This window comes from Lathyrus oleraceus, chromosome 1, assembly GCF_024323335.1.
Source record: "Lathyrus oleraceus cultivar Zhongwan6 chromosome 1, CAAS_Psat_ZW6_1.0, whole genome shotgun sequence".
NCBI classification, from domain to species: Eukaryota; Viridiplantae; Streptophyta; class Magnoliopsida; order Fabales; family Fabaceae; genus Lathyrus; species Lathyrus oleraceus.
In genome coordinates, this window is record NC_066579.1 from 342,121,765 (window position 1) to 342,193,853 (window position 72,089).

General features: G+C 33.5%; 1 protein-coding gene and 1 long non-coding RNA gene across 4 annotated transcripts; one reads left to right on the top strand and one right to left on the bottom strand.

The window, feature by feature from the left end:
* Window positions 1-39,664: 39,664 nt before the first annotated feature.
* On the top strand, window positions 39,665-41,463 carry LOC127115731 (uncharacterized). Its single transcript, XR_007800851.1, has 2 exons — window positions 39,665-40,035; window positions 41,152-41,463. It is a non-coding gene; the product is annotated as an uncharacterized LOC127115731 (long non-coding RNA).
* A 10,420-nt stretch (window positions 41,464-51,883) lies between these two features.
* On the bottom strand, window positions 51,884-54,552 carry LOC127135542 (nuclear transcription factor Y subunit A-3). 3 transcript variants are annotated; one of them, XM_051062210.1, is made up of 5 exons: window positions 54,389-54,552; window positions 53,179-53,298; window positions 53,030-53,101; window positions 52,640-52,828; window positions 51,884-52,518 (listed from the first exon to the last, which is right to left on the bottom strand). In XM_051062210.1, exons 2-5 carry the CDS (start codon window positions 53,251-53,253, stop codon window positions 52,141-52,143), a joined length of 714 nt encoding a protein of 237 aa, XP_050918167.1. In that variant the 5' UTR covers window positions 53,254-53,298; window positions 54,389-54,552; the 3' UTR covers window positions 51,884-52,140. The 3 variants fall into 3 exon arrangements, with proteins under 3 accessions (XP_050918167.1, XP_050918181.1, XP_050918173.1); XM_051062224.1 differs by having other exon boundaries at window positions 52,649-52,828; window positions 54,389-54,551; XM_051062216.1 differs by having other exon boundaries at window positions 53,179-53,269; window positions 54,389-54,542.
* Between the last annotated feature and the right edge of the window lie 17,537 nt (window positions 54,553-72,089).

The following is a 72,089-nucleotide window of genomic DNA, read 5'->3' on the forward strand; positions in this document are numbered from 1 at the left end:
GTGAAAGAAGCCCTGACTGACGAATACTGGATCATTGCCATGCAAGAGGAACTTGAGCAGTTCAAAAGAAATGAAGTATGGGAGCTAGTTCCAAGGCCTGAAGGGACCAACATCATTGGTACCAAGTGGATCTACAAAAAAAAATCTGATGAGAAAGGAGTAATTACTAGGAATAAAGCTAGACTAGTAGCTCAAGGATACACTCAAGTTGAAGGGGTAGATTTTGATGAGACATTTGCTCCTGTGGCTAGGCTTGAGTCCATCAGATTGCTGTTAGGGGTAGCATGCATCCTGAAATTTAAACTATTCCAAATGGATGTGAAGAGTGCATTCTTGAATGGCTACTTGAATGAAGAAGTCTTTGTGGAACAACCTAAAGGGTTCTGTGATCCTAACCAACCTAAGCATGTATACAAGTTGAGGAAAGCCTTGTATGGGTTGAAACAAGCACCTAGAGCATGGTATGAAAGGTTGACCGAATTTCTGACCTCAAATGGATACAGAAAAGGTGGAATAGACAAAACCTTATTTGTGAGGGATGAAGACGGCAAAATCATGATTGCTCAAATCTATGTGGATGATATAGTCTTTGGTGGAATGTCAGAACAAATGGTTCAACAATTTGTTCACCAGATGCAATCCGAGTTTGAAATGAGTCTAGTTGGAGAACTGACCTATTTCCTTGGAATGCAAGTAAACCAAATGGAGGACTCTATGTTTCTCTCCCAAAGCAAGTATGCCAAGAACATAGTTAAGAAGTTTGGTATGGATAATGCTAGGCACAAGAGGACTCCTGCGCCTACTCATCTGAAGTTAACCAAAGATGAAGGAGGACCTGGTGTTGATCAATGCTTGTATAGAAGCATGATAGGAAGCCTACTTTACCTAACTGCAAGTAGACCTGACATTTCTTATGCAGTTGGAGTTTGTGCTAGATGCCAAGCAGAGCCTAAGGTGAGCCACTTGAATCAAGTCAAAAGGATTCTCAAGTACATTAATGGGACTTGTGACTATGGGATGCTGTATTCACATGGGTCTGAGCCTGCCCTATCTAGGTACTGTGATGCTGACTGGGCTGGGAGTGCTGATGACAGAAAAAGCACATCAGGTGGATGTTTCTTCTTAGGAGACAATCTCATATCTTGGTTCAGCAAGAAGCAGAATTGTGTTTCTCTGTCCACTGCAGAGGTTGAATACATAGCTGCTGGAAGCAGTTGTTCCCAACTGGTTTGGATGAAACAGATGCTCACTGAGTACAATGTCACTCAAAATGTCATGACATTGTTCTGTGATAATCTCAGTGCCATCAATATCTCCAAGAATCCCATCCAACACAGCAGGACCAAACATATTGACATTAGGCACCACTTCATCAGAGATCTGGTGGAAGACAAGGTGATCACTTTGGAACATGTAGCCACGGACCTTCAACTGGCTGACATATTTACAAAGGCTCTGGATGCTACTCAGTTTGAAAACATAAGGAGCAAACTGGGGATATGTCTCTCTGAGACCTTATAGCAACCACTGATGTTTGGGATGTATTGTTTAATATCTCTGCCTATTAAACAATTGGTACTATGCTCTGATTGGTCAACAGATCACAGCTATGCTACCTGCAACAAGTGTGGCTCCAAGAGGGTAAGGAGACACCCTACCGTGAGAAGGCCAATGTACCTGCAGGAGTTCAAGGATGCTGTTCATGCAGGAGTGGTTCTGGATGTCAGAAACAAAATCATGGCATCTGATATGGTGGTACCTACTGTAAAGTAAAAGTGGGTGATCACTTGATCAAAGTTGTGAAGCAAGATCAAGTGGATGCTAACTTGGTTGAAACTGTGGCGTAAAACCAAGTCTGTAACTCTGTCATTGTTCTCTGGTTTTGTTGTTGGCTTTGGCAACATTTTTGACAAAAAGGGGGAGTAATAACCACCATCCCTGACAAACAGAGTGGGTCTCTACAACAGACTCTCGTGACAGATTCCCTCCCCTGCAGCTGTTGCGTGTTGAAGTTTAGATTTTAACTTCTGTATGTGTGCTGCTTTGTGAAGTTTTTTATTTAACTTCCATGTGTGTGAGTGTGCTGCCACTCTGAGTGTATTAGCTAGGCTTAATTCCTGCTAGGTGTGTGATTCCGCTGCTATGAACTCTGTTATGGGGATCAAAGTGTTTTAGCCAAAAATTTGCCAAAGGGGGAGTTTGTAGGTGCTTAATTGGCTGCATTATATGGTAAAACACTAGCTGGTTACTAATGTCTTGACTGATGTCATGACATGGTATGTATGTGTGACTACATTGTAGGTTAGAATATCTAACTGTACTCTGATGTCTTGACTGAAGTCATGACACACTTAAGTAGTTACTGCAGGATTAGCTAACACAGGATTTATTGAATGTCAAACTGGATGCTGTGACATTCATACCTGTCAGCAGATACTAAGGAATAGAACAGCTGGTGTTCTGTTAGAACTTAGTATTTATTTCCAGTCTGGTTATCAAGGAAAGACCAGTCCTGGCATAAGGCCTACTGACTGAATGTCAAACTGGATGTTATGACATTCATCATTGACAGCAGCTACTGAACATTAGACAGAGTGGTGTTCTGCTATACTTCAGCATGTTACTTAGTCTGTTCTTCAAGAGAATAACAGAACTAACTTAAGGCCAAATGTGTAAATGTTAAATTGGACACTTTAACATTTATTAATGTAAGCTGTTACTGTAGTATGGTCATTTTGATCATGTACAGGTCAACAAAATTGTACAGTCTGTTTTCTGGAAAAACAGACTCAGCATATGGACCTTGATGTCAAGCTGAATGTCGTGACATTCATTCCTGACAGCATATGCTAAATTGTAGGTTGTTCAGTTTTCTGTTTCAGCTTTTTCTCAGGCTATTCTTCAGGGATTCAACAGCTGAGAGAAAATCCAGGAAATCAACAACCAAGCTACATTTAATGAACCTAACAAATAGCCTATTTGTTAGTAACCTAAATGTTGAATTTATGGGAACTCGCGTGACCTTAAATTCAGGAGAATACAGGTGCAAAAGCCCAGGTACTGTAATATAAAAGGAAGGCGTTCCTTCATTCAGTTTCAGGGATTTTGAGGCGTGAAGATTTTGTGTGTCCATCATACTTCACTGCTGTATTTTTGTGAGTCTTGTATTAGACGTATCTTGTAAGCCAAGCCATTATCAAGTAGATGATTGTTGTGGCATAGGGTGTTCATTGAGTTGTAAGTGTTGTGTCGCTCAAAGCTTTTAAGCGTGAGTGCTGTGTATCTTGATTAAAGCTGTGAAGCACAATCAAGAGTTGTTTGAAGTGTGACTTCAAATTGTCTTTAATATTGATTAAAGGTAGTAATCACTGAGGTGATTGAGGGGGAGTGAGTAGGAACTCTGATCTTAGTGTAAGATTGAAATTGCATTGGGTAGGGATTAAGTGATAAGTTGTAAACGGGTGAGTTTAGCTTTGAATTGATACTACTAATAGTGGATTTCCTCCCTGGCTTGGTAGCCCCCAGATGTAGGTCATGTTGGACTGAACTGGGTAAACAATTACTTGTGTTATTTACTGCACTTACGTTCTGCATAATTCCTGTCTGTGCAGAATTGGATGTCATAACAACCCGTGTGACATCTAAAGTTTGATAACTAGAATTTCACTGGTTGCCATTGATTACTTTACCAAATGGGTAGAAGTCTCCTCTTATGCTAATGTGACAAAACAAGTCGTTGCATGGTTCCTCAAGAAAGAGATTATTTGCCGTTATGGAGTTCCAAGCCTGATCATTACAGATAATGGGACGAATCTGAATAATAAGACCATGAAAGAATTATGTGAAAGCTTCAAGATTGAGCACCATAACTCTTCACCATATCGTCCAAAGATGAATGGCGCTGTTGAAGCCGCTAATAAAAACATAAATAAGATCCTGTAGAAAATGGTGAAAACCTATAAGGATTGGCACGAAATGCTAACCTTTGCACTGCATGGATACCGGACTTCCATTCACACTTCAACAGGGGCAACCCCATTCTCTTTGGTATATGGGATGGAAGCGGTTCTCCCAATTGAAGTGGAGATACCTTCAATGAGAATCTTGATGGAGACCAAGCTAGAAGAGGTTGAATGGATCCAAAATAGATTTGATCAGTTAAACCTCATAGATGAGAAGCGAATGACTTCTTTGTGTCATGGACAATTATACCAGAAATGGCTCAAAAGGGCTTTGGACAAGAAAGTACGTGTTCGGGAATTCAAAGAAGGAAACCTCATGCTCAAGAAGATCTTGCCAATACACAAGGACTCACGTGGGAAGTGGACTCCCAATTATGAAGGTCCATATGTTGTGAAGAAAGCCTTCTCCTAAGGTGCCTTGTTTCTCATAACTATGGATGATGAAGAGCTCTCAGACCCCGTGAACTCTGATGCAATTAAAAAATACTATGCCTAATAAAAACCCGCTAAGTCGAAAACCTAAAAGAGCAATTTAGGCAAAAAAAGGGGTATCCCGGTGGATCGAAAACCCGAAGGGGCGATCCAGGCAGAAGTTAGGGATGAACAAAAAATGATAGCTCGCTAAGTTGAAAACCCGAAAGGGCAACTTAGGCAAAAAAGAGCGTCCTGGTGGATTGAAAACCCGAAAGGGAGATCCAGGCAAAAGTTAGGGGCAAAAGGCATAAACTGCATCAGATGTTAATGATTGATACAGAAAAACCAGAGATGGAAGATCGCTCCAGTTACTCCCTTTAGAAGCAAGGTTTTGGGGAATCAGGTTTATTAATGGTAGTAGTCATTGGATTCAATGTAAACCTTTCCTTATTTCCATTTTCAAAATTGTAACATTCCATGGAGCTATGCCATTTGCATGCTATCATTCCAAATAAAATATTTTGCCTATCAATCATTGTTAAGTGTAATCTTTTATGTTTTTCTTTATTATGCTAAGTGCCATTTATTTGTTAATAATGAAATTTTGAAACTTGAAAGTAATTTAAAATGTATTGGAAAAAAAACAAAATTGCTTTGACATGTGAAAACCAAGAGAATATCATTTATGTTCCCGAAAGTCTCAAGGTTGCAGAAGCACTCCTAAATCACCAACAAGAATCTTCGTGGAGCACAACTTATTAATCCTCTGGAAGGATGGCCCTTTGGTTATTTATAACTGTCAATATTGATAAATTCTTCTCTGGATACGCCTATTACTTGTACGGGTTTGAGTTATTGGTGTTGAGGAATCAATATCTCTATAAACAGTCCCTACAAACTCCCAGTCTGCCTATTGTCAGCATTGCATATCAAGATCATTCATATATCATGCATAAAACAAAACAAAAATCATGCATGGTTCAAAATGTACTTTGTACTCATTTGTGTTACCCCTTCGGTCTCATCGTTGATTGTTATCCCATGACTCAAAGACCATTTGTCGCTAGCACTCCATCCAAAGTCCAATCATCATTGGCATCCCGTAAGGTCCAGTTGTCACTGGTGTTATATCCAATTCGATTGTCATTGGTATGTCAAGTTCAGTTGTCACGGATACCTTATCAAAAATCCAATTGTTATTTGGTACCCTTAAAATATAGTTGTCACTAGTATCATTTCAAGAGTTCAATTGTCATTGGCATCTCAAAAATTTAGTTGTTACTGGCATTATCATCAAAAATCTAGTGGTTACTAGTATCTTTTCAAAATCCCATGGTCATTGGAGTTTATCTAGAGTCCAGTAGTAACTGGCACTTTGGTCTTAAAAAACTAATTGTTGTTGGCTTTCTCTAAAAGTCTAGTCATAACTGGCACTCCGTTTGAAAATCCAATCGTAATTGGTACCTGAAGTTTGGTTATTGCCAACATCATTCAAAGTTCAGTTGAAGTTATCACCAATCCGTTAGAACCTGGTTGTAATCCATTGCTTACGGTCTAAGTCCAATTGTTGGCATATACAGAGAGTTTGATTACCCTGTTTTTCCTGATGGCTCCTGAAATTCTGGTGTAGTCAGAATTCAGATGTTCTACTCCAAGTCATGACATCTGATCTAACCTTGTAATTAATACAGCAAGACAGTTATTAATCCCTGTACTAATATGCACACGTTCACAGATGTCACGACATCTCATTCTATGTCACCCTAGAATGGATGAACACCTGGTTCTGTGCATCAGGAAGAAAGACTCAACAGAGATCTATCCTAGCACTCACTTCTGTTGTTTTCTTCCTCAGTTATCAGCATGATGTCTTACTGTTGATGTTGGACATCATCTATTACATTGTTCCAGTGTGTTTGTCTTTTACATGTATTTCCTGAATGAACACGTTAATCTAATTACCACTTATTAGATTGCTAACAACTCAGTTATTTGTTAGATTCATTAATTGTAGGTTAGTGGTTGGTTTCCTGGATTTTAGCTCAGCTGTTGTATCCCTGAAGAATAGCCTGAGAAAAATACCGAAACAGAAAAACCAATCATCCTACACTTTAGCACATGCTGTTGAGAATGAATGTCACAACATTCAGTTCGACGGTCAGAACATATGTTGATTCTGTTATGTTCCTGGAACCATGCTGTGCTAAGTTTGCAGTACTGTAAAAGACCAACTAGTCTCTACTTCAGTATCAGCCTTCAGTATCAACTGTCAAAACATCCAGTTTAACAGTTTCACAATGATCCTTCGGTCAGGTCTGTTATCCTGGAAGAGAGCAGACTTAAATAAATACTAAACTGAACCTAACCTGCTTATTATTCAGTATACACTGTCACTGATGAATGTTACAACATTCTGATTGACATTCCAACAGAAGGCTATATACCAGGTCTGTTATCATCTTGATAAGCTGACTGGAATACCAGCTTAGTTATGACAGTAACAAAAACACATACAGAAGGAAAACAAACACAGGAAATTGTTAACCCAGTTCAGTCCAACATGACCTACATCTGGGGGCTACCAAGCCAGGAAGAAGATCCACTATTAGCAGTATTAATTCAGAGTTAAACTCCCCCGTTTACAACTCTTCACTTAATCCCTACCCAATGCAATCTATACCTAGGAACTCCTAGATAGAAACCTCCAGTTTCCATTCCTATCACTACAAATACAATGTAATGTTACCACACCTTGAACTTGCTTCACAGCTTCATTCAAGAACAAAATCACTCTTGCCTACAGGCTTTGAGTTACAAATACTCTCAGCTTTTACCACTGAGAAACACATGGTAACCTTCCCACAGACTGGGAGGTTTACCTCACACACACCCCTAAATTTTCATTCTAAGAGGCTTACAAAAACTAGGTTACAATGTGCTATTTATAACCTAATCACCCAACTGGATTTGGGCCTTCAGAAATCGCAGCAGACTTGTTCTTTGCTGTTACAACTTCAGCAGAAAAATTCTGCTACAAACAAGGTCTTCAATCCTAGAATCTCTCCATATATATCTCCATATTTTGAGCCTATATATCTTCTGATTGAGTCTTCAAGACCTCCACATGGGAGTTAGGATATTCACCAAATATCCTTACTAATCCCAGAATAAATACTGAATTAATCAATTCAGTTTTCTACACATGTATGATGTCACAGGCATGATGTCGTGACATCGTACATGACATGTTGGTCTAGATGTTGAACTTCTTCAACCCAACATATTAAAACAACATAGATGATTACATTATTTGTTTTACAAAATTAATGCCAATCCTAAGGAATTAACAATCTCCCCCTTTGGCAAATTTTAGCTAAAACAAATAAACAATACACAGGACAAAACATCCCAATTTGGAAATGCTCTTCATCTCTGTCATTGGCTCCACCACCACAAACACCAAAGTTGGTGTACATGGGGAAGAAGAGGTACACATATCAGTTGTACCAGAGCCTTTTCCCTCAACCGGAGAGCTTCCGGAAGAATATGTAATACTGAGTACATAGATAATGTAACTCAGATCACAAGGCACAACTGTCCTCTTAACTCAGATCACAAGACACAAGTGATATACCCAGTTGGTGGATTTTCTGCTTGACACCAACTTCTGTTTGCTACCACAGTTAGCTTGCTTCTGGTACATTCTCAACCCCAGGACTGTATTTCTCTCCTCCTTTTTAGCTAAACATTTGTAAAGGCACCCCTCACAAAACCAGATCCAGGCGCAGCTTGCCCAAACCTTAACATACCCCATGAGTCTGAGAGAATGGAGTGTTTCACTTGTGAGAAGAAGAGGGCTATTACATCCTTTAAATAGTCCAGCCCGTGCTTAGGAATTTACGGTAGGAATTAATGCTTGGTCAAGATTCATTAATTTTTGCTGAGAAACAGTCAGAGAATCACCAACAAAATCTCAGACTATCTTTGAATACCTTTTATAGCTCTTGACTGTTTCTTTTCCAAAACAGCAGTTCCAGTGCATGGAGACTATTCCATATATGCAGTCAGACACGTTGCACGCGATGTCTTAACATTCCACGCGGCTTTTTCCTGCATTCTGCCAGTATTCAACATTTCCCAAGGTTCCTGTCATACCTCCAGTAGAGACTTGACATCTGGCACTGCTACAGTCAAATTCCCACACTTCAGCAGATGGTTACTCCCCCTGTACCACACAGCTGTAGCCATCAGGCTTATTCTGATTTATCAGAATTTGACACAACATCCTTATAATTCCTAATGACTTTAAGACTCAGAAGGAATTTATAGCATTGTCCAGGGCAATGTCATGACATCCGGTCAGACATTCTTCTGCTCACTCAACCTTGACATACATCACAGCATCCTGATAACTTGACAAGGTGCCATATCTAGTTATTTGAGAATACGTAGACCACAAGCTTGATGATTTCTTGCAGCACACAGTCAGAACTCCCCCTGTCATGAACAACCCACTCTCCTCTTGAAACTTGGAGATCACACATGGGCATATCCAATATCCCAAGGTTGGACCTTCACATACTTCCTGATTCAAAGAGAATCCAGACCACTTGATGAATGGAAAACATAAGACGCATCTTCATGTCTTCAAGAGCACACCCTCTGTTCAACCCTCTTAGCTGAACACATTCACACTCTGTGTCAATCTCTCTTCTAACCAGAACAGAAGACCACTTCACAAGATGTTCTAACATTAGCTGGGACATCCTTCATAACAAGACAAGGCACACCATCTGATAGTCTTCAGATATCCCCGAGCCACCGGCTTGATCAAGAAGAACCCAGACATACCTTGGGACATATACATTTTCATCCCATTACAAGAGATAATCTTCCATAGATGGCTTAGAACTTCTACCACAAGCTCCAAGAGATGAATAGAAAACACCTCCTTTTGTCTTCAACTTACTACTTTTCTGCCCAAAAGTAATTTGTCTCAGACTTTCCTCAAGAATAATCAGCTGCCATATGTGGATTATCTTGATTCTTCGAACTCACTACTGAGATAGACCAAATGCCACTGGTTGATTACCTCCTTCATGAATCCTCATATGAAAAAGTCAAATGCCATTCTTTGACCTCTCCACGTCTATCAGACCTCTCCCAAAGATATTCTGACCTTCCAAGTGAGACTTGAACTTCAAGCTTTTTGAAGTATCTAATTTATAACCCTGTAGACCTTTCTATCTCCAATTGATGTGCCACTTCACCAACTAAGAATATGATGTTGAACCAAATGTCACAACATTGTGTTTGACATCTAGCTGTTGAATTCAGCTCCTTCTTCTGCCACTTGAAAGAACTTCCTCCCTTCACAGAACAAGAGTTCAATGTTCTCATAGACTTGATTATGGAACCAAGTTTGAGTAAACAACCTCCATCCTGCAGGTTTGCAGTTAAGTCATCCAAGTTCATATCTTGATGAATCCCTGCTTCTTCTCCAAAGACATCAGCCATTTTGATGTATGAGTCTTCAGAAGGATCAGTTAGAAACTATCCCTTCAGCTATGCCAAGGATTCCTCTTCCTAAAGCAAGGCTGTTTCCATGATGTTAAGAAAGCTGCCACTTGTTCTTAACTTCATAGTGTGCATTAGCCAATGCACTTCCTAGATCAGGAATAAGCTGATCCAAGTAACCACCATCAAGACTATGATGTCTTCTTCTTCTTGTACATACCAAGGCTGAACATGTTTCTTGCCAGGAAACCTTTTCAGAGATCATATGCTTTTGCTGCCACCAAAGAGATAGATCATGAGCCAATGTACTATCCTTCCTGTGATTCTGCACAGGGTCTTGAAGAAGAGATGTTCCAACATCTTTAAGAACATCAAATATCTTGAGCTCCAAGGATAATCAATTAAATACTTGTACTTGGTACAAGCTGACATTGATCTTAAATCCTTTCCCAATATTCCTTTCAGATACTTCCACCATAAGAATACTTTGAAAGTACTCTTCTTGTGTCAACATCTTCTGCTTGCAAGCACCTCGACAATTTTGAAAGTCTTCCCAGATTAAATTCACCCTTAGGAATGAGAGAGATGAATTCTTCCTTGCAAATGTGTCACACAACCACCAGAACCCATGTGACACAGGTCAACAGCCAACCAGACCCTAGGCTAACCAAAAGTGAGGAGGTTAACCAAAACTCCCCCTCAAATTAACAATCATGGAAACTTCACACCAATATCCATGCATTGTACAGACATGTCTCAACATGACATACTCCATCCCTACCAGTGGTAACTAACTCTATGAGTTATACCTACGCATACTCCTATCACACCAATCAGACTTTAGCTGACCATGAGTACTAGAGGAACACCAGTCAATAGCAGATATGCATTGCCAGAGCATACTACATCAACCAACCTATGAATCTTCATATTCTCACTCCTTGAAAGAACTGCCACTTCTGATCGTGGTGCTTGAGTAGCAAGATTCATGGTCCCAATCCTCTTAAATGAAGTAGCAGTCAAGTTACCCCATTGTTGACTTCTAACATCCAGAGGACTTGTCTTCCAACACTCCATAGTACTCCAGAGAACAGTTATCCAGCCTTGATCAATCTACAGGAGTAGGACAAGCAGCAGGAAATTGCGCAATGTCACATCTCACCCAGCTCCACTTCTAGAGACCAGACCTCTACATGTGACCTTCTTGAGCATACACACAGTTGACCCTACCCTTGTCAACTTAGCCCACACAGATGTCTCCTCTTCCAGGTCAGGAGTAGGTTCCAAACAAGAGTATCCCTTTGTTTGACACCTAAAAACATCTGTTCTTCAACCAGCAGCTGCATACTTGTTGAACAACATGTTCTAACATCACATAGAACATTGGTTCCACCTCCTTGGAACAAACCCTCCTTGAAAGACTTCAAGGTCTTCATATACACTACCCAAGAGTGTAAAAGAATCAGTGATCAGGTGATTCTTACCATCCTGACGTGAGAACATCATGATGAGTGGACTTGAGGGGACTCAAGTAGCTTTGACATCTTCAGAGGTTATGATGAAATCTTGAATACAGCAGCCTTTCATCCACATGAGGGGAAACTACATCAGAGTTTGAGTTTTGCCAGGTATTATGCAGCGGAAATCATAATACAACTCAACCTAAGAACACACTTTTCACCAGATCAGCCTCCAAGTCCATACCAAGTTTGAATGTGATTCAATACTGGCACAGATGTCCCATCCAAAGGCCAATTGCCAACCTCCAGATACAGGTACACATTATTCCTGTCATGAACAGTCCATCCACCTACTTCAAGGGACCATTCAAGGAAATTACAGAACCTTCCACTGGTTCCAACATAACTTCTTGCAAGATACCAGAAAGTATCACCCATGGATCTCATCCAGAAGCAGAACAGGATGCCTGCTCTGATACCAATTGAAATTCTGGTGTAGTCAGAATTCAGATGTTCTACTCCAAGTCATGACATCTAATCTAACCTTGTAATTAATACAGCAAGACAGTTATTAATCCCTGTACTAATATGCACACGTTCACAGATGTCACGACATCTCATTCTATGTCACCCTAGAATGGATGAACACCTGGTTCTGTGCATCAGGAAGAAAGACTCAACAGAGATCTATCCTAGCACTCACTTCTGTTGTTTTCTTCCTCAGTTATCAGCATGATGTCTTACTGTTGATGTTGGACATCATCTATTACATTGTTCCAGTGTGTTTGTCTTTTACATGTATTTCCTGAATGAACACGTTAATCTAATTACCACTTATTAGATTGCTAACAACTCGGTTATTTGTTAGATTCATTAATTGTAGGTTAGTGGTTGGTTTCCTGGATTTTAGCTCAGCTGTTGTATCCCTGAAGAATAGCCTGAGAAAAATACCGAAACAGAAAAACCAATCATCCTACACTTTAGCACATGCTGTTGAGAATGAATGTCACAACATTCAGTTCGACGGTCAGAACATATGTTGATTCTGTTATGTTCCTGGAACCATGCTGTGCTAAGTTTGCAGTACTGTAAAAGACCAACTAGTCTCTACTTCAGTATCAGCCTTCAGTATCAACTGTCAAAACATCCAGTTTAACAGTTTCACAATGATCCTTCGGTCAGGTCTGTTATCCTGGAAGAGAGCAGACTTAAATAAATACTGAACTGAACCTAACCTGCTTATTGTTCAGTATACACTGTCACTGATGAATGTTACAACATTCTGATTGACATTCCAACAGAAGGCTATATACCAGGTCTGTTATCATCTTGATAAGCTGACTGGAATACCAGCTGAGTTATGACAGTAACAAAAACACATACAGAAGGAAAACAAACACAGGAAATTGTTAACCCAGTTCAGTCTAACATGACCTACATCTGGGGGCTACCAAGCCAGGAAGAAGATCCACTATTAGCAGTATTAATTCAGAGTTAAACTCCCCCGTTTACAACTCTTCACTTAATCCCTACCCAATGCAATCTATACCTAGGAACTCCTAGATAGAAACCTCCAGTTTCCATTCCTATCACTACAAATACAATGTAATGTTACCACGCCTTGAACTTGCTTCACAGCTTCATTCAAGAACAAAATCACTCTTGCCTACAGGCTTTGAGTTACAAATACTCTCAGCTTTTACCACTGAGAAACACATGGTAACCTTCCCACAGACTGGGAGGTTTACCTCACACACACCCCTAAATTTTCATTCTAAGAGGCTTACAAAAACTAGGTTACAATGTGCTATTTATAACCTAATCACCCAACTGGATTTGGGCCTTCAGAAATCGCAGCAGACTTGTTCTTTGCTGTTACAACTTCAGCAGAAAAATTCTGCTACAAACAAGGTCTTCAATCCTAGAATCTCTCCATATATATCTCCATATTTTGAGCCTATATATCTTCTGATTGAGTCTTCAAGACCTCCACATGGGAGTTAGGATATTCACCAAATATCCTTACTAATCCCAGAATAAATACTGAATTAATCAATTGAATTGACTACACATGTATGATGTCACAGGCATGATGTCGTGACATCGTACATGACATGTTGGTCCAGATGTTGAACTTCTTCAACCCAACATATTAAAACAACAGAGATGATTACATTATTTGTTTTACAAAATTAATGCCAATCCTAAGGAATTAACAGTTCCTAGAAAGTCATAAGTGACTTTTCATTTTTAGGAATTCCCAGAAGCTTGGATGTTATTCTTGTTGAAAACTCCAATGATGTTTGGTTTTGATTGATTTCTTTGTAAAGAATCATTGTACCTTTTTTGCATGGATGATCTTCTTGCAAGAAGACTCCTAATCTAGTTTGTGTGGATGATTTTCTAGTAAGAAAACTCCAATGTGTTATATGGATAATCTTCTCGTAAGAAGACTCCCGTCTAATTTTTGTTTTGGGTAAATTTTATGTTAGAAATCTCCAAAGTCTTTGATTGGATACATTTCTTATAAGAGATCCCCAGAATTGTCAAAAGTATTCTAAAGAGTTAGGTCATGTTTGAACCTGTTTGATAAAACATACATTGAATATTTCTTATGAGAAATCTTAAGAACTGTTCAATACATTCTAAAGTGTCAGGTCATGTTTGGACCTATTGATAGATTGTACTTTGGATGTTCCACAGTGTCTTTTCCCCCAATAAATTGTCATCCCCAGTGAGTCTCCACCCTTTGTCTTTGACATTTCCTATGAAATACCGCTACCGTGTTCCCATCATTCCCCACAGGTTTGTCCATCATCCATCATAAAAAACACGCTAGGGTCTATCATATCCCCAGTAAACCAAAAAAAGTCGTTCAAATCATAACATGACATGTCATCACATCTAAGGGCAAAATTCGGGTCTTTTGTATTTAAATGCCTTTCACTTTGGATACCATGAGGATTATCATCACTCATGCCATCTAGAAAAAGTATTTAAATATGGGCAACTGTCATACCCTAAATTTTACTCCGCCGTGTTTCAACTGCAATATGTCCCATGATCATTTCATCTGGTTAAGATCCAATTTCCATGCATAAGTCAGAATTCATTAATCAAGGAGAAATTAGCTTTGGTTGTGTCGCTTTGTTAAAACCAGTGCATACATTCTTATCATACATACATATTTCATTCATACACCATTTCATTCAATTTAGAATAGTTGTAAGTCTCATGCCATTTTAATTTACCATCCATGATCATTTATTATCACAATTCCTTTTAACAAGTAAAGTCTTAATGTTTGACTTTTGTTTGGAATGTGGATTTTAAATAAATAAATGTAGTTTTTCCAGCTTGAGTCATGTTTTTATTCTATTTTTGAGAAAGATCATAAAAAGGTTCGGTTTCCTTTAGAACTTAGTTTTAATTCATGATTGATCTAAGTTTTGTTGGAAAAAAGGTTGATAAAAGTTTTTTAAAAAAGGGATCTACATTTATATTCATTCATGCATTCATTCACATTCCACCACCAAATCATGAACCATAAGTTTTCTTTTGTTTTTCAAATAAATCAATTAAAAATTATACAAAAAAATCTTACAAGTTACATAATGGAACAAGTTATACCACGTTCTATTGAGTTTTGTTACTTTTGAACTTAGGCCTAAGTGATATGTATCTAAGACCTAACCATTTAAATCTTCAAAATTCCAAGCACATCATAGTTTCATCTTCAAGTCCTTCACTAGTCCTCTTTGTATCAAGAAATCTCCATTTGTGTTTATCAACCTAGCACCAAGAAAATGAGTATGTCATGTAGCAAGTCAAAAATGTCACAAAGGTTAAACTTCAAGTAAGAGACATGATTTTTATGTCATAATCAGCAAATTTAAATTTCAAAAAAAAGGAGAGGGAAGTAAGTAAAAGGACAGTAATCTTCATTGTCACAAAGAGACAAACTCAGCGAGACAAAAAGTACAGCAACCCCAATTTCACCAAAATAGCAAAAACATACACCTAACACATTTGATTCTTCTGCACTATTCCACATTTATAGTCATGCATCAGATTAAACCCTAATTTCCTCCCATATAAATTTAACAAAACAATGAGAGACAAAGGGGCCCAAAAAAATTTAGAATCAAAGCAAGCTCAGCCACCAAACCCTAAACAATATTCAAACATACCATATACAGAGGGAAAAAAAAGAAACCATCAATACTAACATGCATCTCAATAGAAGTCAAAGATACTTGGAATAATGCACTGAAGTTCATTCTTGCCGAACATTCCTCAACACCACACGACTGTTTTCATTCTGAATCAAGGAGAAGAAGTTGTGGAATTGAAAGAAGAGACATTACCCGGAATTTGTGTTGGAGCGATTCTTCAAATAGGTAACTCGTTTGTGTCTTCTTTTCCATTTTCATAAAATGTAGAAATAGTTACCTTTTTCTAATTCTCGGTCCACCTTTGTGCTTTATGGTCTATGATTACAATGAGGTGTCTGCTCGCAGTTTAATGTTGTTTTCGTTTCCTTCCATAGTCGTCGTTAAAAAAAAGAGATAGAAAGAGTTAGTGACAGCAGGAAGAGATTGAAACATGGGATTTGATTTACGTAGTGAGAATTTCAATCCCATATTATTTGTTTACTTTCTTTGAGAACATGATTTGACAGAGAAGGAAAGGAATGTCGTGTTTTGGAAGAATAAAAAGGAAAAGGCTGCATATTTTTTCCTTAGGGTTTTTTCTGTTTATTTGTTTAGTTGTGTGCCAAACCAAACCGGATCAGAACCGACCCATTTCCCTCTGGCCCATCAGTTGATTTCTTTTTGAGTTAGAAAATATAATAGTTTTTTTTAATTAATTTTTTTAATTTTTATATTAAATCTGCTTTATTATTTCTTCACGAATCTATCTTATTTGTATGTTAATAACTTAATATTTATTTCCATAAAAAATAGATTTCATTCCAAATTTGAAAATGATAAAAATATATTTATTTTAGTGTTTAGATGTCTAGTTTTTTTTAACAAATATAAAAATATAGAGAATACAATTTTCTTGATATCAAAATAAAATAAAAAATAACAAGAAAAGAGAACTTTCACATTCTATTAGATTTTCAATGTGTGATTTTTTTTAGTTTGGATAACTTCTTATCATTTAAGGTTTTAATTAGACTTTAATAGATTTTATTTTATTAATAACCATATTAATGAACATTTATTTTATTTTATTAATAAAGAGTAATAAAGTGGATAGATACAACAACCATTGGTTTTTCTTTTTTCCATTAAGCCTTTTTGTTTTTTTTTAAGTTTTATTTTGTTTTATAATTAGATAAAATATAATTAAGTTGATAGCTATTATTATAAAGTAAAAAATTGATTTTTTTTATATATTTAGATATTAGTTTGAATAAATGCTTAGAGATTTTCTCTCTTGTATCAAAAAATTAAAAGTTAATTAATTAAATATATAAAAAAAAATCTTTTACTTTGATTTAACTTTCTTCGTATTTTCTAGTTTGTGATTAATGTTTATTTCCCATTTATTTCTCATTTATTTTCTATTTATTTTATTCAATGTCTTGTCATCTGTCGTCGAATATTTTGTAACTTTTGAATTTCGAAAATTTTGACGTTTCAATCCCCAAAAGAGGTGTTGACTACTTTTTGTTAGTAGTGTTTTTTTTTATTATTATCATTATTTTTTTCTCTTTCTTTTAATTTCTATTTTATTATTATTCTACGAATCATGTTTTATTTTAAAAATATTAAAAAAAAATAATAAAAAACTTATAACAATAATATGAGAATATCATTTTTATAGGTGATTAGGTTTTTTTTATTCTTGTTTTATCTTTTATCAAAATAAAGTTTTTTTTTATAAAACATGTATATATAAAAAAAATGACAAAGAAAATTCAAAAAAAAATAAGTTTTTTTAATACTTGTGTTTGTAGTATATTTTCTCGCACCTTGTCATTATTCTTTTATTTTGTGTGTTTATCTTTATTTTTATTATTTATTTTCTTTATTGTATTTTCTTACATCCTTGAATTGACAAATGTACCCCCTACCCCTTTTTCTTATTCGCATTTTTTTTCTTTTTCGTACCCTTTTTTTTATTTCTTTTCTTAGATAGTGCGTTAATCAATTAATTAAGATAATAGACAAAAAAAACAAAATGCAAAAACAATCTTTCAAAACAATAAAGATATTTGGTCAACACCAAGCTCCATTTTTAAAATTAAAAAACACTTGGTCAACATCAAGTCTCAATCCACTCCCACTCTCCCAACTTCTCAATTTCCCTTCCACATTCAATCATTAATCAATTTCAATTTCTTCAAACCATTCTCAATTCAAATCAATTCAAATAATTTTTTTAAACTAAATATGAAGAAAAAGATTACCCTGGATGGAATATCCAGTCGTAATCCCAAATATTAGGCCCAAGCTGTAAGAGCTTGCAAGCCATAAATATTCGTCTTCTCTTCAAAACACTCCAATATTCAAATCATTTTCATAAGTAAAATATGAAGAAAAAGATTACCCTGGATGGAATATCCAGTCGTAATCCCGAATATTAGGCCCAAGTTGTAAGAGCTTGTAAGCCTTAAGTATTCGTCTCCCCTTTAAAACACTTGTAAATATTCAAACTTTTGTTCTCAATAAAATTGAAAGAAAAAGATTACTTGGGTGAAAAGTCCAGACGTAGTCCCGAGTATTAAGTTGTAAGAGCTTGCAAGTCATAAATACTCGTCTTTCAAGCCCAAAAATACATCCAACCAATCAAACTCTTTTTCTTCGCCGTCATGCGATTGATCCTTAAAACCTTTTCATAAATGAAAGACATCTTGTCTTAAGATGATGCAAAGCAATGCTTCATCCACAATTGTTGTGCTGAGATAAGTGACGTTTTTCCGAATGTTGATTTGTAAATCCATTCGATGTGTGGTATACGTCCGCTCCTCATCTGTTTTGGGTAAAACAATGTTCTTCGTCGATTAATACAATATAGCTTTCGCTAAAATCGACCAACAAACAAACATTTTCTACCCAGAACTACGTAAGTCTTGAGTTCTCTATTGCACCCGGAGATACATAAGAGCAGGATTTATAAATCTTGTCAGGCCCATTAATAAAAAAACTTAGGTTTAGTCCCCTTCGTTGAAAAATCCGAAAACATTCTTCTCTCTTCTATTCTTTCTTTCCCACCTAATAACTCGAGAAGCCTAACATTTCTAAGCTAACACTAACGCGCATAATTAACCTAATGGTTCCCGTTGAGTACAACGGACGCCGGGGGTGTTAATACCTTCCCCTTGCGTAATCGACTCCCGAACCCTGATTTGGTTGCGACGACCATAATCATTGTCGTTATTTCTTGGGTTTTATCGATATTTCGCTTTTCCTTTTTAGGAATAAATAAAGTTCGGTGGCGACTCTGTTAAGTCCATCCCGCGAGCGTCATGTTCTCCATTTTTCGAGGTGCGACAAGACCCAAGATGAATGGGGTTGTTGAAGCTACGAATAAGAACATTAAGAAGATGGTTATGACATATAAAGATTGGATGAGATGCTCCCATTTTCTTTGCATCGGTACTTTACATCCATCTGCACTTCAACAGGGGAAACCCGTTTCTCTCTTGTTTATGGTATGGAAGTTGTGCTCCCTGTGAAGGTTGGGATCCCATTATTACGTGTCTTAATGGAAGCCAAGTTGACAGAAGCTGAATGGTGCTAGACCAGATATGATCACTTAAATTTAATTGAAGAGAAGAGATTGATTGCCATGTGTCATGTTCAGTTATATCAACAGAGAATGAAGAAAGCTTTTGATAAGAAGGTTAGGCCTCGTGTGTTTCGATAAGGTGACCTTGTGCTCAAGAAGATTTTATCTTTCAAACCTGATGTCATGGGCAAATGGACTCCTAATTATGAAGGCCCATATGTTTTTAAAAGAGCCTTTTCAGGCGGTTCTTTGATTCTTACAACTATGGATGGGGAAGAGTTCACTCGTCCTATGAATGTCGATGCATTCAAGAAATACTTTGCCTAAAAAGAAAAGAACGACTCGCTAAGTTGAAAACCCGAAAGGAAGGCTTAGGCAAAAATGAGTGTCTCGGTGGCTTGAAAACCCGAAAGGGCAATCCAGGCAAAAATTAGAGACATAAAACATAAAATTTATCCCGGTAGATTGAGTGCCCAACCTTGGGGCAATCTAGACAAAAATTAGGGATTATGGCAAGTAATTGCATATGTTTGGTCCTGGAAGCAGTTTTGAGCAAGATATTTGGGTCTGATTCATCATTCTCAACCAAAGATAAGCACAATGGATTTTGAAGTCGGTAGGGAGAGTAATGATCATTGTATTCAATGTGGCCCTTTTCCATGTAAATTACCATTTTTCAAACTTTGTAAAAATCTATGGAGTCTCGTCATTTATAGACTACCATTCTACTAAATAAAGTTGAACTTTTATCCAATTGTTTCTATTCTTATTTACTTCTGCTAAATAAAATTGAATTTTTATGATGATAATTTTGAAATAAATTAATGAATAATTTTTTTTCTCGAAATAATAAAAACAATCACTTTAAGAGTAATCGATTTCAGCAAGGAATGTTAACAAAAATCTGAGAACATGTAAGTCTTGAAGTGTGAGGCCTTGTTGGTCTTCCCCAAGCCGTTGGTTTGGTAACTATTTCCCTCCTCAATAGTTCATCATTTATCCCCGGATTGGTTGATGAGTTTCCCCCCGAATATTTCATCATCCCCGGTATAGCCAGTAGGTCTCATCTCCAGTTGAGCTGATGATTGATCCCTATTAAAAATACATATTCCCCAGCTGTGGTGCTCCTATTTGATATCCCTCATTCTTGTGATTAGACCTTGGAGATCCAAAACCTTTATTTGGTTTCCATTTGCATAATTGTGTTGCATAACTTCGGCGGTTTCTCCTTTGTGTGAATCAGATCCGGTTATCTTTTCCTTGGAATTGGTTTATTTCGTAATTTCCAAGAAGAATTTGATGATTATTGAGGAATATGATGATCTTGGTCATAGCATACTCAACAATTTTCTTAGATCCCCATGCAGAGTTTTATCTCTTGTGTCCTCCGACGGAGTTCATCTTCTGACATGAAGATCCCTTGATCCCGGCAGTATTGGATTCTGAGCAGCATTTGTTTTTGTCCCCTACAAGGTTGTCTCCCATTTGATATGGTGTTGACCTAAAATTCCCCACAATGTTGACAATTTTGATCCTCAGCATATCTTTTCTCTATCCTCGACATGATTGGTTGAACAAGTGCTCTCTCTCCCCGTAGAGTTTGTTGTGATCGATTGGAAGCATGTTCTCCATGACTTTCTCAGCCAGAGTTTGATTTGTTCAGAGATGGATGATTTATTTTCATCTCTAGCATTTTCTCCAGTTGGTGTTTCCACTTGTTGAGATTAGTTGAGTGTTGCAACAGTGATTCAAACCTTTGTTATTTGTATCCTTTGTGTTGTGTTGTCAGCATAATCATGATCATACTCATGCATTATACATGCATAAACACACATCATCAGATATTTCATTATGCATTTTATCTCATTTGATTTCTTTATTCTGATCCCCTGCTTTAGTGATATCATTTACCTATGCAGATTTGGTGCGTCTATCCTCCTTCAACTGTAGAGTGTCAGCCCCTTAAGTAGAAAGAGTTTAACCTTTCTCATTCCCCACTGAGTTATTTTCTTGTGGATAATTATTTCAGCTTTATCCCCATTTAATCATCTGGATAGAACCACTCCCCTTGAGTTATATCCTCATTGGGTTGAGTCTTTGTTTAACCGTTTCTTTATAGCTATTACCTAGATAGATATTTTGGTCCCCTGAGAGTCTATTACTCAGTAACTAGTAATATTCTTCTCGATTCTTGAGTACTTTACTTTTTCCCAATACCCGGTAAAATATAATCTACTTTCTTTGCTTTCCCCAACGGATTCATTTTCACGTTTCCCCAAGTAGTATATCCTTGATATGTTCACTTTAACCGGTGACGAATATTCTTCCTTTTATGGTTTTCTATCCAGTAAAAAGGTAATTGATAGATATAATTCCTATTTATCCCCGACAGTTTATCCTTGATATGTTTACCCTAACCGGTAACATATATTCTTCCCCATTCCTAAGCGGTTTGTCCTTGATATGATCATCCTAACTGATGACGGATATTCTTCCTTTGAGTTTATCCTTGATATGTTCACTCTAACCAGTGACAGATACTCTCTCTTTGATCTTCTGCCCAGTAACCGGTAGTTGTAAATCCTATTTGATTTCTCTCCCCAATAGGTTATTCTCACCCAGTATCAGGTAACGAATACATCTCTTTCTCCTCAGTGAGTCATCCTTGATATGTTTACCCTTACCGGAAACAGATGTCCCTCAGTCAGAGTATATTATCTTTCTATCCAGTAACCGGTAATAGATAATATATCTCTAGTACTCCTGTGTTAAAGTTCGTTCTTCCCCAGTTGAGTTTGGGTGCGTATTTCCCCAGTGGAATCGCCTTTTCCTATTTGATTCGAGTATTCCAGCTTTGTTCTGATCTGCATGTTTCCCCTGCAGATTTTCCTGGTTCCCTAGGTCAAGTCCTTCCATTGATTTATTTTCATGGAAAACCCCCCGTGTCTCCACCAATTTTCAAGTCGAAGCCTGGCATACGCATAACTTGTTATACCCCCAGAGTCTCTATCTCCTCAATGAGTTTTCCTTATGGAATGCATTATGCTCCTGTGTACCTTCAGTATCTTCCAGATTCTTTTCCTTTGTGACAATATATTCCCCACAAATATTATTTTAACATTCATATCATATGCATAATGAGGTATCTTAGGGACCAAAATTTGTTTCTATGTGTTATTATTTAAGTCAATTCTACTGAGTTGATGCGAAGATTTTAACCTTCACATCCTCAGTTAGAATGTCCTTAAATAGGGGCAGCTGTAAGACCCCAATTTTGACCTTAAGATCCCTCATACCATCTCATCATATGCATTGGCTTTGGGATCACACATTGGATTCCTCCTTACCCCTCATTCATTGGGTTTGTATGGGGAGATATCACCAAGCACATTTGATTGTATCATACTTTATTTACTAACCAAAATATCAAAAATATGTCTATGTATAACTTTGTTTCTTTTGTATGTAATATGTATATCCACCAATGCCTCATCAAGCTCATATATAGGGTTTGAGACCCTCAATGCAAGGAGATCAATCAAGATATGGTTCACATTGGATATAAACATCATATATGGCTCCCCATGTTCTTAATTTATCATTTTGATCAAGAAACCACCATGAGTTTGAAGCTTGTTTGCCTTGGAAGCCCTAATTCATCTGGGTATCTTGTGTGACTTCCTCAGTAAGTTTCTTCAACATTTGATTAAATATATCGAAGGATACTTAATTATACATAATATTATGCATATATGATCCTCCATGAGTCCCAAAGATCGAGATAACTTCAAGATTGCAAGTTGGTTCATGGTGGTTGACTAGAGAAAGTCAACTGGTCAAAACTGGGTTTCACTAGACCCTATATCCTACAATTTTTGTCATATGAAAATGTTTCCAAGAGAAACGTTACTTCTTGTGACATTCCAAACAACTTTCATGTTGATGTCAAAAGCTGATTTTGCTTGGAAAGTCATTTTTTATGATGAAAGATTATAGGTCATTTTGTCTGAACCCTAATTAGGAGGTCAAATTCCAAGGACCATAACTTGCTCAATCTTTGTTATATGAAGGCCATCTAAGTTTCATGATCAATTTTATGATGTCCTATCAAACATTTATTCTTTGATAAACTTCAAATTAAACTTTCAAGGGCATGTGCCAAGAGGAAACATTATAGGTCATTTTGGGCCATTACCATTGAACAAGAGATGTTCCTCAACTTCTAAAATGCATAACTCCTTCATGCAAAATCGAAATAAGGTCAAATTTGGAACCAAATTTAAAAGGTTTGAAAGATCTACAACTTTGATGAAGGAATCTTTTCCATTTGAAACCCATAGCAAAAGTTATTCAAGATGGAAGAAGTGAACATTTGACTTGGTACTTAGAAAAATTTCAATTATGTTTGATTTTCCAAACTTCCACCTCAAAATTCATTATGATCCAAGTTTCAAATGGAAAAATGTTCAACATGAAAGTTGTTCCCCTTGATCTCACCTTTCCAAAAAGTCTAAAATCACTTCACTTGGCCAAGGTTTGAATAACTTGCGCATGGCTTTTCTTCAAGATTCCATTTGGATGAATTTCATGACCATTTCCTAATTCCAAATGCACGGTTTCATGTCACACTCTCAGCATCACTCATGATCATCTTTGGACCTTTTGACATCACTTCATGGGCCTATCACAAGCCCATGCATCCATGCAAGTAATAATTTCTATTTTTGGCATTTGGTTGGAAGAGTGTGGAAATCAATTATTCAGCCTATAAATACATTGCCTCATGCTCAGAATTGGGGACACCTGGCCCAAGCTTTGATCCTGCAACCCTGCCATTCACCATTAGAGGATAAACTTGAAGGTTTTCAATTGAAAATTGAGTTTCAATTTCACTTCTATTTGGAAGTTGAAACTCCAAAAATCCAAGCCATTCTTTGATCCAATTCACTTCCTACAAGCTTCTGAAGTCAAGCCAAGGCCAATTGGAAGCAAGATCAAGCAAGATTCAAGCTCCTCGAATGTGATTTTTCAGAAACTTTCTCTCTTCGATTCTCTCTTAATTCTCCACCATTCTCTTTAATTTTTGGTTGGCTGAAGTCCTACCAATGTAAGCAACAAGATTGAGTTGCTTTAAGGTCAAATCGAAGCAACTCAGTTCATGATCCTCAAAATTCAAATCCCTGTATCTTTCAATATACTTAGAATTGGAGAAAATTGAGGCCAGATTCGAGTTCCTGAGCATTTTCCCTTTGAATCCATGTCCTTATTTTTCATTTTAGTGAAGGTTGATGGTTGACCAGTCCGGTGAGGTCCACCGGAGAAGAAGACCAGAGCCCTAGCTCCGGTGATGTGTTGGCATGCCTCCCGACCATCTGATAATGTTAAATTGCTTTAATCTGAGCCATTCCTTTTAAATACCACGTGTGTGTTGCATTGACTAGAGTCCATCATAGATAGCACGCACGTGACCATTAGATCTGCCACATCAATTAATGAGGGAGATCCGATGACCCTTGTTTTTTTGCTTTTTATTTTAATTTCTGATTTTCTTTTAATTGCTCATATTTTATTTAATTCACAAAAAATTCATTTTTAATCCAAAAAATATGGGACTTTCACCCAAAATCTTTAAATATTTTCCTCTTCCATATTCTGAATTAAAATTATTTTTGGATTAATTTTGATATTTTTTTAAGAATTAAATGTTTTTGTGCATATTTTTAATTGTTTAAAAATACTTCTGACTTTTCAAAAATAGTGAATTTTTTTGTCTAAGGTCCTTTGGCCTTGTTTCACCTTGGATAAATCTCTTGACCATTTATTTGGTGTTTTGAAAGGATTTTAGGTTTTAACCAAATTAAAATGTATTTTAATTCGTTTTTAAATTGATTTTTAATTGATTAAATGTTTAAAAATATTGTTGAGCCATTTTTATGGTCTTGTAATGTTTGACTTTTTGTTTGGGCCTTGGTCAAGGTTGATTTGACTTTTGTTAGATCAAAACCATTGGCTTTAAGGGATTGATGAAATGTACATTTCATCTCTCAAAATGAATGGATGGTTTTGATTTGATGAAATTCCTCCCATGATCAATTTGTGTTTCTATCTTCCCCCCTCTTCATCTTCATCCCTATTCTTCTCCATTCCCTCATTTGACCAATGAAATCTCTAATGTCTAAAGGCTAATTGATTCATCAATGACGTTGTGTCAGATGAATCAATACAAGTATGACTGAGATAGATCCCTCTCTCTTGATCTTTTTTATTTTAGTGTATGGTATGTTTTAGGAGTTTGGTTCTTCATACCAAATCTCTAACATGCATTAACATCTAAATTTTTATTGCCCGACCTCAGATAGTTATGATTTCTACATAAGTCCAATTACGATTGCTTAACATAGAGCTAAATTTGACCCTCAAGGCATAACATTCTAGTAAGTGAGATTGTAAGTCTCCCATTCTTCATGGCATTGTATGGAGACCTGACCTTTTTTCCTTTCATGGGAGCTAGTGGCATACTTGTTGAAGTATCCAAGTTGGAGTCCTTCTAATGGAAGATGACTTGGGTTAAGGATTCACACTTATGAATGAATGGTTGAGTGTTCTCCAAAGAATGACTTAATCAATTAAAAATCACCATTAACACTTGACTAACATTTGACTAACATTTGACTAACTCTTATTAATATTGCTTTATTTTCAAGTCATTTACTATTATGCAATTTAAATTTCAGTCATTTATCATTCATTGCCATTTACATTTCATATAACTTGTTTATATTTATGTCATTTTCACTTTTCTCATTTGAGCCATATCTTATGATTGTATAGATTATTTGTGTGTTTTGGTTCTGTTTGTGGTCTTAGGACCTTAAAATACCTAATAACAACAAAAACCCTAAAAAACATCTGTTGAACTATTGAGCTTGATCTGAACTTTTGGACTTAGGATTAGACAACAGTCCTTGTGCAAAAGGACTTGGCCAATGCCAACATTCTGAGACTGAGCAATGGTGAACTGAGCCTTCATCTGATACAAGCCTTGGGATTTGTTTGAATTCATCTGCTACTCTGTCTTTATGCTAATTCTTATTTTGATCTTGTGTCTGATGCTTTGCTCTGAGTTGATCAAGGAATATTTCATCTGATACATGGAAAGACAATGAAAACTGCTAGCTAAGGGAATTGCTTGCTTGGACGTGGCTATCTTTATTTGATGCCTTGATCTTTATGATGTCTAGATATTACTCATTTCTTGTTGATTATTGTTTGATAAAAGTCCAAAGGAAAATGGATTTCTACAGGACATTCTTGTCTGTTGGATTGCATCCCATTGGTCAGATCTTTTCAACCCTTAACTTTTAAATTTGTGCTTAGGGTAGTCTCTTCATCTCCCCCACTTCTTAAATTTCAAAATCTCTCCCTCTTTTCAAAATATTTCTTTGCTTTTGATTTCAAACTTAGACTTTGTTTTAATGATTAGAAACTTTTGCCTTATGCCAATAAATTTTTAAATCTTTTCTTAATCAAATTTGTAAATAAACTTAGTCATATTGACTTTAAATTTCAAAAAGACAAAATGAACTAATAACTCCATTCAAACGTTTGGCCCTTTGTGCCTTCTCTTATTAAATTTTTGTTAAAAGTAATTCACCAACTTATTTGAAATTTTTACCACGAACTATGAGGTATTGATCCCTCATTTTTATGTTGTCGTAGGCACAAGCCCGAAGGTCTTGTCAATAATATTCCCCTTCTAGATCTCTGTTGATCTGAAGATTCATTCATAATAGGCTTCATACTGATGAAAACATGGCTACAAGAGGATTTATTGTTCCTTCCATTTATGATCTCTTCAAGAATCATGCTGAATCTTCTAATCATATTTTCTTTGATTGCTCCTTTGTAAAGAAAATTTGGACTTGGTTTACACATTCTTTTAATATTCAACCAAAGATTGATGATTTCATGGATTGTAAGAAAGTGATCCTTATGGACTAATCTCCTCAGGCTCAGATTGTAGTCATGGCTTGCATTATAAATGTCTTCCATCAGGTTTGTACGACTAGAAACTTGTTGAGATTTGAAGACAAAGATACTAGTTGGAAAACTTGCATCACTATTATCTCCTCTTAGGCCAAGTTAGTTGGAAATCACACTTCTAAGTTGTCCAATTCTTCCATCTCTAATTTACCATCTTGAAGAAATTTGACATCACAATTCATCCTAGAAAGGAATTGAAGACAAAGGAGGTTCTTTGGCATCCTCCTCCCACAGGTTGGTTTAAATGTAATATTGATGGCTTGGCTAGAGTTTAGCCCTTCTTTAAGTGCTTTTGGTGGCATTTTCATAAATGAGAATGTTATTCATGTTGACAGTTTTTTGCTTATCTTATCTTTGATACTACTTTGGTATTTGAGATGTCTGTTGATATGATAGATTTAGAAAAGACAATGGAGAATAATTGGAAGAAAGTTTGGATAGAAACAGATTGTGCCCTAGTTATTAATGCTTTCTCAAATCCTAGTTTGGTTCCTTAGAGGATTAAAGCTAGATGGCTCAACTATTTAGCCTTCTCTCAATCTATCGATTTTATGGTCACTCACATATATATAGAGAAGCCAATTCTTATGCGGATTCTCTCACCAACATAGGTCTTAAGTGTAAGTCTTTCTCTTGATTTTATGATGTTCATAGTGATATTGCATTAGATTACATGCTAGACAAGATTGATACCCTTAAACTAAGACTTTTCTCTTAAGCAGTCTTGGTTTGGTCCCTCTTATATACTTGCGTTTTTATTTTTATTGAATTTCTTCTTTTTGGTTAAAAAAAGTATTTTGGAAAGAAAAATTATCGGATTCTGTTTTTCGACAATGATTTTTTCTAAGACACAAATTCAACAAAATATATATATATATATATATATATATATATATATATATATATATATATATATATATATATATATATATATATATATATATATATATATATATATATATATATATATATATATATATATATATATATAATTTTTATTTTAATTATTAGTTTTTTATTCAAAATTAAATTTATAAATTTATAGACTTTTTTTTATCTTAAGCATCCAATTTCCAAGACATGTGAGTCTTCATAATAAAAAAATTTACTGGTACATAATTAAAATTTGACTTTTGACCAAACTTTAATTCGCTGATATAAATATCAAATTCTTCTATATATTATAATTTTTGTGTTTCGTTAGTCCATTCATTCATAGTTTTGTTCTAACTTCAATTAGAACCTATAATGTGACTGATTTTTGAAATTAATCAATTTTTGGATGGAACACCAAATTTAAAGAAAAAAAATATTGATATCAAATTTAACTTAATTAAAATTTAAATTTAGAATTAAATTTGATTAGGTAAAAAATATAATATTGGAAATAAAGTGTTTAAAGGAAAAATAAAATTGAAATAAAAAAGCTACATTAAAACTAAATATTAACAAATATAGATTTATTATATCAATTTTAAATATTATGAATGAAAACTAAGAACATAATATGAAAATTTTCTTATAGTCTACGAATTTTCTTTCATATAATTTAATTTTAATTTTTTATTTTAATTACTATTTCTTAATTCAAAATTCAATTTATATTTTGTAGACTTTTTTTTATCTTAAGCATCTAGTTTTCAAGGCATGTGAGTCACGAGAATCAGAATTTCTGCAGGCACTCAATTAAAATTTGACTTTTGGCCAAATTTAATTATTTTAGATTTGATTTGTTAATATAGATATTAATTTTTCTTATATATTATACAGAACTTTATTCTTCAATTCAATTCTATTAGTTGGCAATGATAGTTTTTCTAAATTAATAGAATTTTGGACATAATATTGAATTTAGAATAAAAGTAGATATCAAATTTACTATAATTAAAATTAATTAGGTCAAAAAGTATATTGGAAATAAAAGTGGTTAAAGGAGAAATAAAATTAAAATAAAAAAGCTACATTAAAACTAAAAATTAAAAATATAGATTAATTATATCTATTTTTAAATATTAAGAATTAAAACTCATAAAACTGTGAATAAACTCTTATAATTAATGAACTTACTTTCATATAACTTAATTTTAATTTTTTTAAACTTGATCTTATTATTTTTCTTTTGTTTCAAAATTTTATATATAATAAAAGTTTATACTTATTCATAATCTATTAATAATGAGAGTTTCAATACTAGTACCTCTAAAAACTTATTTCTTTTTTATAAAATATTTTTTTTGAATTTTAAATTAAATTAATTATTTTCATACCATCATATTCCTATTTATTTTAAATCTTTTTCGAAAAACAGCTATAAATTTTATGACTAGAAAATAAACTAACCTTCTCTTAAACAATAAACTTATGAAACAAATTTTCTTAATTCTCGTCACTTCACCTCGAGTATTTTATGTTTAAAAAGGAAGTTAATAGTATTTATTCACACATTCTTTGTTACTGATAGAATATGATTTTCATATTATCCATTCAATCTTCTTCAAATTACAAACTACCATAACCACCTATTATATAGAAAGTAATGCATGGTTGAGAGTTAGTTACATTTATCTATATACGGAGGTTTTCTCATGATCACATACAATCATGCATATGCTAATAATGTTATGCATATGATGATACTTGCAACCTTAGCTATCTTTCTAATACTTTCCCACAAACTAATGGAGAGGGGAAAACCACGACTTTGACCTTGGTGCAGAGCTCTTGAAATGCTGCAGTACCTAAAGGTTTGGTGAGAGTATCCACAATTTTCATTGAACTAGTAACATGCTGAATCTTCATGAGTTTGGAGATTACACGTTCAGTAAATGTCCAATTCAATGTGATTAGTGCAAACATGAAGGATATGAATGTGAGAAAGTAGAACTACAGTAAGATTGTAGCACAATAGTGTAGAAAATAGAAATAGAACATGGAGTTCTTGAAGGAGAGACTCAAGCCATAGAAAATCGGAAGTTATGTGACTCAAGGCACAATATTCCACCTTCGTGCTTGAACGAGACATCTGGTTCTGCTTCTTAGAGCTCTATGAAACAAGCTTTGGGCTAAGGAATATACACGAGCCATATGTGGAGCGCCTATCATCAGGATCACTAGTCCAATCCGAGTCACTGTAGGCATAAATAGGGTGCTTGTATAAAGGTAATGTTGGGGAAATCAAAAACCCATGATCAATATTAGCACTTAGATACCGTAAGATACGTTTAATAGTTGTCCGATGTGAGTCCATAGGCGAGACCATGTATTGACATGCTTTGTTGACACTAAATCTAATATATGGGCGAGTAACTGTCACATACTGAAGCGCACCAACCATGGAACGATACGTGAAGAAATCAAGAAGTGGAGAAGATAAATGCTTGCTAAGTTTGCACGTGCTACGAATTGGAGTAAGGACCTCATTTGCGATGCTCATATTGGCTTTAGCAAGGAGATCACAAATATACTTAGACTGACTGAGTAAAAGATTCCCATACGCCAAATGCTTGATCTCAATTCCAAGGAAATACTCAAGGGTTCCCAATTTCTTGAGTGTAATTTTATCATGTAACGAGTCTATAAGTTTGTGAATTAGTAAGGCATAGAGAGTGACCTGTAAGGAGAATATCGTCAACATATACCAAGGCATAGAAAGTGACACCTTGATGAGAATATATGAAGAGAGAATGGTCACATTTTCCATGAGAGAAACCAAAGTGAACTAGTGTCTGAGTCAGTTTCTCATACCACGCACGAGGGGCTTATTTGAGCCCATAAAGCGCCTTTTTAAGCTTACACACAAAAGAAGGATCATTCTGCTTAAAACCAAGGGGTTGTGTCATGTAGATTTATTCATGTAAGGAGCCACTCAAAAAGGAATTGTTGATACCAATTTGTTGAATCTCCCATTTATGAGTGAAAGCTAAAGTGAGAATAACTCAAATGATAATTGGTTTGACAATTGGAGAGAAAGTCTCATTGAAATCAAAACCAAATTGTTGATAATATCCCTTTGAAACCAAGCGAGCTTTGTACTTATTCGCAGTCCCATCGAGATTTTCTTAGACATTGAAGACCCACTTGAATCCCATTGGTTTTCTATGAGGTGGGAGAGTGGTCAATGTCCACATTTGATTAATCAACAGAACATCATCTTCAAGTTTCATAGCCTATATCCAATATGGATTAGAGAGAGCTTACTTTACTGAAGTAGGTTCATTATGGGTAAGTAGAGCCTTAGGCTTGGAGTGATCAGTTTTGGCATGAGTTAACATAGGGCGCTCATTAAATTGATGAATATGATGAAGAGAGGAATATATGATAACATGAGACTCTGACTCAATTGAGAGACTCGTGGTAGGAACCTATAAAGAGTTAGGTTTCACTTGAGGATTAAGAGGCGGTGTACTTGAGTGTGATGAAGAACTAGTTACAAGTACATGCCCAGGTAAACTAGAGGGTGAACTAGCTGAATCAACACTCAAGGAGTTAGAGGAAAATATATCATTAGCTGGCACTGAGAGAGAGCTATTACTTAATGAACTTGGATCTGTTACCACATGGGCTTTATTGAGTTTAAATGAGGGAAAAGGAATGGACTCAAAGGTACAATCATGACAATTCGGTACATAAGCATCAAAAGGAGACAAGGTTGGATAAGGATATAGATGTTCATGAAAAATAACATCCTTGGAAATATAGACTTTGCCTGTTTTGCTCAAACATTTGTAACCTCTATACTGAGGTGAAATACCTAAGTACACAAACTCTTGACTCCTAAATTCAAACTTATGTTTGTTGTAAGGACGAGGAAATGGAAAACACGAGCAACTAAACACTTTCAGTGTGCCATATCTTGGATACTTGTGATACTAGGCATGTAATGGGTACTGAAAGTGAGCAAGACCTGCAACATGTAACCTATTAATCACATGGACCGAAGAATAAAATCTATATTCCCAATATTAAGTGGAAGAGAAGCACGATATAACAAGGTGAGGCCCATCTCCACAACATGTCTATGTTTTTGTTCAATTGTACCGTTTTGGTAAGATGTGTGTTGACAAGTGAGCCTAGGAGAAATGCCTAACTCAATTAAATACTTGGTTAAGGGTATAAACTCTCTCCCATAATCTAATTGTAAGGCTTTAATGGTAGTTTTGAATTGAGTTTGAACAAACTTGAGAAATAATTTGAAGGCGTGAAACGTTTCAGACTTGCGTTTTAGGAAATATATCCAAGTATACCTTGAATGAGCATCAACAAAAGCAACAAAATATAGGAAGCCTGAGGTAGAGGTAAATGGTGCGGGGTCCCATTTTACAAAACTCGAGTCACTCAGACATACACAACCTGTCGAGCTTTCACAATTCCTCTCTTTCATTATTCTGAGGATTCAAGATTCTTTTCCAGATACATAGATCATATAAACACTTCAATCTTGAGTCTCTTTTCTTGATGAGGCTTGAGATGATTCTCTAGTTAGGTTACCATCATCAGAGAGTTGAAGGTTATTTCTACCAACTTCAACAATTGTTGTCATCATTAAAACTTCACAGAGGATCTTTGTGAGATTATCAACCATATACCTGCAAGCACATGGATCATATTCTCTTCCTTTTTGATGATGACAGAGCATATCTCAGAGAGGTGTTAAAAGAGAACTAGATAGATATATATTGGATTAATTAAACTCCCCTTAAATTAAGCAGAAAGTATACTCTAATCTCCCTAAGAGTATACTTATTTCCTTTTAGCATAATAAAAAAGGCGGAAAATAATTAAAGCACATAGATCCCATGTAAAATGAACAAGTTACCATATAGATATGGACATGAGCAATCTAGAGTAAAAAATACGATCTAAGATCTTAATTCTCCCCGCAAAAGGTAGCATTTAGCTTTTAAATCAACCAGTAGGTAAGATTTGGAAAACTTCTTCCCCTTGATTCTTTCTCGAATAGAACTCAAACTTCTTTGAAGCTTTCGAAACTGAGAAGAAACTTTGGAGTCTACTTCTTTCTTGCTCAGATTTCTCTAAGATAATTATTTTCCCTTATGAGTCTTTTGGACAACCTCTTTTTAGTCTCCTTGTGCCTTAGACTAGTATTGGGCTCTAGGCGTTTGGCACCACTTTGCTCCATAAACATTCAAAATCTCAAGATAACTTGAGAAAACTCCCCATTTTGAGGGAATGACAAACCACCGTCGATTTTCCTTCTCTTCTAAGAGGTTCAACATCAACACCTTGATCACATTCGTTTAATAACACCATCACTGTCATGATCAAATCCACGAGGATTGACAATCTCCATCAGGTAACAACTTCTTCTTGTACACCCAATGTAGTGCACAAGACTCTCTCATCTTTCGATTTTATTCCGCATTAAATCAAAAACATCCTCACACAAGGATTTGTTAGTAGCATTGAATTAACAAAAATAACATGCACGAGAAGGAAATGCTTGGTTTCGATTTTTTTTAATATTATTCTTCCTTTTTAGAAACTTGTTTTCAAGAAGAAAGTATGACATTTTTATAAAATCGGGAGAATGATTAACTTCTTTATGGATGTAACAGTTTAAGAATGTGTTGGGTGAGAATATGGACACAAATATGTCTAGGGGGAGGGGTTAATAGACCTATCCCCTTAAATACAAATTCAAAAATATTTTAGGTCCCATAAACAAAACCATATATTTTAAGAAACACATAAGTAAAAGACAATACTGAGAGAGCTTGGAAGCATCTCAATAAATTGAACCAATTGAAATATTACAAGTTATCACTAAGGACTTGAATACTTCTAATGCAAGCCAATCGCAATACAACAAAATCCTCTTTAAACAGAGTGATTTAAAAATACTTTACATAGATGTTCATTCAAGTCATAATTGACTTTATGATAATATAATAAGATTGATGCATCACAGACCTAAGCTTGCACATTAAATCTCTATAAGCACGGTCTAACACTACTACAAAAAATAACGTCTTACCTCGACTGCAATAGCGAGGTAACACAGGGCGTCATGAAAAATAACGTCTTACCACCTCGGTTATTTAAACAACGAGGGTAAGTTAATTTGCACATGGGTTCAAATCTCAGCATCTGCGTTTTTATTATTTACAAAACTAGCGCCTCATACATCTCGGTTTATAAAACTTGCACATGGGTTCGTTACATTTTTTACACAGAAAATAAATAAAAATAATTTATTTACAAATACAATGTTTACCCAAAATATTACATTGTTTATACAAAATAATAAAATAAGAATCAATTTATCCCTGAAGATCATATGTTGGATCTTCGACTCCTTGATATTTGGGCAAGGTCAAATGCTTCACCTTGCAAGTATTTGTTTATGATATAAAAAAAGGGTAAGAAAAAAAAGGATATAAAAATAAATGATTTTATGCTCAAATGAATATTTAAAAACATAAACCTTAAACCCAGATAATTTTCTGCACTTGCAATCCATCATAGAGAACTCCTAATGGCAAAAGTTAAAATGGATGATGTAGATAGTTTTAAGCGCTTCATGATGTTTCTTTATCAATTATAGATATTATAAGACCTTTATAATGGGAATTTTTTAGGTTTCATGCGGATCACTAATGGCAGTGTCTTGAGCATTGATAATCATGAAATGAACGATAAAGATTTGTTTAGGTTTCACGCTAAGTTATCCCCTCGATTTTGTTAAAAACCAAGGTGAACATGATTATTTAAAAAAAAATACATTGTTTATAGAGAATATTGAAAATTAATAATACAGCTAAACAAAAAATTTGGTGTAAGAAGCTATATGATCCAAATATTGCACCCATCCAATTTCTAGGAGTTACCTGGTCCAACCATTGAATACATCCAACTTCTAAAGGAATTATCTGTTCCAAATATTGAAAAAATGTTTTTCTGCACTTGCAATCCATCATAGAGAACTTTTACAAGCTTCTAAATACAACAACAACAACAAAATCAACACCATTTTGTGAGATGGATCCCAAAAGAATGATGCGTTCGAGTTTGGAGTGGCTACATATAAGTTAGGATTAGGATAAAATATGTTTAACGAGTGCTTTTATAGTAAAATACTACTTATCTTATCCCTCGGTTATTAAGGAAACCAACGGGATATATCATTTAGTTTACACAAAAAAAATTAATAATTAAAAAAAAATCCTGAATTATTTTTCCCCTCAGATTTTTTTTAATAACCGAGAAAATAAGTTGATTGTCCCCTTGGTTTTGTTAAAAACCGAAGTAATATGTGATTTCTATTTCTAAAAATAAATAAATCATGGTGCATATTGGAATCATATCCACTATAATATCAATGATCATCCATCTTAAAAAATGTAACATATCTTTTGGATTTTCAAGGAGGCATTTGAGCTTCTCTGATTGTTTCACTTCCTACTTTCCATTTTATTTAATGCTCCAAGTATTCGTGTGTGGCAATCCATCTGATCCCACTGATTTCTTGTCCGAGCGATTGCCATAGCTAAATGTTGATTGGACAACTCCAAACTTTGTCTGTGACCAACCTTTCCACAGTTTCACTAAAGTTGAACATCTTCCAACTACTCCTTACGAATAATTTGTACTAGGCTTCGCCAAAGTCTTCCATGGAGTATACTGAAACTCTCTTCTTGATAGATACCAATAATAACTAAATTTCATTCAACAAATTACATATGCATCTATTACAAACAACAAACTTCACACAAAAACATTAGATACCCTAATATACTACTAGTCTCCCTTAACACTCAATCTTTAGAGATGAAGGTCCACAACAGTGGAAATTGACTAAGGATGAAGATGATGGACACTACCAAGGAATCTCAAAAACATTCTAATTCGCAAGGTGTTAGTTAAGGAATTTGATGTAAATGAAAGAAGAACACACACAGACACACACACACACACACAAGGTTCTCTCTAATTTATAGATAAATGGGTCTTGGTTCTGGATGGATATAATGAGCTTGATTGACCATGAATCACTACAGGATTGATCAACTCACTCTATCTATTTTCAATAAAAACAATAACAAATTTCACAAGAACAAGGTGCAACAAAAAGAATTGAATCAGACATTGATTAACACTTAAGAAGTTCTTCTAGAAAACATGAGAAATAAAATCATAGGCGCTTAAAGAAGACACACTAGAGAAGAGAAGACAAAGTGACATTTTGTCTTTATGAGTGTCACCCACATGTTTCACACTTTTGTTGTTTGGATCAAAGAAAAAACTATTTAAATCTAAGATGGTGAAGCTAGCGGAAATATGCCCAAACGTATCGCATGCTCGAACATACAACATATTCTCCATCGAACTTTATTTATTCCCGAAGGAAAGAGAAAACATCGATAAAACCCGGGGGAAGAGATATGATGGGTAAGGAAGTCAGTTATGCGATGGAAAGGTATTAGCACCCCAAACATTCATGGTACTCCATGGGAACCATTTTGATTGTTCTCGCTCGAATGGGTGTGATATCTAAGATTACTCGCGAAAGAATGGGAAAGGAAAAGAAATAGATAAAGTGCTCAGTGAGGATTGAGGTCCTCATGCCTATGTATCCTCATCGTGCAATGAGGAATTCAGAGCTCCGTAGTTCAAAGAATTAGTGGTAGGAGATGAAAAGAAGTGTGATAACAATATGGTTTAAACCAAAGGATTATGTTTTGAACTCCAACAGAGGTGGAAACATGAACCCAAGAGTATTGTGGATCTTACCAGTACATGGGCAGGCATGGCTGCCGTTATAGGGTAATGCCGAAAATACGAAGAAATAAGTGTTTGGGAACAGTTCCAAACATCTCTTGGTTCACAAGGTGGCGCAAGAAGGAGCACAAAAAGGTAGTGTATTTGGCTCAAAGGTTACTGATATATCACGTGAAGTGAATGGAAGTATAGTATGAAGGTATATGAAGATGAATGGAATGAAGTGACCGAAGTCACATAATTGAAGGTTTGGTGACAAGTGACTAAATAAGTATTATTTGAAACCGAAGGTGAAAGTGTATTGGAATCCATAGGAGAAATGAGATTTGTACCGTAGAGGGAGGCAACGTTAAATGATACATGGAACAACATGGTTGCCACTATCTGATATTTAGCAAAAAAGAAGGAATTAAATGTCTGGGTAAAAGCTAAACAACTCTAGGTAGAAATGCAGACTTTTTGCTAGGTGTCCTAAAAGGGTGTATATGGAATTCCAAAGAAAACTATAATTCGATGTCAAAGAAATAGTATGTCACTGAGTGAACGATTTATGATCGAATGTAGATAGTGGATCATGAAATATATGGATGATGCTCTAAGGCGGAAGAAAGAAAAATTAGGAGTATGCTCGCCAAGGATTCACATCCTCGTGCCTACGTATTCTCATTACGCGATGAGAAAATCAGAGTAATCTTAGTTCGTGAAACCACGAGAACAAAGAGATAGAAAAGTGATGAAAAGTATAACTTGTACCAACAAAATGGTATCAAGGGAACCCACAAATGGATGGAACTTGGAATCAAAGAGCAAACAAGCATTTACCAGTACGTGGGCTAGCAGGGCTGCCGCTATAAGGTAAAGCCAAAAATAAAGAATGAATTAAGTGTCTAGGTGCCAACCAAACAAATCTTGATTCGCAAGAAGGACTGCCGTTATATCGTCCTAAAAGGGTATATGCGGGGCACAAGAGAAATAATTATTGTGTACAAGGAATCAATATATCACTGGATGGGGAACAAATAGTTCGAGATCAAAGAAGAATAGTATATTGGATCCAAGAAAGACATAGACTCTGAATCGAAGAGAAATGTGTTGTCTAAACCTAAAAAGACTGATTAAGTGTTTGAAGGAACTCCAAACAACTCTCGATTGATAAGGTGGACTGCCGCTATATCTTCCTAAAAGGATGTACAAGGAGTCCAAGAAGAATAGTTGATCTCAAAACGATGGTATTGATTGATGAATGCAGAATGAATTCAATAAATAGGGTAGCTCATGAAGAAATTGGGTTCTCCTGTCTACGTATCCTTATAGTGCAATAAGGAAATCAGAGCTTTCGTAGTTCAACCCACTAAGGCTGAAAGCAAGGTGATTAAGGAGGCAAGAGGAGAGATTGTTTGATTGAAATAGACTTGATAGTTATTGGATAAGAACCACACTAAAGTCTATGAGTAAAGATGGATACGATAAGCAACTGTTCAAACATCCCGCACCCAAAGATATCCAGAATGAGTGTAGGAAAGCTCCAGTCTCATTCCTTCTTTACCACTTAAGGCTCATGACATGTAACTCTTATCTAACTTTCAAGTTGCTATAAGAGAATCTTTGTCATGGTTTGTTGTAACGATGAAGTGAGGGAGACTTGACAGTTGATTGACGAGAATCACACAAAATTCTATGAATAAGGGCGAGTGCTTTGAATAGCTAGGGCTTACGCCCCGTACACAAAGTCACTATAGACAAGGATGAGAGAAATTCGTCTCATCATTTCCTATTGCTTAAGGCTCATGGCACATGATACTTCTTATAACTGACAAGTTGTTGGAGAAGAATCTTCTTTATTGTTCCTTGTGTTGATGTTGTTTTGTGTGAAGAAAGACTTGGTAGTTTATTCGATTCGTATTGCACTAAAGTCTATGAATAAGGGCGAACGCTTTGAATAGCTAGGGCCTACGCCCCGTACGCAAAGTCGCTATAGACGAGGATAGGAGAAACTCCATCTCATCATTCCTTATTACTTAAGGCCCGTATCGTACAATTTGAATCGTATTTACTAAGTCTTGACCTTTGATTTTTATCTTGTATAACTCGCTGCTTGAGGTGACTGAGGACGCTTTCATTGAGAATCTTGACTTGAGGCCTTGAGCTCCACAACTTAGAGAAAAAAAGTCTTATTAAGTGATCAATGGTCTTTTGGTCACTCAAATTAGACTGTGGGATTATACAAGTTCAAAGGATTTAATTGATCAAGATCACTTTTGATCAATTTGAATCATGGGTTTGAAACAATTAGATTGAAAAACTAGGTTAATCCTAATCTAATGGAGCATGTTATAGTTAGTCAAAAAAATCCTGACTAAAATTCTATGTTAAATTCTAATCCTAAAGGAGCATGTTATAGATAGTAAAAAAAACCTGATTAAAATTCTATGTTAAATTCTAATCCTAAAGGAGCGTGTATTTATATGGTCAAAATACCAAAATCACCCGTAAAGGATAAAATGGTCAATTTACTAAGATATTGATATTGAATTAAATTCTACTCATAAAAATCATGCCTAATATTCTAACATTCTAGAAAATTATCTAATTATCTAATTGATTATAGAATCTAAATCTTATCAAACTAATATTTCTACCACTTAAAAATCTAATTAACTATTTACTAATCAAGAATTAAATCCTAATTACACCAATCTAATTTTAACCTAACAAACCTAATTACCTAATCAAGACTTAAACCTAATTACTAATTAACCTAAATCAGTCTAATGATACTCCTGATTAAAAAAGAGAAAATCCTAATTATAACAAAAATGCACAAAACAACATCAATATTAACAAGAACTGGGATTGATAATAATTAACCAATACTAAGAAAAAGATTAATGAGGGATTTGAAAAATTAAAATCAAAACCTGGCCAATGGGGTTTGATCAGTGAGAGAGTATGGACAAAGAAAACGACTTGGGCCTGAAGCCCAAGCTTCCAAACACTGGCTCGAGTTCACACTGCCTCTCATACTGATGCCGTACGGAGAAGAATATTGAGAGTGAGAATCATGGAGAGGCGAAGAGAGGTTGAGAAAGATGAAGAGGACGGTTGAGGAATGAAGAAGAAGATGGCAAAAAAATGAAGACTTGGTCTGCAATAAGGTATGCTTAAATAGTTTTTGAAGCTTGTTAGAAATGCGGAATGAAACTCACATGAAATTCTGTTGAAATGTGAAAAATCGGTTAGAGTTAGTTTTATTTTGTTATAAGTTGGTTGTGAAGTGGTTAGTTAGTTAGTTATGAGATTCTAGTGAAATTCCAAAGAATGAAATTCATTGTTAGTTATATAGATGAAGAGTTTTGTTATCAAGTGAAATCGATTGTGAAATTACATCGGAATGCGAAATGAAATTGTAATAACATGGCTTAGTTAGGAGCTGTTAATAACTTAATCAATTAGTAGAGTTAGGAAGTTAGTTAGAAAATCAGTTAAAATTTTGTTATGGTTAAATTCAAACGAAACGAAAAGTTGATGAAATGCATTCTGTTAGTTTCAAATTCCAACTTTAGTTAGAGTTAGTTTTGGTTAGTTGTTATGACAGTTAGTTGGTGAAATTTTGCTGTTATGAAATGATGTTGTTAGAAATTGTAAAATTGAATGTTGTTAGAAATTGTAAAATGAAGTGCTGTTAGAAAAATGAAGTGTTATTAGAAAAATGAAGTGCTGTTGGAAAAGCTGAACTGCTGTTGGAAAAGCTGAAATGCTGTTAGAAAAAGCTGAAATGTTGTTAGAAATTGTTTTATTGAATGTTGTTTGTAATTTTGATTAGTTTTTTCTTGTGGTTAAATTGTAGTTTGGGCCTTATTATGTTGAATGGTTTGGAAGATTTTATATTTATGATGAACTGTTCTATCAATGTATGAATGCAATGCTATTGGATAATACATGATGGTTAAATGATAGGGCTATTGCTATGCTTCTAATGAATGTTATACATGGCTTGAAATGTTTCACTGTTTGGTGTGCAACCTGCTAGTTGCGTATGGTTTTGCAGCTTAATTCGTAGCTTGCAATGGCCATGTATGTTTGACATATGATGAATGAATTTCCATTTCCGTTGAAAACTTGTCATGTATTATTTAGTTTTGCATTGGTTTTGAATTAATGGTATGCATTGTGGTTTGTTTAGATGAATCTTGAAAACTTGGTTAATGTATCATGGTTAGAAATGTTATGAACATGATAGTTTGCTTGATTGTTATGGCTTTGTTTTGTAGGCTTCACTTGGCATGGAGCTTTGGTCATGGTTCAAGGGTGTTTGGTGATGGACCTTTGTCTTGAAGGTGCTTGGATATCATGTTGGATTGACTTGAAGAACATGGAAAGGTAGTGTCTTGGTTAGAACTTATGGAAAGCGGTTGGATTTGTTTTGGAATGTAACATTGTAAAGCTTGAATTGAAATGTACTTTGGAAATGTATGGTTGATTATTGATATGTATGACTTTGTAATTTATGGAAGTGTTGTAATTTTGTAATAAATTGAAGTTAGGATATGAATGGAATAAAAAATGTAGAAAGTTTGGAATCACGCATAGCAGGGCCGGTCCAATCATATCGGAGGCTCCGTTCTAATTAAAAAAATGGGTCCATTTTTAAAAAAAAGTATAATTATAATAATTAAAAAAAATATCAAAAATACAATTATGTATTAATTAAAAATAAATTTAATTATAATTATTTTGAGTTTTGATCAATCTTGATTTTTGTATGTATTGAATTTTTATCATAACATTTTTTTTAATTATTAAGTTTTTTTAATAACATTTTATTTATTTTTATTAATATTTATAAAAAAAATTGAAATTTTCAAAAATTGGGACCCTCTAATATTTAGGGCCCTGTTCTGCAGTACGTGTTGCACTTGCACAGGGTCGCATAGGACCGACCCTGACGCATAGGCTATGGTTTGGATGTGGTTGAAACCAAATCAATGTGTAAACGAATGGTTGGAAATGTATAGAAGTGAACATTTGTGTGGGTTGGATTATGGTTTTAAAATGTTATTGAATGTCTAATTTGAAATTAGAAATAATTTCAAGGCTTATGGTCATGATAAAAGGTCTTATGGTTCATGATAAATCTGGTTGACTTTGGTCAAAGTTGACCAAAAAGTCAACGGTTGACCAAAGTCAACATTCGATCAAAGTTCAATTTTTTTTATTTTCTTATGGAATGGACATTGTGATGAAATGTAAATGATTTTGAATGAATGTGAATGGTTTTGACTTGATATTAAGGCTTGGAATTGAATCTTGAATACTTGAAATGGCCATGGTATGGAATGAATTTCACGACATGTCTAAAGAACTTCTCACAAACCACATAAAACCCCATGGAATCAGACCTTGAGACAAGACTTGAGTGTGTATGAACCATAACTTAAACCAATGCAAGATTTGGATGAATTCTTAAACCCTAGCTAGGGCCAAAGGGGACAATGAGCATGACCTGACCAAAGATCCCCGAACAACAAACACCAAGGCATTAAAAGCAAACAAGGCATGACCAAGTTATGGACTAAACATGGAGGGGTGACTAGATGAAATGCCATGAGAATGGGATCAAATAAATGTAATAAACCCAAGACTTGAGTTGGGGTCCAAAGTGAATGAGACCAAACCATATAACCACCATGAATGGATCAAAACAAGTGGTTATAGGGGATAAGGATCAAGCAAAGGTGCCAATATTCAATGGATGAAAAATGGATGAAACCAAATGGAAAGTCAAGCCACAAAGTCCAATAAGATCATTCCCTCATTGATTAGGGTTTCAAACCACACCCAAAGCTCCTCAAATATGTATCAAGCCATATGCCCACCATTATGGTTTAAATGTCAAGTCAAATATCTCCAGGGTCAAACACAAAATCCCTCAAGATCAAACATTAGGGTTGGGATGTACAGATGAATGTCATGGCATAGACCTCGGGAGTTAAGGTCCCAAAGAATCGAGCAATTAGGGTTGCACCTCATATGATAAGGAAAACCATAAACCTTACATCTATGATACTTGTTAGGAAATGCTTAATCATGAATGAATCATAATTATGAATGAGACATGGACGGGGTTAGGTGGGAAGCAAAAATGGAGGGCAAATTTTAGGGTCCAACAGATGGAAAATTGGATATTTGAAGCTATGATCGACTCAAGAAGAAATCATGATTCAAGTCATAAGATATTGTGATTCAATTCAAGTTAAATTTATGATTTGAGTAAATTTAAGTAGAGCCCAAATTTAGCTTCATGGAGAGCTTTTATTCAAGTAAAGAATAACACATGATTTGAGCCACATGAGGTTGTGATTCAAATCAAGTTCATTTTGTGATTTGAATCAAATCATCTAGAGGTAAATCCCAATTTTCCCAAGGTTACTGATTCGAATCATACTTACCACTTTATTTGAATCAAGTTACTCAACATCTTAATTTAAGAGTTCTAACTTGTGATTCAAGTCACGCCTGATGAAGCGACAAAAGAGCAATTTGCTTAAGCTAAAAAAGGAACACTATCATGAGTAAAACACTATAATTTTATTAAGAAATGAAGGGGCTTAATGGTACAACACTAAAATAGCCAAAGTGGATACAATAAAACTCAAATGCGAATAAAATACAAACACAAAAAATATTGAATGATAAGCAAAATACAAATAAACACGTGAATAAACATATACTCTCAAATTGACAAAAACATAAAAACAAGAAAAGGATACCATACGATAATGTGTCTGCACTTTCAAAGTGGACTCTTTTCATCCATTTGGAAGTTTTTATGAAAATGTATGAGAAATATATAACCATCCTTATGGTTTCTAGTTGAGCTACAAGATCATAAGTTTCATTGAGATCTATGCTTTTTGCGAAATATCCACTAAGTTTACAATAACTCCACTAGCTCTGGGAACGAGTTCCCAACCATTGTTTCTCTCAAATTGATTTAACTTTCTTGAATAGCATGAGATTAATGTTCTTTGATGATAAATTCATCAATTTCCTTTGTCTCAATTTGTGAAACAAATTCCACATGGTTACATACCTTGGTAAGGGAGTGTTGAGATTCAATTTCCTTAGAAATATCTCCATTATCACTCATAATGGGATGGTCCTTAATGATACTCTATTCTTAAGATAAACATTGATTTTATTAAGTTGACTTCTTTAACTTGAATTTATCCATTTAGATTTTGGATTTCCTCCTGTCTTTGATATTTTTCATTCCCTTTATTTTCAGTTTTCAAGGATGTTCTTTAAGGGATACCTGCAAAATTGACAACCTTTACTTCTACTTATTAGGGGTTAGTTCATCGTAGGTAGTATGTCTGAATTCTTCCATATTCATGGTCTTTTTTAAAAACAAGTTTTAAAAGGATTTTATTTAAACCATGCATATAGAGGAATTAAGCATACTCTATTACCTTTGTTACACAACTTACTTAATATTAAGTAACTTGTGCAATAAAGCTTTAATTAATTATTTAAGCTAAAGGGTAAGATTCAGGATCTTACCAAAAATCAAAGATTCAATGATTTTGTCTTGTTGTTAATATGAAAATAAATTTCTTCCCTCGTAAGATTGGAACAATATAACATATTTATTTCTTCAGTTGTGTAGCTTGAAGAGCAACTGTTAGTATCATCATCTGCATCACAATTTGATTTTTCTACCTTTGCTTGTCAACTCTTTTTGTATCCTTTGATATTAGTTGAATACATATTATGAGAATACATATTTCTATTTTTAATTTAATAGTGCTCTTTATAAAAGTACGAAGGAGGATGTCATTCTTTTCTCTCATGATTTCTTTTGATAAAACAAAACATGACAAAGTGGTCGTCTTTATTGTAGTAATTGCATTTTAGGATTTTGCATTTAGATTTGTGTTGGGCATTGCAATTTTTGCTAAAATGTTATGTTTATTATTGTTCTTATGTTCATAACCAACATAAACCGTATTGTAAGACGCTCTTTGGTTACCTAACAAAAGATTCAAATTGTCTCCCCCTTTAGTGAGTTTGTGAAGCGTGTTTTTCAAAAATCAATTTTATTTTTCAAAATGTCACGTTCATCACACTTGATAGATTCATATAAGACTTTATGAGATGAGTAAGTGTTTTAAATTAGATCATATTGTCTCTCTATAAGACTTTCCATTTCTTTCAACATGTATATAATGTCTTTGAAGGTAGAGATAATTTGTTGTAATTTACTCATTTATTTTGTTATCTTCTTACAAATGAAAAATAAATCTTGATAAGAAAAGTGAGAGGCTAACTCATTTTTTGATGATTTTCCGTGAGAGAGAGGTTCACTTCTTACTTATCTGAAGATTCCATATCATCGTTATCCCATGATATGTATGCTCTATTTTATTCTCTATTGGATTTATTAAACTTTCTTTGATATTGATTTCTTCTCTAGTTTTGAGGCAGTTTGGTCTTACTTGCCCTTTCTCTCCATATGATGACATGTATGAATGGAAGAGAAATTTTCTTCACTTTGCATATGGAGCCTTAAAGTTTGTTTTTTGTGCTTAAGAAATTATTTGAATTTATGAAACTTAAATTCAATGAGTTTATTACTTTTACTTTAACACTTTTTTTCTTCTGGCTCTATGACTTTAATGTCTGTGACTTTTAGTATGATACTCTTCTTTATTTTTTCATCTTCTTCGTCATTAGAGAGTATTTTTAGTTCCATCTCGTGTTCCTACAATTTTCCAAAAAGAGTGTGTGTGTCTATAGTCTCTAAATCCTTATATTCACAAATCGCAACGACTATGAGTTTCCAGGTACGGTTTAGGCATCTAAGAATGTTTATAACAAGTTTCTCATTTGAAAATGTTTTTTCTAGAGTTCTCATATGGCTCACAATACTGGTGTCGCATCTTAGAAAATACGACGATTCGAACAAAGTCGCCACCAAACTTTATTTATTCCAATGAAGGAAAGGGAAAATATCGATAAAACCCTTAAAAGAGAAAAAGAAGATGGTTGTCGCAACCAAATTCGAGTTCGGGAGTCGATTGCGCAAGAGGAAGGTATTGGAACCCCTCACATTCGTTGTACTCAATGGGAATCTTTTAGTTAAATTTATGATTGAATGTTGGCTACCTTTAATTTTTTTCTTCGAATAATAAGAGTGTAAAAGAAAATAAAAGGGTCGCAAAAAAGGTTTTTATTAGGGTGTGCTTGACAAGATTGCGAGTCTTGCTCCTACATATCCTCAGGTATAATGAGGAATTCAAGGTGACGTAGTTCTGGGCAAGACAAAAAGATATTTTTGGTGTTTTTTGATATAGTGATTGATGAGATGTTGAATCTCGCTCCTGCATATATCTAGTGTGATGGAGAACTCAAATCTACGTAGTTCTTGATAGCCAAGAGTGTTGGTTGATTGATTCTAGGGGATGAATGTTTAGGTCATCTTCTAATGGTTAAACATTGGCTTGTTTGCTCATGGATGGGAGACTTAGCCTTTGTTTGTTTTATAGTAGAGGGGGTCTTGTTTGATCTCATTCTAGCAGTTTAAATATTTAGTTGTATTCTCGCACATGTGAGGCTTAAGCAATTGTTTGTGTATGCGTTAGAAAGGACTAAACAATGTCCGTTTGTGAAAATGTTTCAATCGCACGGTGGCGAGAAAAGATAGGTTAAAGTTTGTTAGGATTGAACACATGTTTATATCATATTCTAATGGTAAAACACGACCTGCTTACTCGAGACAGAGGCTTAAATGCTTGTTTGTACGCGTTAGAAGGGATTACACAAATGTTCTCTTGAAAAATGAGTTGTTGATCACACGGGGACGAGAAAAGGGTTTAATTAAAGGTGTATTAGGGTTGAACACATGTTTAGAACACATGTTTTATAGTAGAAGGGATTAGACAAATGTTCTATTGTGAAAGATTTTAATCACACGGGGGCGAGAGGATAAGGTTTTGATGTGATGTGTGTTTTTAAAGGTGGATGACGAATGTTTGAGGAGAACGAGATGTGATCCTCGAGACCAATTATTTGGGGTATTACAGGAATGTTAGACTCCAACGATACCTTTTTCATTCGATGTATTCATAAAATTGTTTGATGGTCAATAAACATTAAAAAGATCGTTTAAAGGTTCCACCAGAATGCTAGACTCCAATGGCCCCTCTTCTCATCCAAGTTATTAGGTTAAGTGTTTTAGAAACAAAAGGATGAACAAATGGCACTCCCAAGACGTGTGTCTCAAGACCGATCATTCGAGGATTCAAGGAATCAGAGACTCCAAGGGTCCCCCCCTTTCGTTTTTGTTAAGAAAAGAGTTTAAAATCATGCTATAATCGGGAAAAGATGATTCACATTATTAAGGATTTAATCAAGTTTAAAATGAATCATTTGGCGTTGAACCAAAGTTTTGCTTATTGAAAATGTCCATTTTAAGTTGTCTTATTTTTTAATATCAAGATGATCAACAATGCATAATTAAGAAACAATAGACAAAGTTAACCATAATATGCTCAAAGCCGGTTTGTGCGTAATGACAATATGAGTGAAATGTCATACGCAAGAATCATAATGTGACGAAAATGTCATATCGATGTTTCGAGAATTTAAGCGGCACAACGACATAAAATATCGAATCCACGGATAAAAAATCCGATTAAAAATACAATGAAGTAAATCAACAACAAACCAATACTATTTATATTATTACTATATTTACAATGTTCACAAGCTAACAACATAGTCTTAGCTAAAATTTATAAACAAATAAATTAACCATTCAATTATCGATTGAAATCAAACAATTAATTAAACCATATTAACAAAGCAAAATGGAGGGTGCAAACATAGATAATGAGGGTGATGGTGCTCAAACCAAACAATTGGGGCAGGTCCAAAACAAATAATAATCCTACAACTTAATTAATAATAATAATAATAATAATAATAATAATAATAATAATAATAATAATAATAATAATAATAATAATAATATATAAAGAAAAACAAAAACCAGTCACTAAAGGCCTATTTGATTGCCTTTTGAAAAATTGTTTTGTCTTTTCTAAAACTTAAAAATTAGAAAATTTGTTTGATTTATATTTTTTAAAAATTGTTTTCCAAAACTGTTTTAAATTTTCCTATTATCAAAATAGAAAAATCAAAACAGCTCAACAGTATTTTGCTTTCCAATTTTTAATATTTGGTCTATTGCTATGATTCAAAAAATATGGAAAACACCAACAATTAATGATTAATGACATTATTGTAAATAATGAGTTAAGTTGAATTATTACATGTATAATTAAATTCTATAATAATATTAAGTTAACTATGATAATATCGCTTAAAATTTTGACTTAATTTTCAAATATTTATCAATTACAACATTACAATATTTTTTAACTAAATATAAAGCACCATTTAAAAAACTTATTATATTAAAATTATAATAATATAAATACTATTTTAATTTATTGTATTAAAATTTTAAAATATACTCTTCCTAAAACTACTAAGAGTATATAAACCTAATATTGAGTACATAAGTGGATTTTAATATGTATTATTCATTTATAAATTATTCAATTCATTCTGACGAGCATTTCATTTTTTTAATTAATTTTGTAATAAATCTATATTATATCTTAATAATTTTATATTATTATAATTTTATATTTTACTATTAAAGAAAAGGGTGAATTATGTGGTGAAAGTGTGTCAAACAATCACTTCCCTTAATAAACAATTTTTTAAATTCATTTCAAAAGTGTTGATACCAAGTCTTATAATACTAATTTATGATTAATGTAGTATTATATAAATGACTATTTTTAGACATAAATTTCATAAATTTAAATTTTATTTAATTAATCAATGAATGAAATTAAATCTAATTATTGTAATTTGACTATTAATTGACTAACCAAAGTATTTAATTAAAAAAAAATATATTCCCTATGTTACTACCTCCGTTTTTTATTATAAGTGGTTTTGTAAAAATATTTTGTATCACAATATAAGTCGTTTTATAATATCAATGAATCATTAATGATATTTTTCCTATTATACCCTTAAATATTTATTATTCTCTCTTCTTTCAATTATGTCAATTTCTATTTTCAATACCATTAATGAAAGATAATTTTGTAAAACCCTTCATAATTTCTCTTTTTCATATCACAATTATTACATTTCTTAATACGTGTGAAAAGTCAAAAACGACTTATAATAAAAAACGGAGGGAGTAGTTTTTAAGTGTCATTTTTGACTTTTTACCTATATTAAGAAAACTAATTATTATTGTTACTTTTCAAACAATAATTCTTCTTTTACCTATAATATTCATAATTATTTATTATATTCATTTTATTTTTTCTCTCTCTATAATAATTACCTAGGAGTAATTTTGACAAAAGTGAAGTTAAAACTACCTTAAACTTTGCAAGTGACAGTTAAAAAATGACATTTTTTTAAGAAAGTGACACTTAAAAAAGAACGGAGTGAGTAATAGTTTTGAGATCTCATTAAAAAAAATAGCTTAAAGATTTATATCAGTGATTCAAACAGACACTAATTTTGTGTAATTAGTGAATAACCCCCTAATTTTGAGGTTGAGATATTTATATAATACTCCTTGGGTCGGGCTAAAAAAGAAAATGAAAATGTTTGCTTAGTTTCCTAATAAAAACGCGAGAGTGTAAGAAGACTCGATATTACTCAAATCATGGGGGAAGACGATTTTTTCTTTTGACAAATATTTCTAGATAGTTACTCCTTTTATACTTCACATGTCAGTCCACATATGTTTAAATGAAACAAGTCATGGATTCCAATTCGATCGGGATAACCTTTGTGCGACCTGAAATGTACTTTGAGTTACTATATTAAGTCCTTCTTGCACCAGATGGATTATGACAATTTCATGAATTTTTGCTCAATATCTATGCATATGATGCAAATGAGATTGTAGGATTGAGTTTTGTCTTCTGACATGAGGTTTGTATGTAATATTAAATTTGAGATTTGTATGCAATATTGACATTTTGCACTTCGAGATAAATTGAAGAAAAAATTAGAAAGATTAATTAAAGGGTAAAAAATATCAAAATAAGAAGAATTAGTTAAGCATTGAGATAGTTAATCGACAAAAGAAGTATAATCGATGGACAAGAAAAATGAAAATGATTTCCTTTGATGATTGGATTGTTGCTTCGTTTCAAATCTTTTTTAAATTTGTATATTTTGATTCAATATTTTATTATTTTTAATTTATTTTAATTTGAATAAATTAATATCAAGACAATTTAATTCAATAAGTTTTCTATAAAAAGATACGAGTCAATCGGAGGTGTATATATCACTCAAAATGTGCAACGAATTAAAAAAAAATTACACATCTACATTTTTTTACTATGATTATTTGAATATCCACCCTCACATATATTAGAAAACATTTTAAAAATATATCATGAATTTTACATTTAAAATTGAATATAATAAATATTATACTATAAATATTTCGAACTATATCTAGATTAAAATAAAATATATTGAAAAAATCATTATAAAATTAAAATAAAATAGTATAAATTTCATTTTTAAAATATATTTTGAAAATACATCTACCAAACAAGTTTTTTCATTTTCTCATCTTTAAAACAGTTTTAAAAAATAAGATTATCAAATAGGTTTTCTTTTATTTTACTTTTTAAAACAACTTTTTAAAATTGATTTAAAAAATAGTTTGTAAAGACTAAAAACTAAAAGCCATTCAAACAAGCCCTAAGTATGTGTTTGGTTACTTTAGTACTTAAGTATTTGATCATTTGTTCTACAAGGAGATTCTTATTTATAAAAAAGAAAAACTAAATATGTGTTTGGTTTTGCGTTGGATTATCACGTTCACGTAGAAGTTACTATTCGTGGCACAACTCTCACTTTAGTGAAAGGCCACAATCGTGAAAGTTACTTTGTTGACTTATGTGTCTGTGTGCTAGAAGTTAACTCACTTCAAAATTATTCTGACCTTATGAGACTGTGTGTTAGAAGTTGACTCACTTTAAAATTGTTCTTTGTCAATTAGAATTTTATAGAAATGTGTCTTGTTATAGCTCGTGTTGAAAATATCCACTCTCTTCTCTATTTGTATTAATACCCACTCTCTTCTCTATTTGTATTAATAGGAAGTGCATCGAGACACATAGTTTTACATAATACTATCTTGCAAGTTATCATCTCTACTGAATTCACCATTGTCGTTCGTTGGTCTTGTCTTGCAAGTTATCATCTCTATTGAATTTACCATTGTCGTTCGTTGGTCTTCTACATTTCTCTTCAAAAATTTCGTTCAATGGCCTTCTACATTTCTCTTCAAAAATTTCAAATTCAGTGTAAAACTATCAATTCTCTTTCAACTTTGAGATCTTCAAGAAAAATAAATTTTTATCAATAACCGTCTTCTAATCCATAAACAAAACCTCACTCCAATGACATTGTGAAGGCTTGACCACTCTATAATACTAGTAATATTTGCTAGATCCACCACTACACCCTATTCGGAAATTATATAGGCCAAAATTCTACTTTTCTACTACCAAAAGTGCACTTCTTTCTATTTATCCCAAAGCCATTATCTTTAACATTTAAGACTTGAAACAAATGTTGCATGTATGTGTGCATCCCCCCATCCATCACTATACACCAAAATAACAGCAAAAAGTAATACACATTTGTGTATACAAGATTTGAAGACCCGATTCATTGTGGATTGGAAAGTAGTTGTCATGTTGGATCAGCCCAAAAGGCGACACCGACCAATGATGGAAACAGTAAAAAAAAACTAGAAGAACAGAAAATCAATGGAATATGTATCAGCCGCAACATGTAAACTTTCTTTAATCCAGTGTTGGACATCAAATATTTCAAACCAAGCAAATACTAAACAAATTATATACTGATCAGTGATCACAAACCAGAAAGTTTTATGCAGAAACTATTCCAATCCAGTCCAAAAGACAAGTGTAAGCAATATCAACTTCAAAAAGTATGTGCACGGAATAAAAAAAAGCTCAAAGTGCTATTACACACACTTTAGAGTTCCTCCAAAAGACAAGTTCAGAAGAACACATGAAAAACGTAAAATAAAGTGACCATTAACCATGAAAACACAGAAACCAAAAGTGATTAAGCCAAGGATGATTTGCCGTCCGATGAAAGTTTCACCGAACCGAAGCACGTTGTTTTGTTCCCCCAAACACGAGTCCTCCACTGCATTGTGGTGCTCCTCCACCCATGTTTGGAGAGTTCCCGAGAAACATGTGCTCTGGCTGCCTAAAATGGAAACTGTTACCAGAAAAACATGTGCGGTCGGAACAGGTTGTGATGGAAGATTCATTATTGGCAGTTTTTGAGGAATGATGACTTCCCATCTCTGAATTATCTTCCTTTTGATATTTGTTTATAGAGGCAGCGCCAGTATTTGAACCTGTGACAAATTCTGTGCCAGACTGTGAAAGGTGTTTGGTGCTGAGAAATCGCCCACCGGATCCTCTAACCCTTTTCAAAGCATGCTTGTGCCGAGACTCATGAAGATATGGCTGCAGTAAGTTAAATGAGAAGTAAACCATCAGCACTGTTCTTCTCGACACATGAAATTTTTTGCTAGTTAATACGCTATCATTAAGTCCTGAATGATAAAATGAGAGTCCAACATCTTACAGAACATACTTTACGACATTTGATGAGTTTGTTCTGAGCCTCAAGCTTTGCTCTTGACTGTCGTCTTCTCAGTATACCATGGTATTGTTTTGCATTGACATAAATGGGCCCATCTTGTGCAAGATCAGGTGGTAACGCAACTCGATTGGATGGTAATCCCATCATCTGAGGTAACATTTGGGGTTGGTTCTAAAACATTAAAAAACAATGAAATATTAAGATATTACACAACAAATTAAAACATAAAAAATGTTTCATTTCAATAAATTCAAGCATCATAAAAGATTAATATACATACTCATTGAAACCAATAATAAATTAAATATAGTGTGTTAGTATCGGATCATAAGTGCTGGTGCGACGGAGCATACTAGTATCAGAAACACTTACAGCAGCCTGCGGGGCATAAGCAACTAATGGACCAGAAAAAATTGGATCGCAGTAAGGATAAGGAGCATGAGCCTGAAAATGGATGACAACTAGTTGATCACTAAAAGCGCAAGCAACAAATAAATAAAAAATGTACAAGTTTCGCATACCATTGAGTAATTAATGTCAACTTGTGAGGAATTGAACTCGGTATCAGAATGATTCAAAAATAGAAAAGGCTTCATGTAACCTTCAACAACACTGTCATTATGTAAAATTTAGAACTTGACCTGAGAATGGTTCCGTATTAGACAGGGCAACAAATGAAGTGAGACAAGAAAGATCAGAAACAACGTAAAAGCATGATATATAAGACGAACAAAAGATCAAAAACATTGCCTCTTGTAGGTAGATTTAATTCTACTATGAGTCAATAAACACCACAATGTCATACTTTAAACACCAAGTCAAAAATTTCAATTTTCTCCCAAAAACCGAACCAAATCAACCTGTTAAACTTAAACCCCTTAATGTAACTTCACTAACCACAAATTTGAACGCGGTGAACCACATAATTCAGGTATTCAACTACCTATAAATTTTTAGAACCAAAAGATACATTTCCCTTAACCAAATATACCAAAAGGCAGTACTATTTCTTTAGATTTACAAGCACTAGAATGACAAGTAGTGTTCACTGGGTCAGTAAGCAACATACTCAATGCAAAAACGAATCCGAAAATCGAACCATAAAAATTTACAAAAATTAAAATTATAACAACAATGACAATTAGCTTATAGCTGCTCTCATACTAAATTTCAGAAAACAGAACATTAGTGTAAACTTCTTCCCCTATCTCAACACTGAAATATGAAAATAAAAAAAATAAAAAACCTAATTTTGACTTGGCTTAATCAAGTTTGTCAAAAAAAATTCCCATATTATTCATATCAATCCCTTCAAATTTCACATACATTTTTATCCTTAAATCGATTTTCCATCAAATTATAACAATTCCCATGACAATATTATCCTACAATTCTAAACTTTCTCCAATCATCCCCTCACAAAAAAAAATAAAAAATTCTATTTAGATCATTGAAAAAACGAGAAAAAAATTACTGAAAAGTGAGAAAATTAGCATAACAAAAAAGAGGGAGAAAAAACAGAGTTTCTAAATCTGAAGTGACCTAAACTAACAACATTGCTGATCTCAAATTCCACATGCAAATGAAAAATACTAAAATTTAACCTCTTCTACACTTTGATCCCACATAGATAATATAAAATAATCACAAATCAAATTAAAAAATAAATAATAAAAAAAAAGGTAGGTAGTGAAGAGGATTAGAAAGAAAGAGAGAAGAGTGGTTGTTTACCTTTGGGATCTAGCAAGGATATGTATGAAGAAGAAAGACAAGTGACGTTTGAAGTGTTAATGTTGGGTTGAAATTGGGCATGTCCCCTTTATTCACACCCAAAGAAACAAACCCGCTTATATTTATCTCACTATTGTCAATGAAGCATTTACTTAGGAGTACTACTCTTTTTCACAATCTAGAATCATCTTTTTTTTTAGACAAAAAGAGACACGTGTGGTACAATAGATTAACAAGCATTATTAGAGGACAAATTTGAACCGTCCGATTGATCCGATATCTTTTATATATAAATGGATTGAGTTGAGTGTCGGGTTAATTCGACTGCTTAATTTGGATAATATATAGTTATTTCGACAATTCAGGTGATTATTTTAGATCCTTTAAAAATCAAAATCGACCGAATTTAATTAATATATATTTTATTTATTTTCATCTTATATGACGGACTGACTTACATCGTCATTTTTATAATTTAATAAAGATATTGTGTACTTTCAAAAGTATTAAATATCAGAATATTGTCATTTTAATAATTTAATAAAGGGATTGTGTATTTTCAAAAATATAAGATATTTAATATGAAATTTTAAATATTATTTAATTTATGATTTAAAGTACGATAATAAAAAAATTGTATTAAAAATAATATCGCGTAATAATATTTTTTTAATAATAAAAGATAGTTTTTTAGACTTCTAAAATTTTGATACATATTTTTTAAAATAAAAATTAATGTTTATGAGTTTTATAAGAAAATATCGATTAAATCGACTCAATTTATTTGTCAACTGATTTAGTAGATTCTGACGAAAACCAAAAATTTATTAGTCAAAATTAGACCATAAAAAATGAAATTGTGGTCTACATCGAATTTAAATTTTAGATCCGAACCTGACCAAAATCACCTAAATCACCTATTATCGGGTCCTAACCAACAGATTTTAAACTTAATGTTACAAATAAAAAAAAAAATTGACCAAAATGCCACCCTTTTTAACCTTTTGTCAGTTTTTTATTAATAACAAATAGATCCTTAAGGGTCCTCCACCTTAGATTGAGCAACTTTTTTTCTTTTTGTTTTTTATTAATTTATTATGATTAAATGTTTTTAAATGTAATAGTTAATTATAATTATATAAAATTATAAAATGAATTTTTAAAAATAACTTTTTTGTTATTTTAATTTTGTCATATATTTTAATATTCTTGTATTTTATTTAAATTAAATATTCAATAATTAAATAGGCATTGAATATTTAATAAAATTAATTTAATTAATATATTTTACTAAATATTCAATTTAAATAAAATAAAAAAATAAAAAAATAAAAATTATAAATTAATTAATTTTGTAATGCATTGGAGAGTCTTTGTAATATGTTTTTTTATTTTTTAATTTATTTAAATTGAGTATTTAATAATTAAATAATTATTGAAAAATTAAATGATTTAAATGTGTTTGTTACCTACAAAAGAAAGCAACCATTTAATTTTACTTTTTCATGATTATTGTTAATTTTTTTTTCATTTGTTGTATCAAACATTGTTCGGCCATCACACTCAAAGAAATAGTTGGCCTCACAATTCATTTGTTTTTATTTTTTACCCTCGCGATTTAGAGGATAGTCGTGCTTTATTTTGTGAAACTAATTATTAAAAATTAAAATAATCACATGTCATAGTGAATCTTATAATTAATAATTGTAATCAAAATAAATTAAAAGATATTAGAATAGTATATCATCATCTATTATTCCATTTTTAGATAAAATCCAATTACTTTGTTTGAATATGGATTTTAAGAATTTTGATGCAATACAAAATATTCCTATCCAACTTCTCGATATTGAGAATTTCGATAGTCATTACTCAAACAAAAAAGATCGACATGATAATTAATTTATTTTTATATTTTTAATTTATTAAAATTATTTAATTTTCCAATGCCTATTTAATTATTAAATATCTAATTTAAATAAAATAAAAAGTATAAAAATATATTACAATGACTTTCCGATGCATTACAAAATTAATTTATTTGAAATATGTTTTTGTATTTGAATATTTAATAAAAATATTACAAATAAATTAATTTTGTTAAATATCCAATGCCTATTTAATTATTAAATATTCAATATAAATAAAATACAAGAATATTAAAATATATGAAAAAATTAAAATAACAAAAAATATTTTTTTAAACTATTTTTTATTTTTATTTTATTTTAATTAATTATTACATTTAAAAATTAATTAAAATCATTTAATCATAATAAAATAATAAAAAAACAAAAAGAAGAAGAAAAGAGAAAAAAAAGGGTGCTCCGGCCAAGATGGAGGACCCTTAAAGATTTGTTTTTTTATTAATTAAAAACTAACAAAAAGGTGAAAAAGGGTGGTATGTTGAGAAAATATTTTTAAAGGGTGGTAATTTGGTCAAATGTTTTTAGATCTATGGCTTCTAAGTCAAAAATCTCTAACCAACGATAAGTTTAGCGTCAAAATTCATTGACAAGTCATGAACTATTTTCTTTTCTATGTCTATTGAGGTTGTTTTGGTTTAGCGTGAGTTGGTCAGACGTGGATACCGTTCACTAAATTTTGGTTTTTCATTTTCATTATTGAGGAGGTGAACTCATATATTATAACATCTTTAATATATTTGATATATTTGATGACTCAACTACTAATAATAAATATTTTGAAATTAAGTGAAGGATATAACAGTAATATAAATATTAGTTAGTCTAAAAATTAATAACTTTGAGTGAGATTTAAGATAAGTTTTTTATATTTATAATAGTGATCGAAAGAAATATATTATCTGAAACCAAATTATTAACTAAAATGTTTAATTTTATTGAAGAATCTATGTATTTCATACAATAAATTTGAATATTTACGGAATTTTAAGTACTATAAAATGCAATTGTATTATTATATTTGTCTAATTTATATTTATTTTTTTATTAACTTTTCTTGCAATTATCAATAAAAAAAGTAATGTATTTATTAATAGTACATTGTAGGATTAATTATCAAAACTAAATTGGACGGTTGGAAATCAGAATTCTAACTAGTCTCTTTGAATCTGAAAACTGATATGCATAAGAATTAAGATTTAAACTCGAAAATTAATCAAAAATCGGTTAAAAACCAAAAAATTAAAGATTTAGACAACTTTTAAGACCAAACCGAATTTTATTTTTGATTTATAAAAATATTGAATCAAAATATTGTTGACTTCTTTTTTCTCCCATCACTCTAATACACAATGGTCTTGAGAAACCAAATAAAAATCAAACTAAAAAATATTTTCAATTCTTTTGTGGTTTTCTATTCATCGATAAGTGACTTTTGTATAACAATATAAATTTTATAGAGTAGATTTTAAATTTATTTTTATTATTAATTAAAATAAAAGTTTTAAAATTATTTAGTCTATTGACCCATTACTTTTATTTTTGAAATTTTGTTTAACTTCTTCTATAAAAAATAAAATTAATTATTTTATTATAGAATAAACTTCATTTTTTAACACAAAAAGGAGGTTCAGAATATGTTTTGAGCCGACTAGATCGACCCCGGGTGGATTTAAGTCGACCATACTGATCCCGGCCAACGGTCAGATAAAGGTCTCGCCCTTTCCAGAATCTTTCCAATACGCAAATATTATCATTCTAATAATCATAAAATATCTCAATTGTAAAGTATCCAACGACTCTCCGCATTTCGCTCATAACTAATAGCAAGTTGGTTATTCCATATTTACTATATATAGATAAGGCGTCAAAATCACGTAACAAGTTTCAAATACAATTTTGTCTCACTCTTCTTCCTCATATACTGACTTGAGCGTGAGAATGCTGACCTTACAAGTCCTCCCACTCCACCTGTCAGAAGCCACGATCCTTCACCACCGTCATTCACCTTTTCATTTCTAGTTCCATAACAGAACAGTGGCGCCGTATATGAGAATCGACTGTTGATTCCTACGATTTCCAGGAATTCACATTCATTCTCCAACTTTTGCAGTTCATAACTTCTTCTGATCATCGGAGCAAGTATTTGCATCAAATGCGAAAATCTATCGTGCTTTGATTCAATTTAGCATTATCTCAATCTCCTTTCCTCAGATCTCCAGTTGTTCTTACTTTCATCGGCGATGACTGGATCTAAGGCTACCGGATCTATTATTGTGTGAGATGTTGTCGTTGTTGCTCTAACAATAAGAAATTAACCACATATTCCTCATACACAAAACATTGTAGATCCTAAAATAGTTGTTCCGCTGCATCTAGATATAGTTTGAGCTTCACAATTAGCCAAATTTGTTCATGCAAGTCTGATAGAGACTCATGTCCCACTTCCGATTACACAACCTAAAGACTTGCACGGACTCCAAACTCTCTAGGAGAACCTCGGTATGCCATGTGCTAACAAACTACTGAATAACATGTTTAATATTGTTCAGTAGCAGAATTCACACATGGAAGAAAGCTTTCACAACACCATTTCCTACAAAAATACAATTCAAAAAGTTGATTCAAGGAACACTCATGTTGCCATCCTAGAGCAAGCTAGGACAAAGGAAGATGAGGCTCATCATTCAAAAGATCAACATAAAAGCATGAAGCATCAGACTCATCCTCCCAACCTTGGTGGAGGCCGGGACATTCATGCTTCTCCCTCAGCTCAAGCAGAAACTAATACGAGAAAGGTGCAAGTGAAACACCCGTTGTCAATAAGCATATGGGAGAGCAAGATCCCGAAGCCTATGGAGAAACCACTAAAGTTGAGCGATTATGACATGAAATGGGATCTAGAAAGCATATGCATATTATAGATGACCAACTAAGTTACTTTTGTTGGTGAAAGATATGGGGATCGAAACAATCTAGAGTGGGGGTTGTAGCCGTAAAAAAATTGAGATTAAGATATTAATTAACTTAACTCGCAAAGCAAGAGTCATCACCACGCTTTTATCATTTCCAAAGGAAAAGGGAAAAAATACGAACAAAATCCAAAGAAATTTTAAAATAAAACTAATAAAAAGAGATAAGGGTACGGGGGTTAGTTATGCAAAGGGAAGGTATTAGTACCCTAAACATCTATAGTATTCTATAGGAACCTCTTTGAAAATATATACATTTTGGTTTTAAAAAAAAGGTGTTATTTGCAAAAGATTGGAGAGATGGGAAAAGAAATATTTTTTCAATTTTTATGTTTGCCGAGACTTTTGAGTCTCGTTCCTACGTACCAACAATGTGCAATGGAGGATTAAAACCTCGTAGTTCATAGTAAAAGTAATAAAGGATGTTTGTTTTGATTCTTTTTAATGAAAAGATATTTTGTCCTTTTAAGGAGAATACTCAACTAATCATCCACAAGTATGAGAACTTTGCATCACTATGAGAAGGGCTCCAACTTGGATAAAGATCAACAAGTATGTCACTAGCTCTCTTAGATGGAAAAGAATTATCATCAATACTATGGCGATAGGAGAATTATATCCCAACTATTGAAATGACTCATGTCTAAACTTTGAGAAAATTTTTTTAAAAGAAAAAGTGCACAAAGGGAACAAAATAGTTTGAATGAGTTCATGTATTTTTTAAGTCTTTTGAAATTGGTTTGAATATGCTTAAGATGAATTATCATTTTTATTAAGAAAAGATTTTTTAAAATCACTTGAAAAAAGTCAAGGTTTATTGAGAAAGTGATTCAAGTTTGAAAATAATAAGGTTTTGAAAAAAAGGAGAAGATTTTGAAAATTAAAGAAAGAGAGAAGAAGAAAAAGAGACTATTCTAAAGCATGAAGTAAAAGCTAGGGAGGAAAGGTCTAACCAAGAGATAGCAAGCTTTATGACATAAGTCAAACAAAAATTCCCTCATTTGGATTAAGTCTCAAGCAATCCAAATAAACAAAGAATGATCCATGTGTCAGATGAAACCAAGATAACCAAGAGAAGTCTTCAAAAGAAGCCCAAAGTCAAAGGTACCAGATGAATCCCAAGGTCTCAAATCACCATCTCTCAAAGCAAGGGCCCAAATCCTAGTTCTAAGTCCATAACTCCACAACAATGCTAAGGGTAGTAACCATAAGTCCATGAATCAAGAGAATCAATTCATTTTTAAGTTTTTCCTTTATTAATGTATTTTTACAAGGAAATGAAAGTCTAAATGGACAAAGAACAAATAACACAAGTACAAATAATATGATGCGAGATGTTAAAAAATAAAGCATAAAGTAAATGACAAAAGAGTAAAGAGCAGAAGGTAAATGAGATTAAAGTAAAGCCAATGCATATATATGTTATTAAATGTTAGTGATCAAAATATGAAAAATGGTTTGGTCATATTTTAGATAACACTTAACTATTCACCCACAAGTATGAAAATATGAACATTTACATTACTTATGAGAAGGGATCCAACTTGGATAAAATCAACAAGTATGCCACTAGCTCCCATAAATAAAAAGAAGACAATATTTTCACACAATACCATGAAGAGTAGGAGACTTACAATCTAACTTATTAAAAATGACTTACTTTTGGGACAAATTTAGTGTTGTCTTAAGCAGTCGTAATTGGACTTAGAAGTCACAACTATCTGAGGTCGGTCAATAATAATAATTGTGTTAATACATGCTAGAGACATGATATGTAAATCTCTCTCCTAAATCCATGCCACACAAAAAAGAAAACAAGATGGATCAAGCACAAAAGCTAGAAGGACGGTCCATTACTTCAATCAATATTTCATAGCACTTAGGACAAACTTATGCATCAATTCAAAGTACATTAAATGATCCATGATCAATTAAGAGGTAGATTTTAAATGATGAAAGTTCATCAAGTACCAATCTATACATCACGAACAAGATGGACACAAGCCATCCAATTGATCAAGGGGAAAAGAAAGAGATGAAGAAGAAGAGCAAGAGAGATCACACCCAAATTGGATCAAAGGTTTGATCAAGTCCTCATCAAAATCAATCATCCATTTTGGTGGATTAAGGTTTTCACCCCGTCAACTCCCAAGATCCATTGAGTTTGATGAGGCCTATGATCAAAACAACCATGATCCAAGGCTAACAGAACTCAAGAAACATCAATCAAATATAAAATAAAATAAATGAAATGAAATGCAACAAAAATATTTTTAAAATGAATTTTAAAATGGAAGTAAAGGGGAAAATTCATAAAGTCCTTCGAAACACCAAAAAAATTATGGAAGGTTGGAAATAAAATAAGAAGCATATAATAAATTTTTTCAGAATTTAAAAATGCAGAAAAGTATTTTTAAACTACTTAAAACAAAGGAAAAAAGAGAAATTCTATGAAAACCAATAAAATAAAATGTGGAAAAATAAAAATCAGATGGAGAAAAATAAAAGAAAGTTTTAGGAATTATTTTGGGATTTTTTGGATATAAAATGAATTTTCTATAAATTTTAAAATAAAATGCAATTAAAAATAAAAATAGAAAAAGAAATAAAATCAGAAAAAACACGGAGCATTGGATCTGACCTTATTAATTGACGTGGCAGATCCAACAATCCTCAGGCTGGGGCTGGGGCGCACAATGTAATTTAACCAAAATAAAACACGGAATCTAATTCAAATTGGATAAATCAAAATATTCCAATTATCCAGCGTGTCTCCAAACTCAGATGACCTGAGATAAACTCCGGTCATCTTCTCCGATGGTCCCTCACCGGAGTTTCATCGTTTGGTAAATTCAGAACACGAGACCACCACCAATGTGATCGCCTCCTCATCACGAATTCAACCTCATGCTCCAAATTCATTTATCTAAATTGAGCACGGGGAATTTCAGAGAAGTTTCAGAAACAAGCAAGCCACGAAAAATAAAATTAAATAATGAGCATGATCAATCAACACCAAATAAGTTAGGGGAAAGCATTAGAGAGTGAAGGACTATATTATGGTAACTTGTTTGAGTTCAAATGATGCTCAAAACTACCTTGTCCAAATGATGATCAGAAGTTGATGAAGCCCGATCTGGTTAGAGCACTTCAGGAGATCTCAGAGCTTGGGAATTGTTGCAAAAACTTCAGAGAAGGCCAAAGATGCTAATAGAATCAAGAAATTAGATTGAAACAAGCTGGAATTTAAAACACGATAGTAGATTTTTTTTTGGAAAATTTCAGATTGAAGCAGGGCTTTATTGGCTCTCAAAAGCTTGGAAATAAATGCAGTAGCTTCCTCTATTTATAAGGAATTTGTTTTGATCCAAATACGTGTGGAATCAAGCTTAACTCGTGCAAAACGAATTTGGTCATGAAGTGAGAAAAGTGTGACTTCCAATCCATCAAAACTCAACCAAATGATACGTTTCAAGGGTAAATTAACTTCTGGAGACTTGGTTAAACATGTTTAGGTTCAAAGCGCGTGCTAATTTGGCTTGTAATTGAGAATTAGTGAAGTTCAAATTCGGACCATGGTGATTTCTTCAGTTTCAAGTCACCATGTTCAACTCAATAGGGCATCTTGCTCTGAAGGCTTTTTAATCCCATTCTTTTTGCAATGTGTTGACATCATAACAAAGATTGCAATGTTCCAAGAAAGGTTTCATTTGGATGCTTGAGCACAAAATTATGTCATGTTGAAGTTGACACAAAAAACTAGTCATGTAACTTAGAAAATTCTAAGTCCCAAATGGATGAAAATGACCAGTAATGTCTCAATGAATTCCATGGTCTTCCAAGCATAGTTTGACTTTTATCCTTGAAGAAAACTTGTAGAGGGAATCATATATGATATTGTGAAAAAAAAGGTCATCCTCAAATATTGAAAATTGAAGAAGTTATGATCCTTGAAAGTTGAGAAAAAGTCAATTGAAATTAGGTCAAATTTCACTAAATCCACAAATGACCTACAATGTCTTCAAACTTTTGATGATCCTCTAAGTATAATTGGCTCTTATCATGTAAATATAAGTTGCATAGGATATTGAGGAGATTCATATGCAAAATAAGCATTACAAGATATTGAGAACTGAAGGAGTTGTGATCCTTGGAACTTTGACTTCAAATGTTGACTTTTTGGTCAAACCACTTGGAATAAGCTTGTGCACTTGGACTTTTATTAAATTTCAAGGTACGTGGATGATCATATGAACTCAAAATAAGATTTCATTAAATGTATCTTGATTAGATTGCTCAAATCTTAAGGTAACTTGTTGAAGAAGGCATGTAAATAAACACATGAACCTTTGACTTTTCTTGAGAAGTTAGCAACAAAACTTTGAGATACCCTTGATAAAAAATGAGATTGAAAGATGTTAGGGGACCTTATAGATCATCCCTTGAGAGATACTCCCTTGAGAATCAATGGTTGACCATACTTTGACTAAGGAATCAACACAAACCTTAACTGATGAGCCATGCTTGATGGGAAACCCTACCTTGCAATAAACTTGAAAGAAACAAGACATATTTTTGCTATTTTAATTAGTGGTTAGATGAGTAATAAAAATATAAACACAAAATTAAAACACCAACAAGGAGGTGCTTGATGATCCCTACAAGCAAACCCAAAGATGAGAGGGAGAAGACCAAGATGTGATCTTGTTTTAATGCAAGGATGCAGATGATTTTGTGGGATCTGGGGGTTAAAAATTAGGGTATGACAGATGCCCATATTTAAGTTTCTTCGATTAAGAGATATGAAGATTGAAATCTTTGTCTTGACGAGATTAAAGAGATTTAAATACAGAAAACCCAATTTTTCGCCCTAAGATACCGCAAAAAATGCTCATGATATGATATGAATGCAAACAAGGATATATGTGGGGCATATATCGCGACGAGAGACAATGAACTGCTGGCAAAAAGAGGAGACTGGAATTCTGTAGAGGAACAACAGATTCCAAAGGGGAATCCAGCTGGGGACAACCAAAATTCAACAGGGGAAATAACTCGACTTGGTAATAACTATTGTATTAGAAAGAAACCAATGCATATTTAGAAAATAAACGAGCCAAAGGCCCAATGGGGGAAGACTTAACAAGGTAAGACTCCACCGGAGAAAAGATTAACCAAGGGGGAAATAACCAACTCCACTAGGGGAGAGTTTACCTAACTATCAGCCAAGTGATAACTTAACAAAGATAAATAATTAGAGGAAAGATTACCAACTACCAACCAAGTGATAATTTAACAAAGGTAAACTAACCAAAGGAAGAAGGAATATTACCTACTATCAGACAAGTGATAGCTTAACAACGATAATAAGCTCAAAAGGAAAGATTCCCAACTACCATCCAAGTGATAACTTAACAAAGGTAAAAGAGATATTGCCAACCATCGACCAAGTGATAGCTTAAAAAAGGTAATAAGCTCAAAAGGAAAGATTACCAACTATTAGCCAAGTGATAGATTAACAAAGGTAACCAACCAAAGGTAAAAGAGATATTACCAACTATCATCCAAGTGATAACTTAACAAAGGTAATAAGCTCAAAAAGAAAGATTACCAACTACCAGCCAAGTGATAAATTAACAAAGGTAACTAACCAAAGGTAAAAGAGATATTACCAAATATCAGTCAAGTGATAGCTTAACAAAGGTAATAAGCTCAAAAGGAAAGATTACCACCTACCAGCCAAGTGATAGCTTAACAAAAGTAACCAACCAAAGGTAAGAGAGATATTACCAACTATCATCCAAGTGATAGATTAAAAAAGGTAATAAGCTCCAGGGATCAAAGTTTAACCCAAGAATAAACTGAAGATAAACGGTCAAAGAAGACTTCAACCCAATGAGGAAATAAACTCAATTGGGGATTAATTCCATCCAGATAATGAACTGGGAAGGAAAACTGAAACAAGACCTTCCACGAGGGTCAAAATCCATGGGGGAATTAGAAAATGTCATACCCTAATTTTTAACCCTAAGATCACACATCTCATTTGCATTTTTTTCATACAAGCAAGGTCACATCTTTGTCCTTCCCCTTATCTATCTTTGGGTTTGCTTCTTACAAGGATCACTAAGCACCTCCTTGTTTTACCTTTGTGTTTATTTAATTCATTGCTTATCTAACCACTAATAAAAATACCAAAAATATGTCTTGTTTCCCTTAAGTTTATTGTGCAAGGTTGAGCTCCTCAAGTTAAAAACATCTCAAAGTTTGGTGGCTTACTTCTCAAGAAAACTTAAAGGTTCATGTGTTTATTCCATGCCTTCTTCAACAAGTAACTTCAAGATTTGAGAAATTTAATCAAGATTACATCAAATACACCTTATATTGAGTTCATATGATCAACCATGTGCTGTGAAATTCAAGAAAAGTCCAAGTGCACAAGCTTGTTCCAAGTGGTTTGACCTAAAAGTCAACATTTTAAGGTCAAAGTTCCAGGGATCACAAATCCTCTAATTCTCAACATTTTTAAATGATTCTTTTTGCATATGACTCTTCTCAACATACTCTACAACTTATATTCATGTGACAAGAGCCAATTATGTTTGGAGGATCATCAAAAGTTTGGATACATTATAGGCGGACTTAGTGAAATTTTACCTATGTTCAAGTGACATTTTGCCAACTTTCAAAGATCATAACTTCTTCAATTTTCAACATATGGAGTTGATTATTTTTTCAAATGCCATTGGTCGTTCCATATACAAGTTTGCTTCAAGGAACAAGGTCAAAATATGCTTGGAAGGCCATGGAATTCATTGGGACATTATAGGTCATTTTCAGCCATGAAACACTCAAATTTTTCTAAGTTATGGAACTAGTATATTATGCCAACTTCAACACATCATAACTTTATGCTCAAACATCTAAATGAAACCTTTCTTGGCTCATTATAATCTTGGCCATGATGTTAATACATTGCAAAAAGAATGAGATCAAAAAGCCTCTTGAGTAGGATGCCCCATTGAGTAGAACATGGTGACTTAAAACTGAATAAATCACCGTTGCCCGAAATTTGATCGTAACTAAACTCAATTCCAAGCTAAATTAACAAGTGTTTTGGTCCTAAACATGTTTTAACAAACTTCCAGAAATTAATTGACACTTAAAACGCATCATTTGCATGAGTTTTGAGAAGTTTCAAGTCACACTTTTCACACACTTGGATCAAATTCGTTTTGCACGAATTCAGCATCATTCCACGCGTATTTGGATCCAATCACATTCCCTATAAATAGAGGAAGTTATTTTCTTCATTTTCAAGCTTTGGAGAGCCAAGAAACCCCTGTTGCAACTTGAAGTTTTTCCAGAAAATTCAACTATCATGTTTTGAGGTTCAGCTTGTTTCAATCCATTTTCTTGATTCTATTAGCTCCATCGGTATCCTCTAAATTTTTTACAACAATTACCAAGCTTTGAGACCTTCTGAATTGCTCCAACCAGATCGAGCTTCATCAACTTCTGATCACCATCTGAACAAGGTAGCTCTGAGCATCATTTGAACTCAAACAAGTTACCACAATGTAGTCCTTAACTCTCTGATGCTTTCCCCTAAATTATCTGGTGATGATTGATCATGTTCATTATTTAATTCTATTTTTCATGGAGTGCTTATTTATGAAACTTCTTTGACTTTTCCCTTTGCTCAGTTCACATGAATGAATTTGAGGCATAAGGTTGAATTTTCAGGATGAGAAGAGGACCACAATGATGACGGTCTCGTATCTTGAAGTTACCAAATGATGAAACTCTGGAGAGAGCTCAACGGAGAAGATGACCGGAGTATTTCTCAGGTTGTCTAAGTTTGGACCAGACACGTTGGCATTTTGAAATGTTTTGATTGGTTAAACTCAAACTGGATCATATGTTCTGATTGCAGCGTGTTCCATCGTGTTTCTCATCATTTGGAGTGTTGGATTTGCCACGTCAATTAATGAGGCGTGATTCAACGCTCATGGTTTTTTCTGATTTTAATTCTTTTTCTTTTATTATTTTAAATTTCTTTTTCTTTAAAAATTCGTAGTAATTTCAGTTTTTATCCAAAAAATCCAAAAATAATTTCTAGAACTCTTTTTTATTTTTCTTCATCTGATTTTTATTTTTCCATATTTTATTTCACTGATTTTCTATTTTTCATGAATTTTCTATTTTATCCTTTGTTTTAATTAGTTTAAAAACATGTTTCTGCATTTTAAAATTCTGAAAATTTTATTATATGTTTCTCATTTTATTTCCAACCTTCCATAATTTTCTTGGCGATTTATTTGGTGTTTTGTAGGACTTTGTGTACTTTCTATTTTATTTCCATTTTAAAATCATTTAAAAATACCTTTAATGCATTTTTATTTCATTTAATTGCATTTTCAATTTTTTTGACCTTGTGGACTTCTGCTGGCCTTGGATCATGATGACTTTGACTTCAAGTCTCATCAAACTCAATGGATCTTGGGTGTTGATGGGGTGAAAATCCTAATCCACCAAAATGGATGATTGATTTTAATGATGACTTGATCAAATTTGTGATTCAATTTGGGTGTGACATCTCTTATCCCGTTTCTTCTTCATCCCCTTCTTTTCCCTTTGATCAATTGGATGGATTTGTGTCCATCTTGTTCATGATGTGTGGATTGGTGCTTGATGAACTTTCATCATTTCAAATCTACCTTCTAAGTGATCATGAATCATTTAAGGTACTTTGGATTGATGCATAAGTTTGTCCTAAGTGTCATGAAATGTGTATTTAAGTAATGAATCATCCTCCTAGCCCTTGTGCTTGATCATACTCTTTCTTTTTCTTTTCTTGTGTGGCATAGCTTTAAGAGGATAATTTACATATAATTTCTCTAGCATGTATTAACACAAACATTATTATTGACCGATCTCAGATAGTTGTGACTTCTATATAAGTCCAATTATGATTGCTTAACATAACACTAAATTTATCCCAAAAGCAGTTACATTTTTATGAGTGAGATTGTAAGTCTCATATTCCTCATGGTATTGTATGAAAATGTTGCTCCTTTTTCATTTGTGAGAGCTAGTGACATACTTGTTGATTTTATCCAAGTTAGAGTCCTTCTCACAAATGATGTATATGTTCATATTTTCATGCTTGTGAGTGGATGGTTGAGTGTTCTCCAAAATGACTGAAACATCTTTTCATCTTTCACTAACATCTTATTATATTAACTTTATTTTAGTGTCATTTACTTCATGCTTTTATTTCTTGTTATTTACTTTATGCTTTTATTTTAGCATCTCATATCATATTTTCTCTTTGTCCATTTGGACCTTTGTTTATGTTTATGCTCTTTTTCCTTTGTCCATTTGGACTTTCATTTTCTTTTAAAATACATTAAAAAAGGAAAGACCCCTAAAAAGAATTTGGTTATCATGGACTTGTGGTTACTATCCTTGGCATAATTATGGAGTTATGGACTTAGAATTAGGATCTTGACCTTTGCTTTGGGATTTGGGACTTAAGACCTTGGAATCCATCTGATACCTTTGACTTAGGATTTCCTTTTTAGGACCTGAATTGGTTACTTTGGTTTCATCTAACACATGGATTACTATTTGCTTATTTTGCTTGCTTGAAGGTTAATCCAAATGAGGGAAATTCTTGCTTGACTTATGTCATAAAGCTTGCCATCTCTTGGTTAGATCTTTCTTCTTTAGCTTTTACTTTGATACTTTAGGATAGTCTCTTCTTCTCCTTCCCCTTCTTTAATTTTCAAAGTCTTCTCTCTTTTTCAAAATCTTCTTGTTTTGTAACTTGAACCACTTTCTCAATAAACCTTGACTCTTGTCAAGTGATTTTCAAAACCTTTTTTCCAATAAATGTCAATCCATCTTAAGCATACTTAGACCAATTTTAAAAGACTAATAAAACGTCTAACTCATTCAAACCATTTTGTGCCCTTTGTGCATTTTTCCTTTTCTAAACTTCTTCTCAAGGCATTAGACATGAGTCATTTTCATAGTTGAGTAATAATTCTCCTATCTCCGTAGTATTAATGATAATTCTTTTTCATCTGTGGGAGCTAGTGGTATACTTGTTGATTCTTATCCAAGTTGGAGCCATTCTCAAGACGATGCAAAGTTCTCATACTTGTGGATGACTAGTTTAGTATTCTCCTTAAAATGACAAAATGTATTTTTCCATAAAAATGAATCAAAACAAACCCCTTTTGTTATTTTTACCACGAACTATGAGGTTTTGATCCTTCATTGCACTTTGTTGGTACGTAGGCATGAGACTTTAAAAGTCTTGGCAAACACCAAATCATAATAAATATGCTTCTTTTCCCATCCCTCCAATCTTTTAACAAACAACATATATTTCAAGCTAAAATTTTCATATTTCCAAGGAGGTTCCCATGGAGTACCATGTATGTTTAGGGTTCTAATACCTTCCCTTTGCATAACTAACCCCCGAACCCTTATTCTATTTTTATTAGTTTTGTTTTAAAACTTCCTTGGGTTTTGTTCGTACTTTTTCCTTTTTCCTCTAGAAACAATAAAAGCGCGGTGATTGTTTTGGGAGTTAAGTTAATCAATAACTTAATCTCAAAAAATTTACCGTTACAGAAAAGTGGCGACTATGTTGGGGAGTAGTCCCAGTGAGTTAAGCCCATCCTTGTTTTTGTGCAAATATTATGTTTGTTGTTGTTTGTTATTGTTTATTCTGTCTGGTGCTTGGTGATCTCTGTGTGGTGAGATAAGTCCTATACCCGGACTTGAAATCTCTTATGATATGAGGTTGGTATAGTCATGTTTGGCTTATTGTAGCGATAAATTCATGACCATCAAGCTATGGATAAACTAGACGTCAATTAAACTAGAGTCGCCACCACACTTTTATTGTTTCCAAGGGAAAAGGGAAAAGTACGAACAAAATCCAAAAGATAATAAGTTTTCAAATCAAAACTAATAAAATATCAAAGATTAAAGGTAAGGGGGTTGGTTATACAGAGACAAGGTGTTAGCACCCAAAGTGTCCTAGGTACTCTTAGGGAGCCCTTTTTTTGTGCGCATATGTGTTTTTGTATAAAATGATGTTTACAATAAAATAGAATGGAGTGATGAGAAAATAATTCATTAATTATATTTTTGTGTTTGACAAGACCTTTGTACTTGTGCCTACGTATCAACATAAAATGAGGGATCAAAACCTCGTAGTTCGTGGTAATAATTTTAAAGTGAGTGCATTGCTTTTAACAAAATTTTAAGTTTTACAAAGGCACAAGAGGCCTAAAAATGGTTTGAATGAGTGTTAGTTCTTTTTGGATTTTGAAATTTTAAGTCAAGTATAGTTAAGTTCATTTACAAGTTTGATTAAGAAAAGAGTTTAAAAATGCAATGGCATAAGGCCAAAGTTTCTAATTTGCAAAATGATCTAAGTTTAGAAAACAAACACAAGCAAAGAAGATTTTAAAAGGAGGGAGAGATTTGAAATTAAAGAAATGAGGAGGAGATGAAGAGACTAATCCTAAGCATAAATTTAAAAGTTAAAAGTTGAAAAGATCTGACCAATGAGCTGGAATCCAATAGACAAGAATGTCATATAGAAACCCAAATTTCCCCTGGACTTTAAAATCAAGCAATATAAATACACAAATAGCAAGATGAATGGCAAGGCATCAAATAAAGATATCCACATCCAAGCTTAACAACTTCATGATCTTCTTCATAATCTCCCATGCATCAGATGAACTCAAAGATAAGCACTAGGCACATGTTCAAAGTAACAACTTCAATCAGACCATGTAGCAGATGAACTCAAAGGGGATCAAAATACTTGCTTCAAATAAAGTTTCAATTCACAAGCACTTGGTTTCATGAAAGTTGGCATTGGCCAAGTCCTTTTTCATAGGGAATGTTGCCTAATTCTAAGTCCAATGTCTCAGATCAAATCCAACAGTCCACACAAATGTCTTTTAGGGTTTTTGTTCTTATTATGTACAGTAAGGTCAAAAGACCACAAACACAAACAAGTATATACAATCACAGAATAATCACAAGATATGGCTCAAATGAGCAAAGTGGAGATGACATTAAAGTAAACAAGTTAAATGGTATGAATAATGGCAAATGAATAAAAGCTCAAAATTAAAGTGCATAAAAGTAAATGGCTTGAAATTAAATGTTAGTTGTTAATTGATTAGAAGTTAGTATTACTTTTGCTTTTGTTTTGTTTAAGTCATTCTTTGGAGAACACTCAAACCACTTGTCATAAGTATGGATCCTTGAACCAAGACATCTTCCAAAGGAAGGAAAAAAGACCAAGTTTCCACACAATACCATGAAAGAGGGGAAACTTACAATCTCACTTACTAGAATGCTATGCCTTTTTGTGTCAACAATTTAGCGCTATGTTAAGCAATCTTAATTGGACTTATGTAGAATTCACAACTATTTGAGGTCGGGCAATAGAAATTTTGGTGTTAATGCATGTTAGAGACATAGTATAATGGGCTATGCTCCTAAAACATACCACACACAAAAAAAGAATATGCAAAAGAGGTGGACCTAATATCATCCACACTTGTATTGATTTTGCAATCAACTAGCCTTAGGATATAGAGATATCATAGGTCCATGGCATGAATGAATATAGAAGGGGATTAAGACGAAGAGGGAGGGGGAATAAAATCAACACAAATTGGTCAAAGGAGGACTTTTATCAAATTAAAATCATTCATTCATTTTAGGAGATGAAATGTATATTTCACCAATCCCCTAAAT

Excerpts from the sequence above, each read along its gene's own strand:
- LOC127135542 (XM_051062210.1), bottom strand. The coding sequence starts at position 53,253 with ATGAAGCCTTTTCTATTTTTGAATCATTCTGATACCGAGTTCAATTCC. Across the intron at positions 53,102-53,178 it reads TTGACATTAATTACTCAATG|GCTCATGCTCCTTATCCTTA; the intron begins GTATGCGAAACT and ends ATCCATTTTCAG. Across the intron at positions 52,519-52,639 it reads AATGTCGTAAAGTATGTTCT|CCATATCTTCATGAGTCTCG; the intron begins GTAAGATGTTGG and ends AACTTACTGCAG.